Source organism: Arachis hypogaea, chromosome 19 (assembly GCF_003086295.3).
Source record: "Arachis hypogaea cultivar Tifrunner chromosome 19, arahy.Tifrunner.gnm2.J5K5, whole genome shotgun sequence".
NCBI lineage: Eukaryota > Viridiplantae > Streptophyta > Magnoliopsida > Fabales > Fabaceae > Arachis > Arachis hypogaea.
Genome location: NC_092054.1, coordinates 2131409 through 2200804, shown reverse-complemented (window position 1 = coordinate 2200804; position 69396 = coordinate 2131409). Strand labels below are relative to the sequence as shown.

The 69396-nt window shown below is 39.0% G+C and overlaps 13 protein-coding genes across 13 annotated transcripts in view; 5 read left to right on the top strand and 8 right to left on the bottom strand.

Moving 5' to 3' along the window:
• LOC112776170 (PTI1-like tyrosine-protein kinase At3g15890) overlaps positions 1–896 on the bottom strand; it is a 3338-nt gene extending 2442 nt beyond the window's left edge. The window contains exons 1-2 of the mRNA XM_025820208.3: positions 447–896; positions 1–16 (exon numbers count right to left, since the gene is read on the bottom strand). The exon at positions 1–16 is cut by the window's left edge and continues 132 nt beyond it. Of these exons, the coding sequence (XP_025675993.1) occupies positions 1–16; positions 447–475 (45 nt within the window). The 5' untranslated portion in view covers positions 476–896. The remainder of the gene's footprint in view (positions 17–446) is intronic.
• Positions 897–3971: 3075 nt separating this feature from the next.
• On the top strand, positions 3972–6315 carry LOC112776680 (uncharacterized). Its single transcript, XM_025820908.2, has 5 exons — positions 3972–4418; positions 4770–4908; positions 5036–5259; positions 5729–5902; positions 6021–6315. The coding sequence occupies exons 1-5, from the start codon at positions 4260–4262 to the stop codon at positions 6105–6107; spliced, it is 783 nt and encodes a 260-aa protein (XP_025676693.1). The 5' UTR covers positions 3972–4259; the 3' UTR covers positions 6108–6315.
• Positions 6316–8826: 2511 nt separating this feature from the next.
• LOC112775933 (UPF0481 protein At3g47200) lies at positions 8827–10158 on the bottom strand. The gene has a single exon (XM_025819847.1). It carries the CDS (start codon positions 10156–10158, stop codon positions 8827–8829), a length of 1332 nt encoding a protein of 443 aa, XP_025675632.1.
• A 4127-nt stretch (positions 10159–14285) lies between these two features.
• Positions 14286–15401, bottom strand: LOC112775931 (UPF0481 protein At3g47200-like). Its single transcript, XM_025819842.2, has one exon. It carries the CDS (start codon positions 15399–15401, stop codon positions 14286–14288), a length of 1116 nt encoding a protein of 371 aa, XP_025675627.2.
• Positions 15402–17438: 2037 nt separating this feature from the next.
• Positions 17439–19610, top strand: LOC140181886 (uncharacterized). The gene is made up of 2 exons (XM_072227532.1): positions 17439–18361; positions 18515–19610. Exons 1-2 carry the CDS (start codon positions 17439–17441, stop codon positions 19608–19610), a joined length of 2019 nt encoding a protein of 672 aa, XP_072083633.1.
• Positions 19611–20198: 588 nt separating this feature from the next.
• On the top strand, positions 20199–21228 carry LOC140181885 (uncharacterized). The gene is made up of 2 exons (XM_072227531.1): positions 20199–20228; positions 20662–21228. The coding sequence occupies exons 1-2, from the start codon at positions 20199–20201 to the stop codon at positions 21226–21228; spliced, it is 597 nt and encodes a 198-aa protein (XP_072083632.1).
• A 4012-nt stretch (positions 21229–25240) lies between these two features.
• Positions 25241–27619, bottom strand: LOC112779867 (UPF0481 protein At3g47200). The gene is made up of 2 exons (XM_025824221.3): positions 25849–27619; positions 25241–25527 (listed from the first exon to the last, which is right to left on the bottom strand). Exons 1-2 carry the CDS (start codon positions 27177–27179, stop codon positions 25515–25517), a joined length of 1344 nt encoding a protein of 447 aa, XP_025680006.1. The 5' UTR covers positions 27180–27619; the 3' UTR covers positions 25241–25514.
• Positions 27620–35284: 7665 nt separating this feature from the next.
• LOC112776734 (uncharacterized) lies at positions 35285–37144 on the top strand. Its single transcript, XM_025820969.3, has 3 exons — positions 35285–36024; positions 36416–36589; positions 36868–37144. Exons 1-3 carry the CDS (start codon positions 35854–35856, stop codon positions 36952–36954), a joined length of 432 nt encoding a protein of 143 aa, XP_025676754.1. The 5' UTR covers positions 35285–35853; the 3' UTR covers positions 36955–37144.
• Positions 37145–39835: 2691 nt separating this feature from the next.
• LOC112775927 (UPF0481 protein At3g47200-like) lies at positions 39836–40729 on the bottom strand. The gene has a single exon (XM_025819836.1). It carries the CDS (start codon positions 40727–40729, stop codon positions 39836–39838), a length of 894 nt encoding a protein of 297 aa, XP_025675621.1.
• A 4996-nt stretch (positions 40730–45725) lies between these two features.
• LOC112775923 (UPF0481 protein At3g47200) lies at positions 45726–47042 on the bottom strand. Its single transcript, XM_025819833.1, has one exon. The coding sequence runs from the start codon at positions 47040–47042 to the stop codon at positions 45726–45728; it is 1317 nt and encodes a 438-aa protein (XP_025675618.1).
• A 6628-nt stretch (positions 47043–53670) lies between these two features.
• On the bottom strand, positions 53671–54648 carry LOC140181883 (uncharacterized). The gene is made up of 2 exons (XM_072227525.1): positions 54376–54648; positions 53671–54186 (listed from the first exon to the last, which is right to left on the bottom strand). Exons 1-2 carry the CDS (start codon positions 54646–54648, stop codon positions 53671–53673), a joined length of 789 nt encoding a protein of 262 aa, XP_072083626.1.
• A 360-nt stretch (positions 54649–55008) lies between these two features.
• LOC112775917 (uncharacterized) lies at positions 55009–55563 on the bottom strand. The gene has a single exon (XM_025819818.1). The coding sequence runs from the start codon at positions 55561–55563 to the stop codon at positions 55009–55011; it is 555 nt and encodes a 184-aa protein (XP_025675603.1).
• Positions 55564–65007: 9444 nt separating this feature from the next.
• LOC140181881 (uncharacterized) lies at positions 65008–67117 on the top strand. Its single transcript, XM_072227511.1, has 3 exons — positions 65008–65350; positions 65757–66580; positions 66881–67117. The coding sequence occupies exons 1-3, from the start codon at positions 65008–65010 to the stop codon at positions 67115–67117; spliced, it is 1404 nt and encodes a 467-aa protein (XP_072083612.1).
• Positions 67118–69396: the final 2279 nt, after the last annotated feature.

Genomic DNA, 69396 nt, shown 5'->3' with positions numbered 1-69396 from the left:
TTTCCCTCGTTTCTTGCTGCACAATAAGAGACTCCAACATCAATAATCCACCGAAAGAAATTATATACTCTAAGAATTCTCCGGATTAATGAAACAAGCACCTTTTGTGCCCAGAATCAGAATCAGAACATTTAATCATTGCATATATGGTCAATTCACTCATTATAGAGTAATATTCAAAAGTCAAACCTCCACTCTATTTTTTTTGCCTCTATGGATTCTGCCACAACCTAACAACATAATCTTCAATGGGTTCTTCCTACTCAAAACTATCTTTACTAATCCATGGAATCAGAAACCTAGAATCCAAAACCATCTCTAATATTAGTTTTCTTCAAACAAAGCCTTCAAGTCACAATAAGCAAAATTATGACCCTAAACAACCCCCAAAAACATAGCAGTAAGAGTTATTCATAACAATAGATTAACGAATTTAATTCTCATACCCATTTCCGCAGCATAACCAAAGAGCCATAACTCTCTCAGCACCAAAACCCAGAAAGCGAGCGAACAAAAAATCTGAACTTGAAATCGACCCAGCCAACCAATTCCAGTGTTGTTGCTGTTCCTCAATTATCAAAGCTCAAAGCTCAAAGCTCAAAGCTATCGTTATCTATTCGATGATTCGGTTCTGTGCCTAACTTGGTTTCAGTGTTGAAAGAAGGCGTTGCAGCAGAAAATAATGAGAGAGAAAGAGTGATTATGAAATACGCGTTCTTTTTTTCATCAGAAATTGATGAAAGTTTGTGAGAGAATCATGCGCTTGATTATGCAGAAGAATCTATGATGTTTGTTGTTGTTCTTCTTCTTCGTTGTGAAGCTGAATTTTTGAAGTACAGCTGTTTGCAAATTTCAAAATAACACATCTGGGACCCACTTTTATGTTTTTCAACGTCAATTTTTGCGTGATCTTTTTTTTTTTAAGAATAAATGTCCAAATTCGTTTCTTAAACTTTATTTTTAGTAAATTAAATTATTTTTTAAATTTTCATTGAATTAAATTAATGTCTCAAATTATCTAACATACATTATATTGATTCTTAGGCAATATTCCTCATAACACACTTTGACCTTATATTGATAATAATTATCACAAAAATATTGTTTTATTAAATCTCACAGTCAAATTTAATATTGCAAATTAACATGAATAAACGGACAAGATTGTCACTAGGGGTGGAAAAAGGTCAGGCGGTCTGCCAGGGGCCTGCAGCCTAGCCTGTTATAAAATAGGCACAGGCTCAGGCTATTATAAAGGCCTTATTATGTTAATAGGCCAGACCCAGGCTCACTAATTAGCCTTGCCTGGCCTGTCAGGCCTGTCTGAACCATTTAATACATAATTATATATATAAATAATTTTTTTATTATTAATAAAATAATAAAATATTTTAAATTTACTATATTTAATTATAAATAGTTTTGTATATTTTAAATACTTTAAAGTTTAAAAATTCTTATAAATATTAAATATGACATTTTATATATAAATATATTTATTAAAAAATATTTTTTTTAAATAATATTTTTATTTTTGTAAAAAAAAAATTAACAGGCCTTTTAACAGGCTTCAGGCCAGGCCAGGCTTAGTACTTTAAAAAAAGCCTATAGCAGGCTGCAGGCCAGGCTCAGGCCAATCAACTACATGACAGGCCAGGCCTGTTAAGAGCAAAGCCTGGCCTGGCCTGGCCTGTTTCCACCCCTAATTGTCACCCAAAAAAAAGAATGATATGTTAAAAAATATTTGGATTCACTAAAATTTGAGAGACGAATTTAATTAGTACACAAATTTTAAAGATTTTTTTTTCAGAAATAAAATAAAAAAATTATATTTTTTCAAACACCATTTTTAAACTTTAATTTTTTAAATACGATTTTTTTTAGAGCAAACTCGCCGCACTCTGCCGAACTCTATACAAATTATAGAGTCCGTGTGAACTTCATTCAAATTTTTTTGAATATCACGTTTTTAATCTATTTTAATATGTTATTGTCATCTCCAAATAGATCTACAAACAGTATATAGGGAGTACACAAAAATACACCGACAACAAGCATGGCTTCTTCAAAAAAATTTTTAATTATAAATTAAAAAAATAAGCCATATTTAACAATGACAACCATTATCATTATCTCCAGAATTACATAGGTACACCGAAATAAGTCATATTTAACAAAGATTTTTTAATTATAAGTTGTATTTTATTTTAAAAAAATTTAAATTACATAAATAAATTTTTTCAATATCCATATATTTTATTTGTTAATATAGTTTAAATTTTTTCTAAATTTGAAAAAAAAATTGTAATCATTTTTATATTTTGGCATATATAATTAACTTATAGGAATAGAATTAAATTTCTGTCAAATATTAAGAGTAAAATAATAGATGCAAATTAAAATGTCATAAATATTTTTAAAAAAATTCTTATAAATATTGAAGACTAAAAATATAGTTTACCTTGCCAAATTTATGGCCAAAGATCTTTGGAATAGTTGGGAGAACAGGTTGACAAATTTGTAAATTAGAGGCCACGTATGCCAAATATTGATGCTCATAAACTAATCAAGTAGTTAACAAAATACTATTGATATTATTGCCAACTTTCCACTACTAAAGGGACATAATTGTTGACAACAGCAAGTTTTGATATATTTATTGGTTAAACCATCCTTTCCTTTAGGTATGAAATTCACAGACAAAATTGCATAACGAATTTATATTAGTTAAATCCTCCTATAATATGCATGTAGAATATTGATAAGAAGTTTCTGATGATAAATAATGCCAATTGCATAATTTCAACTAAAATTTATGGGAGAATTCATAGATTTGATCTACTGTAGAATATAATAACGCTCTGCTGTATTTTTTTTTTTCTTTTTAATTTTCTACATGTATGAACAAATAATTTTGATGAGACAATGATTGGGGTGGCAACGTTTTTATTTTTAATTTCAATTAAGGTTGAAATATTTTCTATAGATTTTCATATATAAATATTTTTCTATGAATATTCAATTCGATTCATAGAAAGATCTGCTGCTAGTAGAATTGAGCATAGACTATAGAGCAGTTATATTATATTAAAAATGGTTAGAAATAAGTGTCAGAGAAATTTTTCATTTACATAAAAAATCTTTAATCATTAAGTTAAGATGTTTAATTAAAAATTTAATATTTTTGTATATATAAAAGTCAAATTTATTTAGTGATATATAAATATTAAATCACAATTTCAATATCTCATTAGATTATTGAATATTGTATTTTTTTATTACTCGTATATATTTGATCAAATAGAATTAGAATTGACATAGTATAAATCTATGAGTAAGATAAAATTAAATTTTAATAAAAAATTCAACTCGCAGATCAAACTAAAATTGAATCTAAATTATACCTATTCCGTTCATTGTCATAATATCATCTCTATACTAAATTAAAATCTTAGTTATATGATAAAATGAATTTTAATGCCAAATTTGTATAACAACCTATTGTGTTCCAGTGAAGTGCATCGCTTCCATCTAAAGAGGTAACTAATTCAAGGGCATATTTGTGCAAAAGTTTGGTAAAAAAATGTAAAAAAAAAAAGATTAAACATAGAATTTTGCTTAATTTTTCCATATACATTATAATAATACAAATATTTTGATAAAAAATAGATCAAATCTACAAACAATTTTTTAATACAAAATTAGTTTCCCAATTATAAAAAATACATTTCTTATTATTTTTAAAAATTTTAAGATAATTTTATCTTTTTAAATTTTTTGAAGATTTTTTGCTATAATTAAGCAGTTGATTAATTGAAAGTATTTTATTTTCCCTGTAGTTAAGCTTTTTCCGACAGGAGTCGTTGTCGATGCTTTTGGTCAAACTGAAATCCACATCAGCATGATGATGGAGCAACGCGCGTGAAAGCACGTGGAGTAAATAACACTCCCCTTAACACTTAATAGTTAATAGTTATATTTATATTTCTTTTTCTAGTTCTTCGCACTTTGCCACTTATATATATATATTCCAATCCAATTCTTCTCATCTTCCAACCTTTTCTCTTCCGCACTTAATCTAAACCCCCTTTCTTTTTATTCAATTTTAATCGGGCTTCGTCGTTTTGTTCTTCGAACCCTAACCCTAGAACCATTATTCGATATCTTTTTTATTCCAATCGAAATTGAAATTGGGGGTTAATTGATTTTCGGGGGAGCTGAATTACCGAGCGGGGAAACCACGATCGGAATTTTGAACGATGTCTGCTGCCGTGTGCGGAAGCAAGAGATCTTTCTTCGAAGAACTTCCCCCTTCGCCGCCACTCTCCAAGAAGCTCCGTTATTCATCACCGATTCGATTCGCTCCTCCTTCTCTCATTGATCACCTTCGAACCTTTTTCCCTCACATGGATGATCAGGTATTTATCTTTTCAATTTCATGAGTTTTCTTCCCTTTTAATGTATCCTTCTATTTTCTAATTGAGTTTTAATTTCAGGATATTTTGCTATTTCCAGTTTTTAATTTTTTTTTTAATTTATTTTGCTTCTTGGTTAAAACGTTTCCCTTCAGCTAGTGATGGTGATGCGATAATTTGAACTGCCTATCGGTTTATTTGACTTGTTTTATTAATTTTTCAAGAGAAGTGATTGCTAGATTAAGAAGAAAACTATCCTTTTTGGATTTTGAATGAGCATGAGCTGTATACTTGTGATGATCATGGGTTGATGATCTTCAAATTTTGAATATGTGATTCTGCTTTTACTTATAGGTTCTAGAGAGAGCACTTCAGGAATGTGGCAATGATCTAGATGCTGCCATCAAGAGGCTGAACGAGCTTTGCTTGGGGACTACTCATGGAAATACTGGAACTGCTGAAGAACCACAACTTGAAGTTAATGCGGATACAGGTATCATTTTCATCTGAAATTGAATGTATAGTTTATTGAATATTGAATTATTAGGGAAAGGGATTCTGCTTTTACATATCCTTGAATTTAGTTAGTTGTCAAAAAGTTTAGTGGTTAATCTTTGCAGATAAGTTGGAAGATGATGGGCTTTCTTCTGCTTCTGCTTCTGATAACTTGCCTGCAGTGGACAACCTTCCTAAAGATGGTGCAGAATGGGTTGAATTTTTCGTACGAGAAATGATGGTTGCTACTAGTGTTGATGATGCTAGAGCTCGAGCTGCTAGAATGCTGGAAGCTCTGGAGAAATCAATAAGTGCCCGTGTAAGCGCTGAAGCAACAAACGTTCAGAAGGTATTCATGATAGAACCATTCAAGCATCGTGTTTACCAAGCATTATGTTATATCTTGCATGACAGTATCTCACTTATTGAATGCCCTTAGCAAGGGACAAATAGTTTTGTACTGTATGTTATCCACTTGCTGCTATTGAAGTAGCACTTGTCAGTACTGGTCCATTTCAGGAAGAATATATAGTGGACACAGGCTGAGGACATTGGTCCTGACTTTTTTACAAATGACTTTTGTGTTGTTGTCTGTAATGTGTATATACCCATCTTAATTCAGTTACTAATGTTTGGTCATAACACTATGGGAGAGGATGAAACATGCTATGCTTAGACATGTGTTTTATGATTTTCTTTGAATAAACATACATTGCATGCTGAAGATTATGCTTATCAGTTAAAAATAACAGTAACTTTTTATATCTTATTTGGGAGGTTTAACCTGTATAATTTATCATTAGCTGTTTTCTTTTCAGGAGAATTTGTTGCTAAAGGAGCAAATTCAGGTGCTGATTAAGGAAAGAAATTCTTTCAAAAATGCGTTTAGAATCCAGCATGAGCGTTTTTCTGATTACGATGAAAAGAACCAAGAGTTGCAGCATTTGAAGCAGTTAGTATCTCAATATCAAGAACAGATCAGAACTCTTGAGGTCAGTATCAACTTTATCTCTATTTTACACTAATCTCATTATTTCATTTAAATTTCTCTTTGATAACATGCCTTTGTATATTCTAATATAACCTTGAGTTACATGGTTTTGTTGGTAGGTGAACAACTATGCTTTGGCAATGCATTTGAAGCAAGCTCAACAGAGCAACCCCTTTCCAGGGCATTTTCCTCCTGATGTCTTCTAATTGCACAATGCAAATATTAGGAATATGTCATAATAAAGCCACCAAAGTAGCTGAATTTTTTTTTGTTGGGTCTATGGTTCTGTCATTATTAGTTTCTGAGGGGGAAGGTAGGAATTGCATTCCATATGCTGTCAACCCGGCTTATAATTATAATTTGATGTTGTAAGATGTTTTCAGTTAATTCAATTATCGCGGTTTCATTACTCCATTTTGTTGTCTTTTATTTTAAGTTTGGCTTTTAATTGTTAGCACTGAGCAAGAAGCATATTTTGCTCTTAGAGCAGCTTTCTCTCCAATATTGTTCATAAATAAAACATGTTGTTTGACTGTTGAGCATTGCACTTATTCGTGCAACGTTTTCACTCGCATTTACTTAAATTCTTAGAAAATTTAAACTAAAAATCTCCATCTTGTTATTGTGGGCCAGCTCTTCGTTCAATTTAAATTTTTAAAAATTATCAAAAGAAACTAACCATAGTTATGTGCTCAATTTGTTCTTAGCTTGTAGCAGCGAATAATTGAGGCATACCATTTTAAAATTTTGCCCATTCATTGCTCTCCTGTATCTCTCTTCCTATGCAAACTTCTCTAAATCTTATTATCTATCGAATGCAAGCACCGAAAAACCTTTGCATAATATTTCACAGGCCAATGGTGATACTACAAAAAAGTTGTTCTTTACAAAATATAGAGAATTAAGTAAGATGCTTAAGGATAGATGTTTGGTTAAATTTAGTTAAAACATTAAGTTGGTAGCATTTTTCTTAAAATTGTTTCCCTCCAAATTTAAACCCAAACTCAAATATAGATAAATCCACATGCTCGAATAATGTTTTATTCATCATCAAGAACATATAGCAAACTAGAAAAAGCAAAAGATCGTCCATAATATTGTGTTGATTCTGCTTTCTAGAATTAATTCTACATTGCACTTGAGACAACTTCTTGGCTTCTCTGAAATTACTTGGTTGAAACTAGCTCCTTGACGCCAGCAGAAACGAAGCACTGAGATTATGGCTATCTTAGTTTGTTGTTGAAAGAAAGGATAACATATGCAGACACTGTTTTCTAATGCTTTCACCAACTTGTAAAGCTACTTACACAGATATCATACAAGACAATTTCTTGTAGTTTTTATAGAATGAATAACTAGTTTGAGGATCTTTAAAATTACTCTTAGCAAGCTTGTCAAGAGAGACATGTAGCGTTGTTCTCAACTCTGAAAGAAAAGTATATGCTCTATTATGTGAATTTTCATTAGGTGAAATATAAGTAACTGGAATTCTCGATAACTCTTTTTTCTCTCTCTCTTAACAGTGGAACTTTTTAAGTGTGTTTGATTTTGTATTTGCAAATCTGGATTAGTATTAATGTGATTGTAATTATAGGATTGATTTCGATCAAAATTCGTCTAGTAATAACTATAATATTATATGCACATCAAAAATATAAAATAAACTAGCAATCTTTAGATTGTCCATGATAAGCAAATCCTTGTGCAGCCTTAAAAAATTGTCCATGCTAATGTTTAGATTTCGATGCGGAGAAAGTTGTTTGTATTTTAGGCCTGGAAGCTTGCTTAACTTGTCTGGGTAATTGCTTTTCGGCTTCTTCTAGTCCCTTCAGTTCTCGTTTTAACCAAGAGGGTACCACATACTCTTATGAAAGGAGAAGAAAAGAACATGAATCATTCTTTGAGTGTGTCTTTTGGGTTGATTAGAGTTAATTCTGTTTTCTAGAATTAATTCTTCACTAGTTTGAGCTCTTGTGCGGCTTCTTGTGTGTTCTTCTTTTCTTTGCTAAGCTTGGGTGCCATCTTAATACCATGAACTTGAAGGAAGTTGAGGAGGCATTTCTCCAACCTGGCTTCATCTTTGCAGAAGAGCCTCAGCACTTGAAAAGGAATTTGGTTGTCCATGACAAGAAGATCCTGCTGCATCCGTACAAGCTTGTCAACACTAGTCCTTAGTTCTTGCTGTGGATCAACTGAGTTTCCTGATTTCTCCAACAAATGGAGTATAGAACATCCATCCACTATTAATAACCATGTGATGAACTCGTTCGTGTCTTCCACATGGGTGCAGTATTGCCATGTCTCTTCTTCATGCAGTTGACTTATTTCTTTGAGCAGTTTTGATTCACGCATTATTCTGTTAGATAGATGTTTTCTTTTTTAAAGCAGCATGTCACTTGCTTTGGATCCCTTGTCATAATTGAATAGTAATACTATTTTTTTCTAAGAACTCATTCATATAGAAAGACTTTCTTTCTCAACTACTACCTTTGTTTAATTTTAACACCATCTTCTATTCTACATTTCTGTGAATATTATAGCTTTTAACATCAAGTATGCTGGTTTCTCTATTAAGAAACTTCAGACCAACTTCAAACTCCAATCCATCTTGCTGGATACTAGTTGTTCGGGCAAATAAATCCATGATTTTTTAATACGAAGACAAATAAATCTCTAACTAAATTAAATTTCAAGTAAGTCCTTGATCAAAAGCTGAAAGGAGAGAACCAGATTCCAACTACTGCATAACAGTTTATGATTCAAGTACAGATCACACACACCTCACATACTCATATGAGTAGTGTTTTATTCATTATCAAGCAAAACATGGAAAAATAAAAAAAGATACTAAAGGAGAGAAAGGAACAAGTGATAAGTAAGAAAACAATATAACAGCTTTTTCTTTAAAAAGGATGTTATGATTTATCAAGATTTAGGGTGTATAGCAAACCATGTCTGGATGAATGTGAGAACAAGGCCAAGTGTGGCAGCCAACAAAGCAATGATGGTCCATGGCGAGCGAAAAAACGTGTTAGAGGCCTCTCCCATCCAAGACAGCATCCTGATCCTGCCTCGTTTGGACTCAAAATGTGAATGGATTTGGTCTCTGACGTCAGCGAACAATGGTGTCTCAGGCACAAGAATGCTGTCCATCTTATTAAACAGGTCGGCCACTTCCTTGTCATTGGCAAGTTCGTTGATAATTACGCCAGCCATTCTCAGCTCCTTGACATCCTCCGGTTGGTCGATGAGAGAGCTCATGAAGACTAAAAATGAGCTGATCTCGAAGTTGTTGCGAAAATCAGGACACATCTCATAGGCCACTAGGTTGAGGAATATATGAGGTGTTGAGCCATCCACTATGAGTTCTGGAAGCTGCAGCATTCCATCTTTGAAGCTGGGGTACATCGAGTTGTTGTGGGAATCTTTTGTCACACGAATCCCAGCTGCCTTGAGTTCCCGGATGGTCCCAATCCTGTACTTCCTGAGGTGCAGGGATCCCCTCTTCATCTTCTTGTGGTTGATAGCTTTGTAAAATGTGTGTTGGTCTCTCATTAAGAGGGCCTTCCTCAGATAATCAAGAAGATGGATGGGGTCCTCATCGTCATCTCCATCCACTGTTACCTTCACTTCTTCATTCTCTGTTTTCTTTCCGGGAAGCTTGGGTGCTGTCTGAATACCATGGACTTGGAGGAAGTTGCAGAGGCATTTTTGGAGCTTTTCTTGGTCCTGACACAAGAGCCTGAGTAATTGGAAAGGAAGCTGGTTGTCCAAGATAAGCAGATCCTGGTGCACCCGTACAAGCTTGTCCATGCTAATCTTTAGCTCTTGCTCTGGATCAACTGACAAGTCAGATTTTTCCAGCAATTCTAGCACACAACATCCATCCACTATCACATTATCTTTGTACAGGTGGCCATGGTCATCGTATAATTTGTCCCACATCGGTTTCAGTGACCATCCGCCCTCCCCAGTGAGTTCCCTAAATAAATCGTCAAACTTTAGGTTAGTATGCTTAAGATACATTGCTGCCCATGCTTCCTTATACAGCCATCCTTGCGATTGTTGAAACGGATCAAATGAAATGATCTGTGTCCTGTAATATCTTTGAAACTCAAGCTTTTCAGCCATGTACGCTGGAATTCGTTGTATTTTAGGCCTTGAAACTTTGTTACCTTCTCCAGTTAATTGCTTCTCCGATTCTTCTAATCTCTCACGCAGATCAATTGCCCCCCTGGTTTCCTCCGTGGACTCCATTGTTGGATGCACACTATCGAGTAGGTGGGTTGAGGTGAGAAAACAAATGACTCTGAGTGTGTTTGGTTGTTTTACAATCTAGTTAAGTCAAGCTCAAAGTCTTTGATTTTCTGTTTCTTAATTAACCAAAATCATTATGGTGTAAGTTCCCACCCACACTTTAAAACAAAAGGAAACAGAATAATAAAAAGTAGTGGCTTATAGCCATGGGTAATAAAAAGAAGAGAAAAGACAAATAGGTCATTAACCTTTTGACTTGACTTCTTGACCTTTTTAAAACTCAGACATATTAATACTTTTTCAAAACTTGGACATATTAATCACTCATATTCATTTGGACAGACCCAACAGAAAATGGGACTCGTGAGAGAGTTTATAAAATGAAACAAATTAGACCCAAAGATTGCTATGTCCAGATTTTGAAGAAGTCATAAATTTAAATGTATTTTTAAATTCTTAAGAATTTAAATGTCCACCTACCAAAAAATTAGGGATCAATTTGTTATTTTCTCCCAAAAAAAAAGTAGAGAGAGAGAGAGAAAGTGGGGAGTCCTTCTTTTGAAAAAGAAAAGAAACACAGAACGAGTGAGGGAGAAGATTAAGGGAGGCTTCTTTGAAGGCATGGTGGATTTCATATTCATTCCTCTGAGGATTTAAATATATGTATGTGTCTTTTTCATGTCATTTTTTAAGCTTGCAACTTGCAACTTGCACCTTGTCGCTAACACTATATAGCAAGTTCGATCCATCCAAGCTTCAATCAAATTTAATATGTTTTCCTCCGAATGCTATGGTTGACTCATGTAGGTTAGGGGTTAGGCCACTATTGTTGTTATCAATAATAATTAAAGAAATCATAAACGTAATACTTAGAAATATAATTACCTAGTTGTGTTTTTATCTTGTATTTTCCTTCTGTCTGTCTTAAAGATATTTAAAAAATAAAAAATAAACAAATCTGACATATAGTATCTGAACTTCCAATATATTAGCAAACCTTACTAAAAGAAAATCCTGTAAAAGGTTATCTAATGAAATCAGAATTGTGTTTAACTTGTACTAATGTAAGTCGTGTGCATATCATTTATCATGGTAATATGATATAGTGGAAGCTAATGTTTGCTTGGTGAAGTTTCCGATTTTGCAATGTGCTTCAAGTGAGTACTCATTCCTGTGCCAAGATAATTTATAATTTATGGATTCTGCTTCACTCAATTTCAACTAGATCCTTCTGATTTTTTCATAATAAAAATTGGAAATTATGAATTTCAGCATCATAATAATTAACGGAAGAATAAGATTCCAAAGACTGCATAGCAATTTGGGATTTAAATACACACTGCAATTCACATACTCATATGACTATATGAGTGATGTTTTATACATCATTAAGCACACACAATATTAAAACTTAACAAGCAAAAGATCTGATATGATGAATAAAGTTACAGGAGTATATAAAGGACAAAATGACAAGCAAGAAGACAATAGTATGAGAGTGATTTTCCTCAAATTGGAGGAGAAGAACAAAAACAAATCAAGGTAACTAGCAGATAGTTTATCATCCACCAGATGCATAACACCATAAGACTCAAATACAAATTATTGTTCACATACTTATGTGAGTGATGGTTTATTCATAATCAAACACACAAAAATAAAACTTTAAAAAAAGAATGATTCAGCCATATGAAAGGAGAGGACGCTACAGTGGAGTCCTAAGAAAAGAACACGAATCATTCTTTGAGTGTGTCTTTTGGGTTGATAAGAGATGATTCTGTTTTCTAGAATTAATTCTACATTGCACTTTAGACAACTTCTTAGCTTCTCTGAAATTACTTGGTTGAAAACTAGCTACTTGACGCTAGGCGTGGCACTGCACAAGAAGGAGTGAAACACTATAAAGGGTGTGGACTTTGTTATTGTGTGGTTCCAAAGAGTATAAGAAAAATTTAAGGTTATATAATAGCAGAGAGTTTTCTTTCCTGAAGGAAGGACCCATCAAACACAACTAGAACAGGGTCCTAGGCTCGTCTCCGCGACTTACACCTGATATGTACCAGCTTCCTGTATAAAAAATTAAAATAGAATCTCAGCATGTTAACACTATCTCCAATGCAAATAATCAATGCAGAAAAATAGACTAATCACATGAAAAGTAAGGGGAAATGTTTAAATATTTAATCGAAACTATGAAATACTTGAAGCCATGACATGATTTGATTTTTATTTGTCAACAATTATCAATAAATACAAGAAGATCATGCTAAAATCAAATGAGATATCTTGACAAGGTAAAAAATAGAAGTAATATCACTTAAGTATTGATGATTTTATAATAGGCAGTAACTATGATTGCTCATGCAAGGAATTTAACAATCATAGTTACTGATCTAAGTCACAATGTATGCAAACCAGTAATCACAAAGCAAAACATTATAGAAGTACAAATGCATCCCACACAAACAACAAAATCATAACTAAAACAAACAATATGCCAAGATACACCATAAAAGATCAGATAAATCATGATGGTACCTGCTTAATCAGTTGCCATCACACAAAACTTAACTTCTGTTCCCTTATTCATTACTTTTTGCCATACTTTGCCGCAAAAGGTTTGAAGCGCATTATCCCCAGAGCGTGCAGTAAAAGTAATGTAATACATAATGCCGGAAACAGCTTGGCAATTAGCCTTGACAAGATGATCAAACTCAAAATTCGCATTCTACATGGTAACAACAACAAAAATAATAATAACAATAATCATTAGTGAATGAGATTATAGACATAAACTAATATCGATAAAGCAAAAACCATCATAGACAATACATTTTGGTTATTGTAGACTTGCAAGGCTTGCTTAGCAAAATCGCTCACGAGTATTATAGCCGGTACTTACTTGACTCACCGAAACGTATGAACAAAGAGGTCGATGATGCTGGTTTTGATCGGAATATATATTTGTACATAGATATACGATGGCATACAAATAAACATGAAAATAGCATTTTTGTAATATAATTATTCTGCAAATATTTTATGTCCGACTGTTTTAAAGTTTCTAACTTTGCAATGTGCTAAGTTTCTTCAAATTGAGAGGTGTCAAAAATTAGATAAAATTGAGGAAGCTATGAATTTGAAGCTGGAAACAATAACAGGAGAGTCAGATTCTAGCTATGGCATACCAATTTAGGATTCAAATACACACTACAATTCACATTCTCATAGAGGAAACTTAGAAAGCAAAGATCTTCCATAATATGTTCTTGCTGCTGGAATGAGAGAAACAAAAAAGTGATGTTATGAACCTTTGGGGTGGTTGGTAAACCATGTGTGGATAAATGTGAGAACAAGACCAAGTGAAGATATGAGTTGTTTGATGCGTTTATATGATCAGCTGGAAGGTAATAATTTTGCAGCCATTGTTTTCTTATGCTTTCACAGAATGTTATTATCACACACACAACTCAAACAAGTCATGCATATCATTTAATAATTCATCATTGTCTATGAAGAATCCTTGATTTGAGGATTGAGCAAGTTGTGTTAGGAGAGACATGTAGCGTTCTATTTCAGTAAATTGTACTCTCATTAGATGTAAATTACAAATTCCAATTCTATATATATTTTCCATCTTTCCCATTCCATTATTTGCATAGCAGCTATCTTTTGTCATGGTAATATTGTTTGCTTGTTGAAGTTTCCAAATATGCAATGTGCTTCAAATTAAAATAATGGAAATCATGAATTTCAGCATCATAATAATAAACAGGAGATGCAAATTCGAAATACTGCATAGGATTGAAATATACTCTGCAATTCACATGCTCATATGAGTGATGTTTTATTATAAAAATCTTAGCAAACACCATATAAATTGATTTAGAAAGTTCATAATGAGCCTGTGACTACAAGCCTGCAACATTGTTAAGTATTAAAGTTTCTAATTATGAATGTGAGCATTGCAATTGACAACAGCAAACAAGAGAATCAGATTCCAGGTACTGCATACAACTTTAGGATTCAAATACAGACCACAGCTTACAGCTCACAAAGTCATACAAGTGATGCTTTATTCATCATCAAACACCTCAAAACTAGAACTGGAAAAGCAAACCATGTGATTATGAAGCTTTAGGGTGGATGGCAAACCATGTCTGGATAAATGTGAGAACAAGGCCAAGTGTGGCAGCCAACAAAGCAATGATGGTCCATGGCGAGCGAAAAAAGGTGTTATAGGCCTCTCCCATCCAAGTCAGAATCTTGATCCTGCCTCGTTTGGACTCAAAATGTGAATGGATTTGGTCTCTGATGTTAGCAAACCACGGCGTCTCAGGCACCAAAATAATGTCCATCTTATTGAACAGATCAGACACTTCTTTGTCACTTGCAAGTTCATTGATAAGTATGCCAGCCAATCTCAGCTCCTTCACGTCCTCCGGCTGGTCAACAAGAGAGCTCAGGAGAACTAAATATGAACTGATCTCAAAGTCGCTGTGAAAATGAGTCATCTCATAGGCTACTAGGTTGAGGAATATATGAGGCATTGTGCCATCCACAACTAGCTCTGGAAGATGTAATATCCCATCTTTGAAGCTGGGATAGATCGAGTTTCCAGCCGAATGTCTTCTCAAACTAATCCCAGCTGCCTTGAGTTCTCGTATGCTTCCAATCCTATACTTTGTAAGGTGCAAGGATCTCCTCTTGATCTTCATCTCGGCCGCCGGAATCTCTTTATGGATTGTGTCGAGGTCTCTCATCAAGAGGGCCCTCCGTAGATAATCTAGAAGATGGACAGGATCCTCTCTGTTTTGATCATAATCTCCCTGGACAACTAGTTTGAGTTCTTGTGCTGCTTCTTGTGTGGTCTTCTTTCCCTTTCCGAGCTCGGGTGCCGTCTTAACACCATGAACTTGAAGGAAGGTGTGGAGGCATTTCTCAAGCCTGGCTTCATCTTTGCAAAAGAGCCTCAGCACTTGAAAAGGAATTTGGTTGTCCATGACAAGAAGATCCTCGTACATCCGCACAAGCTTGTCGACGCTAATCTTTAGTTCTCGATGGGGATCAACTGAGTCTCCTGATTTTTCCAACAAATGAAGTATAGAACATCCATCCACTACTAATAACCATGTGATGAACTCGTACGTGTCTCTCACATCGCCGTAGTAACAAGACATGCTTTGCCATATATCTTCTCCATGCAGCTGACTTATTTCTTCGAGCATTTCTGATTCACGCATTATTGTGTTATATAGATCTTTGAAAGATTGATTAGTGTTACGGATCCGGCCCACCATCCCGGATCCAAGACCGAACCCAACACTGGTTCCCCGGGTCCGACCCGTTCCTCACTTCTAGAAGGCCCGAAAACGGCATTCTCAGACTCCTAACCGACTTTCGAATTCAAACGTCTCCTTTATCTTAGCCAAACAAGATAAGATAAGACATTCTCCATCACCTATAAATAGAGGACTCAAAGTCCCTCCAGGTATTCATTCATTCTGCACACTTTCTACCTCTCAGATCCATTCTGACTTGAGCGTTGAAGTGTCTTTGCAGGTACCACTCCCCATCGCCCCAGTCAAGCGATCCGGCATCCGCCTCGACCCGCAGGTCCCCGATCCACCTCTCAACCCGTACCAGAGACATCTTGTACATTGGCGCCGTCTGTGGGGACCCTGCGCCAACCGGGCCCGATGGGGGACGTCCTAGAGGAGACCCCCTCAAGCCAGGATGACTCTCAACCAATTAACCCGACCCCCGAGCACCGTGAAGTCACAAACCGAGAAAGAATAGCGAGTGCGGTCCAAAACGCAAACAATCACGACGTCACGGACAGACGACATCATGAGAAAGCCAGCGACAAAGCAGCGCAGATCATCCAGGATCTCTGCCTCCGGGTTCAGGAACTCGAAGGCAAGATAACCAACAAAGGAAAACACAACAACGAGCACGGAAGCCACGCAACCTCCAGATCAAGATCTCGCCGCGGTAGATCGCCAAACCGAAGAAACGACAGAAGAAACGGTCGCAGTCCATCACGCGATCGCAGACACGAGACATCACCAGAACGGCGATACAACAAAAAACATAACCGTAGCACCTCTCGAGATCTGAGTTCTCAACACTACTCAGACGAAGATCGGAGGGACCGAAACACCAAGCGCACGAGAAACGACCACATAATAATGGGCGCTACACCCTTTACAGAAAGAATCCTAAGAGCAAAACTCCCCAAAGGCTTCGACAAACCTACTGATATGAAGTACGACGGAACCAAGGATCCCCAAGAACACCTAACGGCTTTCGAAGCCAGAATGAACCTAGAAGGAGCAGCCGACGCGGTCCGATGCAGAGCTTTCCCGGTAACCCTCGCCGGGCCAGCGATCAAATGGTTCAACGCCCTCCCAAACGGGTCCATAACCAGTTTCCACGATATCACACGAAAATTCATGGCCCAGTTCACTACAAGGATCACTAAAGCCAAACACCCCATCAGCTTGCTCGGGGTCACACAAAAACAAGACGAATCCACAAGAAAATACCTCGACCGCTTCAACGACGAATGCCTAACGGTCGACGGACTCACGGATTCCGTCGCAAGCCTCTGCCTGACCAACGGACTAATGAACGAAGATTTTCGCAAACACCTCACCACCAGACCGGTATGGACCATGCATGAGATCCAGAACGTCGCCAAAGACTACATCAACGACGAAGAAGTCAGCCAAGTCGTCGCGGCCAACAAGCGGCAGCACGGCAACAACCAACGCGGCAACTCGGCTTCTCACCATAACGCAACACCCAAAGAGAATCAACGGGACCACCCGAGGCCGACCAACCGGACACCGAGAGTAGGCAAATTCTCCAACTACACACCCCTAACCGCACCAATTACCGAGATATACCACCAAATAGCGGACCGAGGCATCATTCCAAAAGCCCGACAACTCAAGGAAAGGACAGGAGGCAACAAAACCCTCTACTGCGAATACCACCGAGGCTACGGTCACAAAACGCAAGATTGTTTCGACCTTAAAGACGCCCTTGAACAAGCCATACGAGACGGCAAACTCCCAGAATTTACCAAAATCATCGGGGAACCGAGACGCCCGGAGAGAGACAGGTCACCGGAGAGAGAAGGACGTAACCCGAGAACCCAAAAGCGACCCCCAAGAGAAAGTCCAGGAAAAGACCCGACCATCATAGTAAACGTCATCACGGGAAAAGATGCACCATGCAAGTCAAAATCCAAGATAAAAAAGGACCTCCAGGTAATGGCCGTCAGAGACCAAGCCCCAACTCCCGTATCCAACAAAGCAATAACCTTCCTACCCGAGGACTGCCAGCACGGCACCGCAGCCGAAGACGCACCCTTCGTGATCTCGGCGAAAATCGGAACCGGATTAGTCCGAAGAATACTAGTAGACACCGGAGCAGATTCCAACATCCTCTTTCGAGGGGCCTTCGACAAGCTTGGGCTCCGCGACGAAAATCTTCAAACGCACCGCAACGGTGTCACGGGACTCGGGGACAACTTCCTCAAACCGGAAGGCTCCATCACACTCCCCCTCACCATAGGAACCGGTGACAAGAGGAGGACACTCATAGCCGAATTCGTGGTCCTAAAAGACTCCACTGCCTACAATGTCATCCTCGGAAGAAAGACGATCAATGACTTTTCGGCCATCATCTTTACCAAATACCTCCTTATGAAGTTCATAGCGGAGGACGACTCCATCGGGACCATCCACGGAGATCGGGAAATCGCGGCAGAATGCGACAACACCAGCCTGGCTTTACGGAAAAAATCCCGCAACGCAGCCGGGATATTCCTGGCCGACCTAGATGCCCGACAAGACGGCCAACCTAGACCCGAACCAGAAGGCGACATGGAGAAGCTGCAAATAGGACAGATCAAGGACGAATACACCTTCATCAACAGGAACCTCCCTTATGACCTAAAAGAAGACCTTTCCCAATTTTTAAAACAAAACAGAGACCTGTTCGCTTTCACTCCAGCCGACATGCCGGGGATAGACCCTGACTTCATGTCCCACCGGCTAGCCGTGAACCCCAAAACCAAACCCGTAGCACAAAGAAGAAGGAAAATGTCAGCAGACCGAGCGACCGAAGTCAAGAGACAAGTACAAGCCCTGCTCGAAGCAAACTTCATCCGAGAACTTCCCTACACAACCTGGTTAGCAAACGTTGTACTTGTAAAGAAATCCAACGGAAAATGGCGGATGTGCGTCGACTATACGGACCTCAACAAAGCCTGCCCAAAAGACGCCTTTCCCCTACCGAACATCGACGGACTAGTGGACTCCGCATCCGGACATCGATACCTCAGCTTTATGGACGCGTACTCCGGCTACAATCAGATACCCATGCACCGACCCGACGAAGAAAAAACGGCGTTCATCACCCCCGACGGCACGTACTGCTACACAGTCATGCCCTTCGGTTTGAAAAACGCCGGAGCAACATACCAACGGCTCGTCAACAAAATATTCCAGAACCTATCCGGAACCAAACTAGAAGTCTACATAGACGACATGCTCGCCAAAACCGACTCCGACGAACAACTCATCAGCGACCTCAAGGCCGTAACGGACACCCTAAGAAGACACCAAATGCGACTCAACCCAACAAAGTGCGCCTTCGGAATGGAGGCAGGAAAGTTCCTCGGCTTCATGATCACACAACGCGGAGTTGAAGCCAACCCGGAGAAATGTCGCGCCATTCTCGAGATGACGAGCCCAAAAAACCTACGCGACGTTCAGAAGCTCACCGGCCGACTGACAGTCCTATCTCGCTTTCTCGGAGCATCAGCCCAAAAAGCAATCCCCTTCTTCAAACTAATGAAGAAAGGAGCCCCCTTCATATGGAAAGAAGAGTGCGAAGCGGCATTCCAACACTTCAAGGAAACCCTGGCGGAACCACCAATCATCGCCAAACCCCAAACAGGGGAAACCCTGTACTTATACCTCTCCATAACGGAAGAAACACTCGCGGCGGCACTCATCCGAGAAAACAAGAAAAAGGAGCAAAAACCTATATACTTCACAAGCAAAGTCCTACAAGACGCAGAGACCCGCTACTCGCGCCTAGAAAAACTAGCCTTTGCCCTCCTCACGGTGTCCCGACGCCTGCGACAATATTTTCAAGCCCACCCCGTAACGGTTCGAACCGACCAAGCAGTCAAACAGGTACTACAGAAGCCCGACCTAGCGGGTAGAATGCTAGCATGGTCCGTCGAACTATCCCAATTCGACATCAAGTTCGAACCCCGATACGCAATCAAAGCACAGGCCATGGCCGACTTCATCGCAGAGATGACCCCAGGAAACACCCCCCCGAGGCATGGAAACTACACGTCGACGGCTCCTCGAACGTCACTTCCAGAGGCGCCGGTGTCATTCTGGAAAGCCAAAACGGCGTCGTGATCGAACAATCAGTCCGATACGATTTCCCGGTCTCAAACAACCAAGCAGAATACGAGGCCCTCCTGGCAGGCCTAACCCTAGCCAGCGAAGTCGGGGCAAAAGTCCTGGAGATCAACACGGATTCGCAAGTAGTCAGTTCCCAAATCAACGGAGACTACCAAACGCGAGATCCCCTACTACAACAATACCTCGCCAAGGTCAACAAACTAAAAGAAGAATTCGACCAGGTAATCATACAGCACGTCCCCAGGGAAAGAAACGCCAGAGCCGACCTCCTCTCCAAACTTGCTAGCACCAAGCCAGGACACGGCAACAAATCGCTAATCCAGGAGGTCGTCAAAACGCCGTCCGTATCCTTAACAGCCGACACCCACCTGACACACTCCCACCACAAATCATGGACCTACCCCATCCTACAGTACCTCCTCAACAGGGAACTGCCCGAAGACCCTAAAGAGGGAAAACGAATAAAAAGGGAAGCCGCCGGTTATACGGTCGTCGCAGGACAACTATACAAACGCGGATTCTCGCAACCCCTGCTCAAATGCGTCGAGCCCGGGAGCACGGAATACATACTACGCGAAATCCATGAAGGCTGTTGCGGCCACCACGTCGGAGGTAAAACCCTTGCCCAAAAAGTCATCCGCGCCGGCTACTTCTGGCCCACGATCATCCGGGACTCCATGCAACTAGTGAAAAACTGCGATAAATGTCAACGGCACGCCAACATCCACCAAGCCGCCCCGCATCAGCTCAGCATCATATCGGCAGAACGGCCATTCGGCACCTGGGGGATCGACCTTGTCGGACCTTTTCCCACGGCACCAGGCCAACTCCGATATCTCATCGTCGCCATAGACTATCTCACCAAATGGATCGAGGCCGAGCCGCTAGCCTTTATCACGGCGACCCAATGTCGAAAATTCCTTTGGCGACAAATCATCACCCGATTCGGGATCCCCGAGATCGTCATCTCGGACAACGGAACCCAGTTCGCCGACACCAAATTCAAGGAATTCCTAAACGGGCTACGCATATCCCACCGCTTTAGCTCGGTAGAACACCCCAAACAAACGGACAAGTGGAATCAGCAAACAAAATAATAGTCAAAGGCCTCAAGAAACGACTCGACGAAGCCAAAGGACTATGGGCAGACGAACTCGGATTGGTCTTATGGTCGTACCGCACGACCCCGCAGACAGCTACCGGGGAAACCCCCTTCCGATTAACCTACGGCACGGAAGCTATCATCCCAGTTGAAATCGGCGACCCAAGCCCGCGAAGAACAATCGGAGGCAACGACGAAGAAGCAGAACGAGACCTCACTGACGAAATAAGAAACGTAGCCCACCTCAGAGAGCTAGCTCTAAAACAAAGAATCAGCCTGAGATACAACCACGGAGTCATTCGGCGAGAGTTCACAACTGACGACCTCGTTCTACGGCGAAACGACATCGGTCCCCCAACCCCAGGAGAAGGAAAACTCGCCCCCAACTGGGAGAGACCATATAGAATCAAAGCTGCAATCGGGAAAGGAGCCTACAAGCTCGAACGGCTTAACGGTAACGAAGTCCCGAGAACGTGGAACGCCGCCAACTTACGGCGATACTACTCCTAAAAACCAACCCAGGTCTCCATTTCCCCCCTCCCCCGTTTCCTTTTACGCTTTCGCTTTACTTATTTGCAAAATTACATTTACATTTCAAAAACTACGCCTATGTATCAAACTCGGGTACTCTTTCCCGCCAACAACGGAGGGTTTTAACGAGGCCCACCCATCAATAAAATCACATTACAAAGCTATCCCTAAATTCTTTATTTTTTCTCACACAATGTCCCAAATACGGAACAAAAACACGGCCACAACTGGAGGACCGATCACCCTCTAGGCCCAACCCACGGATATCCATATAAACCCGACCACACGACGGTCCACTCATCCCAAATACGGGAAAAAGATTAATTAAACGGAATAGCTTTTAAACGGAACATACGAAAAAAGCCCGAACGGCTCGAAAAGTTGTTAAAACAAAAAACCAAAGTTACGGAGTCACGGTTACACGGCCCACGGCCAAACCAAAAAGTATCCAAAAACAAAGTAAGTCTAAAAAAGCGGAAGAACAAAAAGATTACAAAGGTAAAGCTACTCGAGGTCGACTATCCGGCCATCACGAACGGTCTTGAATGCTCCCATCACGGACACATCCACTCCCGGAGCAAGCACCAGGGCCTGCGCCTTCATCGTCTCCTCGGTAGCAGCAATTGCATCCTTAGCATCGGCCAACAGTTCCGTTTTCTCCCTCTTCAATGTAGCAACCTCGGCATTTAGAGCCTCCGTCTCAGCAAGAAGTACGGCAGCCCGGGAACCCGCATCGGAAGCCTTGCGCCGCTCCTCGCCCAGCTGAGAAAGGAGTGAAGTCTCAACCTCGGAAAGCCGGAGAATCTCCGCCCCAGCTTCCTCCAAAGACTTCACCGCCTTCCCCCTCGCAATCTCGGCAGCATCGAGCTCCTCCTTCAACTTAGCCACCTCGGCCTGAGATTGGCGAAGCTTCTTATCCAATAAACCAACCTGAGCCATCACAGGCTCAGCCTTCCGAACAACAACAGCAGAGCGAAGGAGAGCACGATACACCGACTTAGCCTGGAACGAGACATCACAGCCATCAAAATAAGGCTCCGTGCCGGGCATCAAATGCTGATCAATAAAACCAGGAGCATCAAAACGACGATCCATCACACTTGGCACCAAACCCTCCTCAAAAGTCTCGCTGCTCGGGTCCTCGGGCCTCTTTCTCTTCCGAGAAGCCTCGGCAGCCGACACTACCACAACCTCAGGAGAGTTCACATGGCCAGGGGAAACTTGAACCTCTGCCCGAGCAGCCGAGGAAATCACCTCCTGGGAAACCGGTTGGGATTCCACGGCAGGATTGGAGACAGGGGTAGAAGGAGACGAGGATCCCTCCTCCCGACCCATCGCCGCCTTCAACCTAGCCAGAGAAGTCAGCCCACCAGCCATCTCAACTGAAAGAAATAAAAAACAGGATTACAAAAAGGCAAGAATAGAACATACGAAATCGGGAAAAGAAGACAAAGCACACACCGATATACGCCCGACAAGCCTCGGGATCCCCCATGACGTCCCGAGGATTCAACGGACGCTCACCAAATAAATGCCACAAAACATTGGCAACGTCCTTATCCTCCGGGGACAAGCCATCGTAGGTAAATTTAGTTAGAACCGACGGGCCAGCCTGGAAATTCCAATACGTCGGAAACCGACGAACGCCCTCCGGCGACAGCCAGAACGGATGGTGCCCCTGGACAGGACGCACCTTAAAATACTCCCATTTAAAACCATGAAAAGAATCCTCAAATAAACCAAAAATACGGCGATGAGGCTGAGCCCGGAAGGACATATACCCCTTCTTATGCTTCCCCTCCTTAGTCGGAAGAGTGCATAAGAAAAGAAAAAGAAAAACAGGAACAGAAGCCGGAAGGTCGAGATACCGGCACACCAACTCAAACGACCGCACAGCAGCCCAGCTGTTTGGGTGAAGTTGAGACGGCACCACGGAACACCGATTCAACAGATCTTGAACAAACGGCGAGAAGGGAAGTCGCACGCCAAGCCGAGTGAACATCGACTCGTAAACCCACATCCAATCCGGAACGGTGGGAGAATGCAGATTCAAGTAACAAACGCGCTCGTCGGCATCCGGGAGGACGAGCTCATACCGCCCCTCCTCATCACCACCGCCACAGATGGCCCCCTGATCACGGAGCCGTTGAAGGTCGCCCTCCGTCATCCGCGACGGAACGCCCCATACATCACTAGTCACCCAACCATAACGATTGGGAACGCCCCTGGAAGGGGCTACTGGAGCCCTCACACCCTCATTTCTCCGCCATTGCATACCTAAAACAGGGAGGAGCACCACCATCAGCCTACTAACCCTAGACAGAAGCAAGACAAAAACCTACACACCACTACCAAACCAACGCGGCGGTACACCGCCATCACCAAATGAATACGGCGGTGCTCGACCCCTCCAAAAACTCAAACAACCACCCCCCCAAAAGAGACTAGTTCAACGCAAAACTAAAAACAGGCAGAACAATGCATTGCAAAAAACAGAGCAGCATTCACAAAATAACAGGAAAAACGAAACGCGCTAACCTGGAAATGCAGAAAGAACACTTGAGGAAGCTCGAAAAGCAGAAGCAGCAAGCAAAAACCAAAAAAATGAAAGATCACAGAGAAAGGAGGGGACTTTCTGTTCAGAGAGAAATTCTTCAGAAGAGAATGGAAAAAGGAAAAAGAAAGGGAAACGAGCGAGGGAACTGAAATAAAAATCCAAAACGGTTTCAAAGAGAAGGGTGAACTAACACAATTACCCCTAGGCACAGTTAAAGCTAGTGGGGGCAGAAAAGGGAAAACGTCCCTTCACATTTAATGACCCTCCCTCGAAAAAAGAAACTAATAAAGCATCGAAGAACGCAACAGACACGGCAGAAGCGGAGGAGTCTCGTCAAACCAAAAAACGGTCAGGCGAACCCCCCAGCGAAACCAGAACCAAGGCACCGACCTCCCTCCAGAAAACAAACGAACTCCCAAGACAAACCGAAGCCCACGGACAGGCATCGCGCCTTTCAAGCGATGGACCGACCTTGTTCGCTCCCCCGCTGCGGGGGCAACTGTTACGGATCCGGCCCACCATCCCGGATCCAAGACCGAACCCAACACCGGTTCCCCGGGTCCGACCCGTTCCTCACTTCTAGAAGGCCCGAAAACGGCATTCTCAGACTCCTAACCGACTTTCGAATTCAAACGTCTCCTTTATCTTAGCCAAACAAGATAAGATAAGACATTCTCCATCACCTATAAATAGAGGACTCAAAGTCCCTCCAGGTATTCATTCATTCTGCACACTTTCTACCTCTCAGATCCATTCTGACTTGAGCGTTGGAGTGTCTTTGCAGGTACCACCCCCCATCGCCCCAGTCAAGCGATCCGGCATCCGCCTCGACCCGCAGGTCCCCGATCCACCTCTCAACCCGTACCAGAGACATCTTGTACAATTAGTATCCGTAAGATACATGGTTGTCCAAGCTTCCTTGAATGGCTCTCCTTGGAGATGGTTTATTCGTCTGTTTAGATGAACCGGACCAATTGCAATGAGCTGCGGAAAATAATATCTTCTAAATTCTGCTCTCTCAGCCAAGTATTCGGGAGTTCTTCGTATTCTAGAATTTGAAACATTGCTAGCATCTCCCACTAATTTCGCCCTCGTTTCTTCTGCTTTCTGCCATCGCTCTTTTATCCAATCCGGTAAGATATATTCTTCCTCCTCGGACTCCATTTATGCAGGAGAGAAGGAGTGTGAATGATCTATGAATGGTTTCTTTCTACTCATTTTGCTTCCTAAGTCAAGCACCCTCAAAGTCTTTGATTCTTTTCTTTTTTAAAGCATCTCACTTGCTTTCAACCCCTTGTCATCTTCTAACAAATTACTATCTTAATTTTATATTTAATCAACTTGCACCCATCCCATCTTTTAATAATTTTTTCTTCCTTTACCAGCTCACATGATTCTCGGGGTTATTTTTTTAGATACAATCCCACTAAAATATTGAAACAAAACAAAAGAGTAACACTTCATTCATCTATATAAACGAGCAAATAAGCTCAGAAAGAGGAGGCAACACAAGTTATTCTAATCCTCTCATTATTATTTGTCTTAAGCTCTATTCTAACTTGAGCGTCGGAGTGCTCTTTGCAAGTGCTTCCGCCGTGGTGTTTTATTCCGCCGAGGTGTCATCCAGACCGACATATAACTCCTTCACCCGAGTTGAACATCAGCAGAAGGAGTTCTCAAACCTTGGCAGCATACGAATGGAACGCCTTTAATATTGAAAGCTGCAGTGTTTTGCAAAATTATGGGGATTATAGAATTCATAGAGGGCGAATTGTGAGATCAGATTTTTTTTTAATTTATAAAGACAATACACAAACAGCGTATTGTATTATTTTAATATTAATTCTATTACACAGATTGTGTATTGTATTATTCAGTGCAATACGTGTTCTGTGTATTGTTGTATTGTACTTGTACAAAACAGCACCTCAGAACACTGTAAAACTCTATTTTTTATAACATTAACGTAAAATTCTATTCACTCTTAAATATTAAAATAAAAAATCCGATGTTATTATGAAGCTTTAGGGTGGATGGCAAACCATGTCTGGATGAATGTGAGAACAAGGCCAAGTGTGGCAGCCAACAAAGCAATGATGGTCCATGGCGAGCGAAAGAAGGTGTTATAGGCCTCTCCCATCCAAGACAGCATCCTGATCCTGCCTTGTTTGGACTCAAAATGTGAATGGATTTGGTCCCTAATGTGAGCGAACAACAGTGTCTCAGGCACAAGAATACTGTCCATCTTATTGAACAGATCAGCCACTTCTTTGTCACTGGCAAGTTCATTGATAATTATGCCACCCATTCTCAGCTTCTTGACATCCTCCGGCTGGTCAATGAGAGAGCTCATGAAGACTAAAAATGAGCTGATCTCGAAGTTGTTGCAAAAATCAGGACACATCTCATAGGCTACTAGGTTGAAGAATATATGAGCTGTTGAGCCATCTACAATGAGTTCAGGAAGCTGCAGCATCCCATCTTTGAAGCTGGGATACACCGAGTTGTTGTGGGAATTTTTTCTCACACGAATCCCGGCTGCATTGAGTTCCCGGATGGTCCCAATCCTATACTTCCTGAGGTGCAAGGATCTCCTCTTGATCTTCTTGTGGTTGATATCTGTGTAGAATGTGTGCTGGTCTCTCGTTAAGAGGGCTCTACGCAGATAATCTAGAAGATGGACAGGGTCCTCATCATCATCTCCATCCACTGCTACCTTCACCTCTTCATTCTCTCTTTTCTTTCTGGGAAGCTTGGGTGCCGTCTCAACCTGAATACCATGAACTTGAAGGAAGTTGGAGAGGCATTTTTCAAGCCTGGCTTCATCCTGACACAAGAGCCTGAGTGATTGGAAAGGAATTTGGTTGTCCAAGATAAGCAGATCCTGGTGCACCCTCACAAGCTTGTCAATGCTAATCTTCAGCTCTTGCTCTGGATCAACTGAGCTCTCTGATTTTTCCAGCAAGTGAAGTACACAGCATGCCTCCACTATGATATGATCTGCGTATATGGTTGGTGCATCATATAATTTTTGCCACATAGGTTTCAGTAACCATCTTTTCATTCTGTTGTCATCACAGATTTCCCTAAATAAATCTTTAACTTTTAGATTAGTATCCTTAAGATACATTGCTGCCCATGCTTCCTTATACTGCTCTCCTTGTGTTGTTTTTGGATTAAACACACCAAGTGAAAACATCTGTGGCTTGTAATATCTATCAAACTCCGGCTTTTCTGCCATGTACTTTGGAACTCTTTGTATTTTAGGCCTTGAAACTCTGTTACCGGCTCTAGTTAATTGCTTCTCCGATTCTTCTATTCTCTCACACAGATCACTTGCCCACTCGGTAAAGACGGAATCATCTGCCTCCATTGTTGCTACTTGCTCTCTTTGTGCACACCAGAGTAGTCCCAATGGTTTTATGAGAAACCAAAACCATTGTTTAATCTCTGAATTCTATGGTTGACTCTTGTAGGCTAGTAGGGCCACTATTGTTGTTATAAATAATAAATAAATCATAAAAATAAGACTTAGGAATATAATTATCATCTTGTAGTGTCCTTTTCTCTGTCTTAAAGATGTTTTGAAAAAAAAAAAGAAGAAATAAACATGACCTATAGCTCATGAACTTTCAAGAGAGACATGTAGTGTTGTTTTGAACTCTGAAAGAAAAGTATATGCTCTATTTCTGTGAATTTTCATCCCCTTGTAATTTATGAATGCCAATTCTATATGTTTTCACCTTCTTGATTATATGCCTAGTTTAGTTAAATGGTACTAATGTTTGCTCGGTCAACATAAATTCTGGCACAAATAAAAGTATATTCAGATATATTTTGAAATGAGTAAATTTCTATAATAGTCCCTGAAATTCACGGGATTACCCAATTTGGTTTTTGAAGTTCCAATTTTACTATAGTGATCTCTAGATTGAGCTCCGGGTACTATAATGGTCCTTAAACTTATTTCCGGTGATGACTCATCTGTTTCAGTACTGACGTGGCTATCATGTGCCACGCTGTCATCTATCAAATGCAAGCACTGAAAAACCTTTGCATAATATAAGTAGAATCATTCAAGTTCTGTAAAACAAATCCAAATAAAGCGTCAAATCTTTTAGGTAATCAAACAAGTGATTAAGATGCGTCAAAATTTAGAAGAATAAAAACAAATCAAGATAACTAGCAGATAGTTTATCATCCTTAAAATAAGCAAGAGAGTTATATTCCAGCAGACGCATAACAGCATAAGACTCAAATACAAATTATTGTTCACATACTTATGTGAGTGATGGTTTATTCATAATCAAACACACAAAAGTAAAACTTAAAAACTAAAAAAAAAAAAAGAATAATTCAGCCATATGAAAGGAGAGGACGCTGCAGTGGAGTCCTAAGAAAAGAACATGAATCATTCTTTGAGTGTGTCTTTTGGGTTGATTAGAGTTGATTAGAGGAAGAATATATAGTGGACATAAGCTGAGGACATTGGTCCTGACTTTTTAACAAATGACTTTTGTGTTATTGTCTGTAATTGTCATGCCCAAAATGAGCCATGACCCCGACTCAACGATAAATTGAATAAAAAAAATAACAAATATTTGAAATAGAAAATTACAATTTCTAAAATGAATAATTACATATTTTTAATAAAAGATAAAATAAATAAATATGGATGGATTCTGCCTGTGACATATGGAGCATATACATCTAGGAACTCGACAAAAATAGATACTCATTGCAGATCGTGACTCTTGATTAGAAAATCTCACATAGTCAAGTATTTGTTCCTGAAAAATATTTTAAAAAAAAAGGGGTGAGTTTTGCAACTCAGTGACTAGACAATACATCTATAATCCACATGAGACTATATAAACATTATTATCAAAGTAATTTAAATTAGAAAATAGCAGTTGATAATAATAAGTGAATCAATAAGGGAGTTCTCATACAGAAATCAAATCAAAAGTCCACACATGGGCGGCTCCACTTCTATGGGTAGCCCTTTTCTCTTGTGTGTCCTAACAGAATAACAGATCTAACATGTGGCCTACACGTTAAGCTAGCAACACCCCTGCTAGCTGGAGTCTGAGTCAGATGCATCTAAGTTAACGTCATAACCGCCGTTAACTACGGTTTTCTAATACGAGCCTCCCAAACCAATTCAAAACATATAGTTTCAAATACAATGAATCTTCAATCTCTCAAATATATAAGGTATCGAATCAAATCAATCAGATAATATTTTTTTTTATCAGAAATCTTTTCAAATCATACTTTCTCAATCATAAAAACATATTTCATAATTTTAAAGTGAGTGCCAACAAATACTTTAATATTTCAAAAGTATATATTCGAATAAAATCAATATTCTAAATTAATATAAAGCTTTATCAAACACATATATAGTCTCATGTAAATCTCTAAAGTATGAATTTCATAAAAATAATTATTCAGCTATAATAAATCAATTATTCTAATTAAATCAAAGTTCTTCAATAACAGTTTTATAAATATAATTAAAAACTCATAATAGCATAAACCAAAAGATTAACGGTTATAAATGTAAAGCCTACTCACAGCATGGTCCTAACGGACCGAAGAGACCAAACCCAGAGTGTCGAATTCAAGATAAGGAGGATTGAAGTAGAATAAAATGAATGAGCGCAGAATATGGACTGGAGTAGCGACAAAATGGAGCTAGCGATAGTCCCGGAAATCTAAAACAGGAAAAACTAAAATCGAATTAAAACAAGGACAAGACAGATTAAATGGTGGCATAATAGGACATGAAAGCTAGAGCAGAATCAAGGAAAAAGGCTGGACCGGGATAATGACAGGAACAGTTCAGCTCCGGCGGCAACGACGACTTGGTCCAGGTACATCCAAACGGCGACATGAACAACACAGCAGCAGACGTCCCTCCTTGGCGTTTCTTGGCGGCGGCCATAGCAGCAGCAGCAGCGGAGTTCCAACGGCGGCAGAACCTCCCTGCGACCACTTCTCTCTTCACACGCGTTCTGTTTCTCTCCCGGCGACAGATTTGGCGGTGCGAAACGAAGGCACGAACGGCCGCAATGGTGGCTGGGCTTGACGGCAACGACCCTTCCCGTGGCGGCTCTGGGTAGAACGGCGCGTCTTCCCTCTGTTTGCAAACCTCCATGGACGGCAACGATGAAGACCTCGACGGTGACGACGGCGACACGAGACGGTGACGCCTCCTTCTCCTTGCGCGGCTCTCTCTCCCTCGGTTCTGGCCTTCCTCGCGATGACACCACGGCAGCGACGGTGGCAGTGACACCCACCGGCGCCACCTCCCTTCCTTCTTCTTCTCTTCCCTCTCCGGTTCTCCCCCTCTTCTCTTTTCCTTTTCTATTCTTTTGTTCTGCTGTTGGAAGGGGTAAGGGTGGCTAGGGTTTTGGTGAGTGTGTGAGGGAGTGTGCTATGTAAAAGTTAGGGTTAGAATTTTGGTTTGGAAAAAAAAAGAGAAGGGTATTATAGGGATTTTACATTCTAGCCTCCTTAAAAAGAATTTTCGTCCTCGAAGATTGATATAATCTGCAAGACTTTATTTGGTTTTAGCACTTTACCAAACATGAAAAAGAAGTATAAAGAGATCTAAAAGTTATAAGATAGGTTTTTGTTAAAAATATGCGGTTGACATTCACCGACTCACATTTTCTTGACAGCTTTGATGTACATAGCACTCTTCACTTCGTTCGTCAATCTCCTCAAAATACCTTCTTACTTCATTCTTTCCTTGGTTCTGTAGTATATATCTACGGAAGCAACCGGTCTTACGTCATGTCTTAGAATTATATCTTTTCGAACTTCAGCATCAATAAGTTGTGTCCTAATGAATTAACGTATCGTTTGCTATATGGGAATCGCACGTGACACCGAAATAAGCACGGGTTTACTCAAAAGGATTCGAAACCTAGAAAGAGAATAGCAAACATCATAAATGGTGTTCGCACGAACGTGGAAGGATGTTTAAGATTGCAATTAAACAATGATGTACAGAAACAATGAAGTGTCCCAGAAAGAGAATCAATTGAATTTTAACGAAAAAATCTGAATCAAAAAATTTTTGATAGAAACAATAAAAGAAAAGATAGTGCATTAGGTCAAAACAAGTTTAAGTTGGATCAAAGAAGTACAAAGTTCACTAAAAGAAGATAACCAAAGTCAATGGCAGTGTTTTTTTTTTTTTTTTCAAAAAGATTTAAGTGGATGATTAGGGACACGATAAGGCAAGAAAAGAATCAAATCAATAACTTTTTCAAAGAAGATCTGGAACAAGAATTCGAGGAGAATATTAGAAGATATGATGTATTATAGTAAAGAAAGTTCAGATTACATCAAGGAGTTACATAGTTCACGTAAAGGAATGCAACGTCAACACATATGTTGTCGAGAATCTATGGGATAGCCAAAAGCACGACGATAAGATCGAGATATGCATAAGATGTAGGACGTGAAACAAAATAATCAAATTTCCAATTTCAACAAGGATTAAAACAAGGAACTCTTGATATGAAATATAGCGGAGTGAATGATAAATAAAATCACGCGGCACGATTATAGCGCATACTTCAACACAAACCATCCCAAGAAGAACACCTAACGTTCCCAAACTTAACGATTACCATTACTTAAATAAAAGAAACGAAAGAGTTTAGAAGAACTATTTCTCGCAAGTTATAATTTCTAGCTCTCCGTATGCACCATGCTAAACAATCATACCACAAGATGTGACGACGCTAGATAGAATATAGATTTTTTTTTCTTTCAACAAAACTAGAAAGCGAACAAAACAAAACAAAGTCCAGCAGAACAATATCATCATAGCATAAGAGGCTTTAGGGCATAAGTAATTGTTGAAATCACCGAAAAAGTTTCACCATATTCCTTATTCTATAACCATTCCTCATCAACGTCATCATCAAGACTCTAAAAAGGCCAAAAATAATGAAAGTATTGCAAATAATTGAGAGAGTAAATTAGGAAAAGGACATAGATGTTGCATCCAAAATTAGAAGCTAGCATATATAAAAAATGGTATCACTTAAAAATTTCTATTTCTAAACATCAACAACCATAACAAAACGAAATATTCAAACACAATCAATCAAAGCATACAGATAAAGAAAAGATTCAAAACAACCAAATGCAACGTATAATAAAAATCCAAAATAAATGAACCAGTTAAAAAAGGAAACTCATGAAAAGAAAGAAAAAAAATGATAAATTTACATCTTCAAGATCAAATTGTGATCAATCCATACCCATTATTTCCTAGGTTAACAAGCTATGACGGAACAACTCAAGATCAAACCCAAAAACTCAAAAAGAACTCACAGTACAAAAATTTATTCATCAATTTATTTAGAGTATAGACATCCCCAATTTTCATACATTACAAACAAGAAATTTTTCAATCTCCATCGCCCACAATTTCAGTGCAAGGTGTCAAATACAGATGGGCTAGCAATTTAAAATATTTTCGACATAATTCTATAATCATGAAAGAAAACTTATGTAACATATAGAAGTTTATGACTCAATATAGTATTTATTGTACAAGCACATAATTCTCAAGTGAGCATTACCATACTAATCATATGAATTTAAAAGGAAAAATTCTTCCTTGATATCTTAAAAGCAAAATATCTAAAGGAAATAGCATCAACCAATCGAGAGTCATCACTATATCATAAAGCCAATGACATATAAGTTGAGCAATTAGAATTTAGTTCTTTCACTCTTTGTTCATGGAAGAATAATAACAAAAATAACTAAATAAATAATCGCATAAGTATGAAAGTCAAGTTTAAACCATAAACACTTTATGAATAAGATAAGATATGAAAACCTCCTAGCTCACTATTAACTTATTTTAGCAATTTTCAACCAAGATTCATCAAGTTACAACCGCATCAATCACCAATTCAGCAACACTTACATATTATTAAACTACTTTACAGCAGCAACCAATAACCTCATGCATCCCTCAAAAGCAATTAACTCAGATTATTTATTTGTTAATAATCACTAATCAAGCAACATATATCAGCAAAGAACTATCTAAATTAGTAACTAACTCTCACATGCAAGTTACAATTTAACACATATTCAAGATAATCATCATATGCTTTATAATCATTAGAATATAACAAGGAAAAAAAAACTTGTATATAAACTTTGTTCAGCTTTGAGGATTTAGATATCTAGTCTTTTTCGTTGAAAATCAATAAAAATTATTTTTAATATGCAATATCTATAATCCCAATCTTACAAGGCACTACAAATCAAGAAAATTAATCTCTCTAAACTTTTGAGAATAAAAACTAGTTAAGAGCAGGAAAACTCTCAAAAAACTAAGATTGAGAGAATTCTCAAGTTTTATATCTTAGCCAAGAGCAAAATTCATTATTTAATCACCAACAAAAAGCAAGCGTTCATAATCTAGATATCACCTGAACAATCAGAAAAATAGTTCCATAACAGAAAAACCATATTTGACAACATAGTACCATAATAGAACCAAATCAGCAAATTAAAAAAAACTCAACCAAACTTCTAGGTTGAAAAACATTTCAATCCAGCCAATTAATCACCCAAATAATTCACTACACCTAAGTAGAGAAAATCATTAATCTAACAAACAACAATAACACTTCATTCATATGTTTATCGCATAATTCTTCTCCTTGAGCAACTGAATAACAATTTTTTTTTAAAATTATTGATTTGAAAGAAAGGATCACAAGCAACTCAAAATTTAGTCATAACTTCAAAGATTATCAACATAAAAATAAAAATTCAGATATCGCTTATCAAGTCCAAAACAAGGCATCTCGTTTAGTAACTCAATAAATTCATGCAACCCAAAATTTCAAATACAGCTCTATAAAGGAATTAGATAGTAATTCACAGCAAATACCAATCGGATCTTCTAAGTATTTCATGAAATATTGACATTAGGAATCATAGAGAACAACACAAAGACGAAAAAGATTAAAGCATGCATTCACAAAAAGGAAAAAGATTAGAACTAGCTACAAGGCAGGAATCGCGAACCGGAACCGAAACTGAAACTATTGCAAGAACACATTCGAGAAAGCCTAGCAAAGGATAAGGCAAGATTGGGTACAAAAGGACAAGAGTAGTAAAAAGAGGCAGAGGATAGATGATCACAATAATTAGAAGACAACAATGACATAAAGGACAAAGAGGACATTCCTATAGGCCTTTGATAGTGCCACAATTTGTACAAATAGGCGCGCTTCTATTTATACAATTGTAATCCTACCATAGGACACTTGCTCCATATTACACAGATTAAACCTAAGCTCTGATACCACTTTGTCATGGCCCAAAACGAGCCATGACCGGCGCTTAGGAAAATAATCCCTAGCAAGCCTAATCGACTCAACGATAAATTGAATAAAAAAAATAAAAAATATTTGAAATAGAAAATTACAATTTCTAAAATGAATAATTACATATTTTTAATAAAAGATAAAATAAATAAATATGGATGGATTCTGCCTGTGACATATGGAGCATATACATCTAGGAACTCGACAAAAATAGATACTTATTGCAGATCATGACTCTTGATTAGAAAATCTCACATAGTCAAGTATTTGTTCCTAAAAAATATTTTTAAAAAAAAGGGTGAGTTTTGCAACTCAGTGACTAGACAATACATCTATAATCCACATGAGACTATATAAACATTATTATCAAAGCAATTTAAATTAGAAAATAGCAGTTGATAATAATAAGTGAATCAATAAGGGAGTTCTCATACAGAAATCAAATCAAAAGTCCACACATGGGCGGCTCCACCTCTATGGGTAGCCCTTTCCTCTTGTGTGTCCTAACAGAATAACAGATCTAACGTGTGGCCTACACGTTAGGCTAGCAACACCCCTGCTAGCTGGAGTCTGAGTCAGATGCATCTAAGTTAACGTCATAACCGCCGTTAACTACGGTTTTCTAATACGAGCCTCCCAGACCAATTCAAAACATATAGTTTCAAATACAATGAATCTTCAATCTCTCAAATATATAAGGTATCGAATCAAATCAATCAGATAATATTTTTTTTTATCATAAATCTTTTCAAATTATACTTTCTCAATCATAAAAACATATTTCATAATTTTAAAGTGAGTGCCAACAAATACTTTAATATTTCAAAAGTATATATTCGAATAAAATCAATATTCTAAATTCATATAAAGCTTTATCAAACACATATATAGTCTCATGTAAATCTCTAAAGTATGAATTTCATAAAAATAATTATTCAGCTATAATAAATCAATTATTCTAATCAAATCAAAGTTCTTCAATAACAGTTTTATAAATATAATTAAAAACTCATAATAGCATAAACCAAAAGTTTAACGGTTATAAATGTAAAGCTTATAGCATGGTCCTAACGGACCGAAGAGACCAAATCCAGAGTGTCGAATTTAAGATAAGGAGGATTGAAGTAGAATAAAACGAATGAGCGCAGAATTTAGACCGGAGTAGCGACAAAATAGAGTTGGCGATAATCCCGGAAATCTAAAACAGGCAAAACTAAAATTGAATTAAAACAAGAACAAGACAGATTAAATAGTGACATAATAGGATATGAAAGCTAGAGCGGAATCAAAAAAAAGGCTGGACTGGGATAATGACAGAAACAGTTCAGCTCCAGTGGCAACTACGACTTGGTTCAGGTACATCCAAACGGCGGCAGGAACAACGCAGCAGCAGACGTCCCTCCATGGCGTTTCTTGGCGGCAGAGGCGCGGCGGCCATAGCAGCAGCAGCAGCGGAGTTCCAACGGCGGCAGAACGTCCCTGCGACCACTTCTCTCTCCACGCGCGTTCTGTTTCTCTCCCGGCGACAGATCTGGCGGCGCGAAACGGAGGCACGAACGGCCGCGATGGTGGCTGGGCTTGACGGCAACGACCCTTCCCGTGGCGGCTCTGGGTAGAACGGCGCGTCTTCCCTCTGTTTGCAAACCTCCATGGACGGCAACGATGAAGACCTCGACGGCGACGACGGCGACACGAGACGGTGACGCCTCCTTCTCCTTGCGCGGCTCTCTCTCCCTCGGTTCTGGCCTTCCTCGCGATGACACCACGGCGGCGACGGTGGCAGTGACGCCCACCGGCGCCACCTCCCTTCCTTCCTCTTCTCTTCCCTCTCCGGTTCTCCCCCTCTTCTCTTTTCCTTTTCTGTTCTTTTGTTCTGCTGTTGGAAGGGGTAAGGGTGGCTAGGGTTTTGGTGAGTGTGTGAGGGAGTGTGCTATGTCAAAGTTAGGGTTAGAATTTTGGTTTGGAAAAAAAAAAGAGAAGGATATTACAGGGATTTTACAGTAATGTGTATATACCCATCTTAATTCAGTTACTAATGTTTGATCATAGCACTATGGAAGAGGATGAAACTTGCTATGCTTAGACATTTGTTTTATGATTTTCTTTGAATAAACACACATTGCATGCTGGAGATTATGCTTATCAATTAAAAATAACAGTAACTTTTTATATCCTATTTAGGAGGTTTAACCTGTATAATTTATCATTAGCTGTTTCTTTTCAGGAGAATTTGTTGCTAAAGGAGCAAATTCAGGTGCTGATTAAGGAAAGAAATTCTTTCAAAAATGCGTTTAGAATCCAGCATGAGCGTTTTTCTGAATATGATGAAAAGAACCAAGAGTTGCAGCATTTGAAGCAGTTAGTATCTCAATATCAAGAACAGATCAGAACTCTTGGGGTCAGTATCAATTTTATTTCTATTTCACACTAGGCTCACAGTTCTCTATTGGGAAAATATTTTGCAATAATCTCATTATTTGATTTAAATTTCTCCTTGATAACATGCATTTGTATATTCCAATATAACCTTGTCAGTTTTACCATTGTCTTAAATCTCCCATAACTTATTTCATCATTTTAAAATAACTATCTATACTTATAAAGCTACACACATTAGTAGTAAATTGCAGGTCCTTTAATGCGTATTGATGTTGAGTTACATGGTTTTGTTGGCAGGTGAACAACTATGCTTTGGCAATGCATTTAAAGCAAGCTCAACAGAGCAACCCCTTTCCAGGGCATTTCCCTCCTGATGTCTTCTAATTGCACAATGCAAATATTAGGAATATGTCATAATAAAGCTAGCAAAGTAGCTGAATTTTTTGGTTGGGTCTAAGGTTCTGTCATTATTAGTTTCTGAGGGGGAAGGTAGGAATTGCATTCCATATGTTGTTATAATTTGATGTTGTAAGATGTTTTCAGTTAATTCAATTATCGCGGTTTCATTACTCCATTTTGTTGTCTTTTATTTTACGTTTAGTTTTTAATTGTTAGCACTGAGCAAGAAGCATATTTTGCTCTTAGAGCTGCTTTCTCTCTAATATTGTTCATAAATGAAACATGTTTGACTGTTGAGCATTGCACTTATTCGTGCAACGTTTTCACTTTTATTTACTTAAATTCTTAGAGAAAATTTAAACTAAAAATCCCCATCTCGTTATTGTGGGTCAGCTCCTCGTTCAATTTAAATTTTTAAAAATTATCAAAAGAAACTAACCATGGTTATGTGCTCAATTTGTTCTAGATTGTAGCTGCGAATAATTGAGGCATACCATTGCTCTCCTTTATCTCTCTTCCTATGCAAAATTCTCTGAAATTCTGAATCTTATTATCTATCAATGCAAGCACTGAAAAACCTTTGCATAATATTTCACAGGCCAATGGTGATACCACAAAAAAGTTATTCTTTACAAAATACAGAGAATTAAGTGGTATGTAAAGATGCTTCAAGATAGATGTTTGGTTAAATTTAGTTAAAAAGAGTGTTAGGGGATAATAAATTTTGTGATTTGTAGCTATCAATTAGCCATTATTGGTGTTTTTAATAGTGTGAGATTTTATTCAATGGTATGAGATTATTCACTTTTCTTTTGCTAGTTAAGTGTTGGCCAGATTTTAATGAAAGTGCTGTCTACCTAGATTTTCTCTTTAGTTAAAACATTAACTTAGTAGCATTCTTCTTAAAATTGTATCCCTCCAAATTTAAACCCAATCTTTACTCTTTGGGACTCAAATACAGACAACAATAGACAAATCCACATGCTCGAATAATGTTTTATTCATCATCAAGAACATATAGCAAACTAGAAAAAGCAATAGATCGTCCGTAATATTGTGTTGATTCTGTTCTCTAGAATTAATTCTACATTGCACTTGAGACTTCTTCTTGGCTTCTCTGAAATCACTTGGTTAAAACTAGCTCCTTGACGCTAGCAGGAACGAAGCACTGAGATTATGGCTATCTTAGTTTGTTGTTGAAAGAAAGGATAACATATGCAGACACTGTTTTCTAATGCTTTCATACAAGACAATTTCTTATAGTTTTTACAGAATGAATAATTAGTTTGAGGATCTTCAAAATTACTCTTAGCAAGCTTGTCAAGAGAGACATGTAGCATTGTTCTCAACTCTGAAAGAAAAGTATATGCTCTATTCTGTAAATTTTCATTAGGTGAAATATAAGTAACTTGGAATTTCCGATAACTCTTTTTTCTCTCTCTCTTAACAGTGGAACTTTTTAAGTGTGTTTGATTTTGTATTTGCAAATCTGGATTAGTATTAATGTGATTGTAATTATAGGATTGATTTCGATTGAAATTCGTCTAGTAATAACTATAATATTATATGCACATCAAAAATATAAAATAAACTAGCAATCTTTAGATTGTCCATGATAAGCAAATCCTTGTGCAGCCTTAAAAAATTGTCCATGCTAATGTTTAGATTTGGATGCGGAGAAAGTTGTTTGTATTTTAGGCCTGGATGATTGCTTAACTTGTTTGGTTAATTGCTTTTCGGCTTCTTCTAGTCCCTTCAGTTCTTGTTCTAACCAAGAGGGTACCACATACTCTTATAAAAGGAGAAGAAAAGAACATGAATCATTCTTTGAGTGTGTCTTTTGGGTTGATTAGAGTTAATTCTGTTTTCTAGAATTAATTCTTCATTGTCCTTACGCATAGATATCAAACAAGAAATCATGCATATTGTTTTATTCGTTGCACGTGTATAGCTTTTGTAGAATGAATAATTGGTTTGAGGATCTTTAAAATTAGGAAAGGTACAGGTAGACAATGAAAATATTAAATAATGTGAACAATAAATATATCGGATGTTCAATTTACTAGGTGTTCGGATGTTCAATTCACTAGGTATGTGAATGGTTATTCTAATATTAAGATTTAGATGAGTAATTTGGAGTGTATTGTATTTTACTTGAATTGGGCCAATTTTAAGACCCGTTGTTCATGTTGTTAAAAAAAAAAAGTCAATCCTTAAAATTATTCTTACTAAGTTTGTCAAGAGAAACATGCAGTGTTGTTCTCAACTCTTACAATTACAAACGCCAATTCTACGTTTTCTTCTCAATTATTGATGATGGTAGTAATGTTTGCTTGGTGAACATAAATTCTGTCAGTAATAAGAGTACATTGAAATTTTGAAATAATAATTCAACTGAAGCATTTAAGGTTACGTATATATTATTTGGTATCGATGTGATTTTGATCAAAATTGGTTTAGTATCAATATCACCATGATTGATATTAAAAAATAGTATATATATACTAATAGCTTATTAATATTGAATAACATTTATGTCACAAGTAAGCACTGTTAGATGATGATAATCAAAATTAAGTTGGAAAGCTAATTTAAAAAATAAAAACATAATTAATCCTTGATATCTTGGCATATAGATATAATATAAGTGGAATCATTCAAGTTTTATGAAGCTAGCTAATCCAAATAAACAATTGAAATCTTTTTAGATAATCAAACAAATGATTAAGATGGATAACAGGATAATATTCAAATACAAATTATTGTCCACATACTCATCATGCAATGTGAGTGATGGTTTATTCATAATTAAACACACAAAAGTGAAAAAATAAAAAATAAAAGATGTTCCATAACATTGTTTTATTTAGGAAGCTTTAGGGTGCATGGCAAACCATGTCTGGATGAATGTGAGAACAAGGCCAAGTGTGGCGGCCAACAAAGCAATGATGGTCCATGGCGAGCGAAAAAACGTGTTAGAGGCCTCTCCCATCCAAGACAACATTCTGATCCTGCCTCGTTTGGACTCAAAATGTGAATGGATTTGAAGGCTAATGTGAGCGAAGAATAGTGTCTCAGGCACAAGAATGGTGTCCATCTTATTAAACAGGTCGGCGACTTCCTTGTCATTGGCAAGTTCGTTGATAATTATGCCGGCCATTCTCAGCTCCTTGACATCCTCCGGTTGGTCGATGAGAGAGCTCATGAAGACTAAAAATGAGCTGACCTCGAAGTTGTTGCGAAAATCAGGAGACATCTCGAAGGCCACTAGGTTGAAGAATATATAAGGTGTTGAGCCATCCACTATGAGTTTTGGAAGCTGCAGCATCCCATCATTGAAGCTGGGGTATAACGAGTTGTGGGAATCTTTTGTCACACGAATCCCAGCTGCCTTGAGTTCCCGGATGGTACCAATCCTGTACTTCCTGAGGTGCAGGGATCCCCTCTTCATCGGTATCAAATTGATAGCTTCGTAGATTGTGTGTTGGCCTCTCATTAAGAGGGCCTTCCTCAGATAATCAAGAAGATGGACGGGGTCCTCATCATCATCTCCATCCACTGCTACCTTCACTTCTTCATTCTCTCTTTTCTTTCGGGGAAGCTTGGGTGCCGTCTCAACCTTAATACCATGAACTTGGAGGAAGTTGCAGAGGCATTTTTGGAGCCTTTCTTGGTCCTGACACAAGAGCCTGAGTAATTGGAAAGGAACCTGGTTGTTCATGATAAGCAGATCCTGGTGCACCCGTACAAGCTTGTCCATGCTAATCTTTAGCTCTTGCTCTGGATCAACCCACAAGTCTGATTTTTCCAGCAATTCTAGCACACACATCCATCCACTATCAAACTAGATGCGTACAACCCGCGAGGGTTATCGTATAATTTCAACCACATCGGTTTCAGTGACCATGTGTTCTCCTCCCAGAGTTCCCTAAATAAATCTTCAACCTTTAGGTTAGTATCCTTAAGATACATTGCTGCCCATGCTTCTTTATACCGCCATCCTTTCGATTGACGATCGGACGGATGAAATGAAATGATCTGAGGCCAGTAATATCTTTCAAACTCAACCTTTCCACCCATGAACTCTCTTTGTATTTTAGGCCTTGAAACTCTGTTGCCTTCTCCACTTAACTGCTTCTCTGATTCTTCTAATGTCTTAAACAGATTATCCCTTTCTTCTATTTTAAACCTTTCTTGTATTTCAGAATTTGAACGAGTAATAAGCCCTGTATCCGATTCTTCTAACATCGGGGTAAGGGCCGAATGTTCCATTGTTGGTTGAGGTGAGAAAACAAACCAGGTACTTTCTCTCTTTATGCACAGCCCAGGTGACAAATACAAATGATTCTTTATGAGAAGTGAATAGAATCAATTCCAGTCTGTTCTAAACCTTCTACAAGTAAGGAAACAAGTTTATGAAGCCTTTCTATTTTCCTACTCTGTTCTAAACTTCTAACGATCATAGCTGTCATAACCGAACCAGGATCGAACTGGTCAAGTTATTGGCAAAAGATTCGATGGTCTCAGAACGTTTGGTCTCATAACAAAGCATGTTTTTTAAGTTTTTCAATAACTACTAAATAGTCAGCTTCTAATTTTAATTACAAATTAACATCATATATTTTATTTAATCATAAAAACTATTTTTTATTTTATAAATTATTATTTTATCATTCATCTATTATATTTATTAATAATAAAAAACAAAAACAAAAACAATAACGAATTAGATCTTTCATTCATCGTAATAATTTTTTGACAATTCCAATGATCCATTACATCCGTCGAGAATTTTGAAATCGTGTTTCTTAAAAAAAATCAATCCATTGAATTAACAAAACAATCGATTGAATTTCAAGTTTCTCATAATTCAATCAATTTATAAACCATTAATCACGACGCGATTCAAAATTTATAAAAACGATATGAAAATTGAGCGCGGCGCAATTCAAAATTCAATATACATATATATAAGAAAATTAAGAAAATTAAAAATAAGAAAATTATCAATTTACCAAAGATTTCTTATAAATCTTCTGATTATGTCCAAAATAGGCATTTACCGATGGAAATGCAATCCCCAAGAAATCTGAATTCAATATTTTACCTCTTGATCAAGGAGGCCTTCAACATGCAATTATGCAGCCGAGTGAGGTCTGATACAGCTATAAAGATTTCACATTTTTTCCTGATATTGATTTTGTGTCTCGAGTCATATAAGACTCAATTCAATTTTTACGATAGACTGAGTGTACTAATAATACATTGATACAGATTAAGGCTGCAATCGCAGTTATGCGCAATGTTCGAGGTTTACCCCTGCACAAGATTTCAAGAAAAATCGATTATTTTGTGATAAACTGAAGACCAATCCAATCGATTGAGTTATGGGAACTTAAAATTCAATCGATTGTTTTGTTAATCCAATCGATTGATTTTTTAAGAAACATGATAAATTTTTCATCGATTGGGATTGCCAAAAGTTATTACAATCAATGGAAGATCTAATTCGTTATTGTTTTTGTTTTTATCGTTAATAAACATAATAGATAACTGATAAAATAATAATTTATAAAATAAAAAATAATTTTTATAATTAGCTAAAATATATGAAATTAATTTGTAATTAAAATTAGAAAAGGACTATTTAACAGTTATTAAAAAACTTAAACAACATGTTTTGTTGTGGGACCATTTAATGGTCCAAACGTTCTGGGACCATCGAATCCGGTGCCCAAGTTATTGGGTTACTGGGTTATTAGTTCAACCAATGGATCACTGGTTAAATCGGTTAATCCGGTCCTATGTAAATAAAAAATAAAAAATAATAAAAAATTTAAAATACATATTTTTATTAACATTTTAAGAATTTTAAGAATATTCAGTTATTCTAAAATAATATTAAACAGAAATAACAATTATTTTGTTAATTTTACTTTATCATAAATATTTTATTTTGTTTTTATATTAAAATAATAATTATTTTCAAATTTTAATAATTTATTAATAAATTTATATCTATTATACTATTATATACTATAAGTATTTATTAAAAAATAATATTTATAGATATTATATAATTATAAAAAAATAAATAAATTTATAATTATTGTTAAATAAAAATATAATTAATTTAAAAATAAATGAGTTTATAATTAAAATTAAAATAAATTAAATAAAAATAAATTATTTGATAAAAGATATCTATATATATAATAATTTGTAATTATATTAACTAGAATTGTGATAACAATACAGGGGTTTGAAACCCAACCCATCCGATTTTAACAACACTGCTAATGATCCAATATTTTTATTTTTTATTTTTGGTAATTGTTTTTTAAAGTATTTATAACGATATTCTTAAATGCTGATATATGTTTTTTACTTTTTATTATATTTTTTCATTAAATTCGTTTTATATTTCAAATATAATTTCACCAAATAGTTCCATTGTAATTTATGGTTGTAAAAAGCAAAATATTCAATTAACATAAAATTTAGTTGCTAATATAATTCACATATTTTTTAATAAAATATATTCTTTATAGGGGCCAATGGTGTAAAGCTACTTACACAGATATCATACAAGACAATTTCTTGTAGTTTTTTATAGAATGAATAATTGGTTTGAGGATCTTCAAAATTACTCTCAGCAAGCTTGCCAAGAGAGACATGTAGCGTTGTTCCCATCTCTGAAAGAAAAGTATATGCTCTATTCTGTGAATTTTCATTAGGTGAAATATAAGTAACTGGAATTTCCAATAACTCTTTTTTCTCCCCCTCTTAACAGTGGAATTTTTAAAGTGTGTTTAGTTTTGTATTTGCAAATGTGGATTGGTATTAATGTGATTTTATATGCAGCAATCTATTCATCAAGAAAACTAAGTTTATCATCCTAAAATAAGCAGGAAAATTATATTCCAGCAGATGCATAAGTAAGGTTATTTTATTTATTGATATATTTTCCCTTAATAAGTTATGATATGAAGCTTTAGGGTGGAGAGCGAACCACAGTGTCTCAGGCACCATAATCTTGTATTTTAGGCCTTGAAGCATTGCTTGCTTTTTCAGTTATTTGCTTCCACGATTCTTCTAGTTTCTCACATTGTTCCTCTGACCACCTACAGGATGTGCAGGCAGCAGGCACCTTCTCTTGACAATTCACATGAAGTATGCATTTGTTCTTTAAGTTTAATTTTGATGCACTGACACGTGCAATTTGTTTTTTTGGATGACTATTCATGCGGTTAATGTGAAAGATAATTATTTTTACTGATATAGCATTACGTAATTGAATATACGTATAAAGTTTTACACTGACCAGTGCATCAAAATTAAATTATTGTTCTTTTAGTGTTTCTTTTGAAAAAGTATTGGGGTGATTAGACCTGATTTTACTTTCTAGAATTAATTATACATTGCACTTTAGATGACTTCTTGGCTTCTCTTAGCAGGTTCAATCAAGGCGTGTTACGATAAATCTCGAACAAAAGAAAGAAAGAAAGAAAAGTAGTTGTGCTAATGTTATAAGTATGAGCATTGCATAAAATTAGTCATACATTGAAGAAAATAAAAAAGAGTGAGGAGTTTATAAGATGAAAAACTCATTTATTATTTGTTATCTTAAAGTTTTGAATTAGACGTGATGTCTTCTCTTGTGTTAAGAGAGACATGTAGTATTGTTCTGAACTCTGAAAGAAAAGTATAAGCTACGTTTCAGTGAATTTTTATTAGGGGAGATATATGTTAAAAGTGGAAATTTAAATACACAAATCCTTTTTATCTTATAATTACAAATGCCACCTTCTCCGTTTTATTTTATTTTGCCTAGTTTAGTTAGATGGCAATGTCTGCCTGGTGAACATAAATTCTGTCATATTTGGCTTTGATCAAAATTAGTTTAGTATCACCATGATTTATATTTGAAGACTACTAATGGAATAAACATTGTTGAAAATCCTTTTCCTCCACGAACTCCATTGTTGAATGCACAATATAGAGTAGGTAGGTTACTTGGTCTGATTATGCAGGGGAGAAGGAGTGTGAATGATTTGTTTTACTTACCCGTTTTGCTTTCTAATTCAAGCACCCTCAAAGTCTTTGATTATGTGTTTTTAGAGCATGTCACATGTCACATGTTTTAGTGAACTTCTTTTAATACATTATTACATTAACTTTGATTATGTCAACCTCCATGTCTTTGATTAAGTGTTTTTTAACCAATGTCATTGTTTGAGATTACTTGTTTGAATTTTATATTCAATCTTTTGTGCATATCATTTTAAATTTTTGTATAGCATAAAGAACCAGTAATATGACATGAGCACTTAAATTATAATTGAATAGTAATACTATTTTTTTTTTTTCTAAGAACTCATTCATATAGACAGACTTTCTTTGTCAACTACTTCCTTTGTTTAATTTTAACACCATCTTCTATTCTTCATTTCTGTGAATATTATAGCTTTTAACAGCAAGTATGGCAGTTTCAGACAAATAAATCTCTAACTAAATTAAATTACAAGTAAGTCCTTGATCAAAAGCTGAAAGGAGAGAACCAAATTCCAACTACTGCATAACAGTTTATGATTCAAGTACAGATTACACACAGCTGACATACTCATATGAGTAGTGTTTTATTCATCATCAAGCAAAACATCGAAAAATAAAAAAAGATACTAAAGGAGAGAAAGGAACAAGTGATAAGTAAGAAAACAATATAACAGCTTTTTCTTTAAAAATGATGTTATGATTTATGAAGATTTAGGGTGTATAGCAAACCATGTCTGGATGAATGTGAGAACAAGGCCAAGTGTGGCAGCCAACAAAGCAATGATGGTCCATGGCGAGCGAAAAAAGGTGTTGTAGGCCTCTCCCATCCAAGATAGCATTCTGATCCTGCCTCGTTTGGACTCAAAATGTGAATGGATTTGGTCTCTGATGTGAGCGAACAATGGTGTCTCAGGCACAAGAATGCTGTCCATCTTATTAAACAGGTCAGCCACTTCCTTGTCATTGGCAAGTTCGTTGATAATTATGCCAGCTAATCTGAGTTCCTTCACATCCTCCGGCTGATCAATGAGAGAGCTCATGAAGACTAAAAATGAGCTGATGTCGAAGTTGTTGCGAAAATCAGGACACATCTCATAGGCCACTAGGTTGAGGAATATATGAGGTGTTGAGCCATCCACTATGAGTTCTGGAAGCTGCAGCATCCCATCTTTGAAGCTCGGATACATCGAGTTGTTGTGGGAATCTTTTGTCACACGAATCCCAGCTGCCTTGAGTTCCTGGATGGTCCCAATCCTGTACTTCCTGAGGTGCAGGGATCCCCTCTTCATCTTCTTGTGGTTGATAGCTTTGTAAAATGTGTGTTGGTCTCTCATTAAGAGGGCCTTCCGCAGATAATCAAGAAGATGGACGGGGTCCTCCTCATCATCTCCATCCACTGCTACCTTCACTTCTTCATTCTCTCTTTTCTTTCTGGGAAGCTTGGGTGATGTCTCAATACCATGAACTTGGAGGAAGTTGCAGAGGCATTTTTGGAGCCTTTCTTGGTCCTCACAGAAGAACCTGAGGGATTGGAAAGGAATTTGATTGTCCAAGATAAGCAGATCCTGGTGCACCCGTACAAGCTTGTCCATGCTAATCTTGAGCTCTTGCTCTGGATCAACTGACAAGTCTGATTTTTCCAGCAATTCTAGAACACAACATCCATCCACTATCAAAAGTTCTGTGTCTACCATATCGCTATCAAATAAATTCCGCCACATCCGTTTATTCCCCCAGAGTTCCATAAATAAATCTTCAGCCTTTAGGTTAGTATGCCTAATATACATTGCTGCCCATGCTTTCTTATACAGCTCTCCTTGCCTTTTGTTATGAAAACAACCAAGTGAAATGATCTGCGGCCTGTAGTATCTTTGAAACTCAAGCTTTTCAGCCATGTACGCTGGAATTCGTTGTATTTTAGGCCTTGAAACTTTGTTACCTTCTCCAGTTAATTGCTTCTCCGATTCTTCTAATGTCTTACACAGATAATCGCATTCGATTTTCGCCCTTTCCACCATTTTTGAATGCATTTTTGAATGCATACTATCGAGTAGGTGGGTTGAGGTGAGAAAACAAATGACTCTTGAGTGTGTTTGGTTGTTTTACATTCTAGTTAAGTCAAGCTCAAAGTCTTTCATTTTCTGTTTCTTAATTAACCGAAATCATTATGGTGTAAGTTGGGGACCCACACTTTAAAACAAAAGGAAACAAAATAATAAAAAGAATTAGTGGCTTATAGCCATGGGTAATAAAAAGAAGAGAAAAAGATAAATAGGTCATTAATTTTTTGACTTGACTTCTTAATCTTTTCAAAACTTGGATATATTATTTTTTCATGTTCATTTGGATTTATCAGACCTAACAGAAAATGGGACTCATGAAAAAGTTTATAAAATGAAACAAATTAGACTCATTGATAAATATGTCCAAATTTTAAAGAAATCATGAATTTAACTGTATTTTTAAATTTTTAAGAATTTAAACGTCCATATACTAAAAAATCAAAGATCAATTTGTTATTTTCTTCGGGAAAAAAAATGAGAGAAAAAGTGGGGAATCCTTGTTTTAAAAAGAAAAGAAACACGGAACGAGTGAGGGAGAAGATTAAGGGAGGCTTCTTTAAAGGCATGGTGGATTTCATATTCATTCCTCTGAGGATTTAAATATATGTATGTGTCTTTTTCATGTCATTTTTTAAGCTGGCAACTTGCACCTTGTCGGCTGTCGCTAGCACCATAGCAAGTTCAATCCATCCAAGCTTCAATCAAATTTAATATGTTTTCCTCCGAATTCTATGGTTGACTCTTGTAGGTTAGGGGTTAAGGCCACTATTGTTGTTATCAATAATAATTAAAGAAATCATAAACGTTGTTATGGTAAGGATACTCTTTTCCGTGTTATATGTCAGTTCTTGAAGAAATGATCTCGTCTGTTATTTGGAGTATCTGCCTTGAACACGAACTCGAACGCGGTACCTGCAAAAAGGACTTCGACGCCCAAATCAGTTGAAAATATCTCTTTAAAGTTTGCGTATGTAATTAAGTGGTTGTTGTATAGCTTGTTCGTACTTACTCATGTTGGTACCGTTTTTATAGACTTAGGGTTTGGACTGTTCAAAGGTTGATTTGAGCGAATCTCGGCTTCAGCCGAGATTCTTAGGAAGTAACGTTTACATGATAAGCTTTTGTTTGACTGCAAGTTTGAATTTCCCAACTTGACCGAGATATAAGTCGATAAGTTCCGAGTTTATAGGGTATGATACATAGTCCCCAAACTTGACTTGCATATTCGGTTATTTAGCAAGTTGAGCTTTAGACAACTTATATCTCGGTTTTGTTGAACCTAGCAACCCCCAAGCTCAACGATGCATTTAAAAAAAAATGTTTACGTTTAAAGTGTTAATTTGGAAAACATTTATTATTAAAAAAAAGTTTTTCCCTATCTTTGGGGAATGTGCTGTAATTAAATCCCTTAATGACCGGGTTTTAAACCGTTTTTTACTTAGGGCATTTCAACGGTTAATCCTTTTGGTTCTCCCACTTAGTTAGTGGGCTTGTAATAGCGTTTTGAGTACTGCTTGCTTCCTTTGGGAATTGCTCAAAAAAGTTTCTTTTTTTCTCTACTTTTATCTGGTTTTGACGATCAGAATGACTTCCAAAGGTTAGACTTTTCTTACTTTGTCTTCTTCTTCTTCGCTTTTCTGTCATGGTTAGGAAAGGGATAATGGAAAAGAAAAGGAAAAAGAAAAACTGAAAGTGGTTGAGGTTAAGAAGGATGATCTTTATCACTGGGTGCACAAAGATGTTAAGACGCGTTCCTCTTCGTATTCTAGTTTTGAGTCACTACATGAGCTTCTTAGTATGAAGCTGGTTAAGGATTATTCTGGCATTGCTGTTGAAGTGTTGAACTCCTTCCCTGTTCCAGCGAAGAGAGGGTTTGCGAGCATAGAGGAGACTGGGGGTACTTTAATATGTACACCCCCTGTTTTACTGAGTTGCATGTTAAATTTCCTTTTTCACCTTTTGAGTAACTCAACTTAACTGTGCCCCTTCTTAGTTACACCCAAATTCCTGGGAAGTGCTTGATGGATTTTCTTGAGTATCCACCTTCTTTAGGCGTTTTCTTTTCTCTGTTTCAGTCGAAAGGGGTTCGAAAGGGTTTATGGGTGTTTTTAAGCAGTTTTTCTGGTCGTTCCATCTTCTTGCTTTATAAATTATCTTTCAAAAAATTTAAGCCCTTGTTTCTAAAGGTTCGGTCCATAGAGACCGAGTATCCTTTCTATCTTGATGACGAGTTAATAGAGAAATATACATTGTATTGGTGTTTCGAGCCTATGCAAGTACTTGAGGCTTATAGGAGTGAGGAGGAAGATTTGGTTATGGAGTTTTTAATTGAAAACTTTGCTGCTGGCGAGTGCTTGTCGATTCCTGAGATATTGCATTTCGAAAGAGAAAATGATAAAGAAGGATTAAGGACTTATATAGGTAATATAAGTGTGTACCTTTTATTGCTTGTTGTTTTCTAGTTTTTTTATGTTCTTTGTTTTGTTGTTTGTAAAAGCGCGAGTGCCACATCTGAGCTCTTCTAGGCTGCAGACTTTCCTTGACAAGAAAAAGGGAAAAGGTGTTAGTGCTTCTGGTTTACCCAAGATAGGTGAGGGGGATACGGCTTTTTCTACTGCGCAGCCGATCTCCTCGAAAAGGAAGAGGGATGGGTCTGACAATTCCTTAGAAGTGTTGTCTGAAGGAGGTAAGGGTGCTGCTGAAACTTCAAAGTCAGTGTTTGATCGTCAACGTAGGCTTCACGGGTTTATACCTGGGACGAGTTCGTATTCCCTCTGGAGTGAGCAGTTCCCTCTGGCCGAGCTCTCGGACAGGGTCTCTCAATACCCTGGAGACATGCTGCTTATCACCGAGTTGGGGTGGAAGCTTTGGGAAAATATGTTCAGTTTTGTAAGCATTTTGTTTTTTGTCTTTCTTGCTGGTTTTTTCTTCGACTTATTGTATTTACTTTGTTCCCTTAGGTTTTTGCTTCTCGTCTGCTATGTGTTGGTCGGACTACAAAGTTGCTCGGAGCCGAGCAACAAGTCGCTGTTGAGAGGGTTGTTGCTTTAGAGCGCGCGGTAAAGGAGAAAGATGAAATTATCATTGATCTTACTGCGAAGGTGAAGGAGGGAGAGGATGAAATTGCTCGTCTTCAAGATTAGATTCACCTGCTGCAAAGTGAGATTAAAGATAATGACAAGACGAAAGGTGAAATGACTGCTCATATTCATGAGCTCGAGGATGAAGGTATAGAAATGTTAACTTCTGGGTTCGACCGAGCTGTTTCTCGAGTTTCACTGTTTGCACCTGAGTTTGATGTTCGTCAGCTTGACATGACAAAGATTGTGATTGATGGAAAGCTGGTTCAAGATAAGGCGGGCGAGGATCATGATGAAAATGTTCCTCCGCCTGTTTGAATTTTTTATGTTTTATTTGGAAGTAGACAGATTTTGTACTTTTTGAAATGGTAAAGCCGATTTTTGTTCCGGTTGTATTGACTGAGTTTCCGAATTATGGTGTCGGAATTGACTATGACTTGTGAATGTTTTGTTTTTTTGTGATTCCAACTTTGATTTTGTTGGTTCGAAGTATGATTGAGTAGTATAATGTATTTTATTCATATGAAAAAAGTTTCTCATGTTTGAGGTATGTGGGATGGTCGGCCTCATTGAAACCTACCCGAGTAAAACCCTCTTTAGGAATAAAACCTCGTGGTTAGGAAAAAGAGTACCTGGCCATCCTACTATTTACAACATGATTAGCTATAATAGTATTTGAGTGATGAAATGTTCTATGTGTTTGGTAAGGTTGTTCCATCTAATGTTTCTAAACAGTAAGCCCCCTTTCCGATTACTTTAGCGACTCGGAAGGGTCCTTCCCATGTTGTTGCCAACTTCCCATGGCCTGGAGGTTTCCAAACATCTTCGAGTTGTCTGAGCACTAGATCTCCTTCTTTAAGGGTTCTCGGCCGAACTTTCTTGTCGCATTGTCATTTCATAGCCAGTTGCATTGACTTTTGCCTTAGTCATGTGATGTAGTGTCCTTCGTGGATGACGTCGAGCTCGACACGTCTGGTTTGTTCGTTGACATTCTCATCGAAGTGTTCGGTTCTGGTCGAAACTTGGCCGAGCTCCAGGGGGATCATGTATCAGATCCATATACTAGTCAGAAAGGACTTTCCTTTGTTGTAGACTGGGGAGTTGTGTTATAGCTCCACAGTACTTCGGGTATAAATTCTGTCCATTGACCCTTAGCCTCGGTTAGTTTTTTCTTTAGGGCCTGCAAAATTACCTTGTTAGCCGCCTCTGCGAGCCCATTGCTTTGTGGGTGTTCGACAGAGGAAAAATGGTGCTTAACATTTAAATTGGTTAAAAATGAAGTAATTTTCTTATCAGTGAATTGCCTACCGTTGTCAGAGATAATTTCTCTAGGTAAACCATATCTACAAATAATGAACTTCCAAATAAAGTTTTGTACCTTATCCGAGGTTATCTTCGCCAATGGTTGTGCTTCTATCCATTTTGTAAAGTAATCAATGGCTACCAAAAGGAATTTTACCTGTCCTGGTGATATTGGGAATGGTCCGAGGATATCTATCCCCCATTTGTGGAACGGGCAGCTGACGTCGGACATGTGCAATGTTTCGGCCGGGCTATGTATTAGTGGCAAGCATTTTTGGCATGCATCGCATTTTTGCACCTTTGTTGCACAATCCGATCTTAAAGTTGGTCAATAATAACCTGCCCGCAGTATTTTTGTTGCCAAACTTCTTCCTCCCATATGGTGTCCTCAGATTCCCTCATGGACTTTGTTGACTGCCGCCTTAGCGTCGTCTTCTCCGAGGCATCGGAGTAATGGTCGGGAGAAGGCTCGTCTGTATAAGTCGTTATTGATTAGGGTGTAATTATTTGCTTTACTTTTAAAAGACTTCGGTTCTCCTTCTGGTATCGTTCCTGTCTTCAGATAATGGATTGTGGGAGTTCGCCAATCTCCTTCCTGTGCCATACTTAAAACATAATGCATATCTAGACTAGGTTTCATTAGTGTGAGATGAACTAGATTTTTTGAATGTTGGGCATCTCTATATGTGGCTAGTTTTGACAAGATATCTGCCCTGGAATTTTGTTCTCGGGGTATATGTGTTATTTCAAATGTTTGGAAACTCAGTATCATGATTTTAGCAAGGTTCAAGTATTTTTCTAAGAGAGGATCTTAAGTTTGAAAATTACCGGTTATTTGTTGTACCACGAGTAAGGAATTGCAGTACACTCGCAGCTTTGACACCTCTATTTCCTTTGCTAGTCTTAGTCCTGCTAGTAGTGCTTCATATTCGACTTGGTTATTTGTTGTTTGGAAAAGGAATTTGATTGAATGCTCTGCGTGTACCCCTACGTTGTCTTTTAACAGTATTCCTGCTCCACATTCGTTGTCATTTGATGCTCCATCTACGTACAGCTCCCATGGCTCGGCCTCCTGTACTTCGCAGGTGAATTCGGAAATAAAATCGGCTAGGGCTTGAACTTTGGGAGATCCTCTGGATTGGTAGGTAATGTCAAATTTTGAGAGTTCGATGGACCATTTTGTCAATCTTCCTGCTAGATCAAGTTTTGATAAAACTTGGCGAAGTGGTTGATTGGTCCGAACTATGACTCAGTGTCCTTGAAAGTAATAACGCAGGCGCCGAGCTGTGATTATCAGTCCGAACGCTAGTTTTTCTATCATCGGATACCGTGTTTCGGCATTTTGTAATACTTTACTTACAAAGTATACTGGGTGTTATTCCTTTCCATTGTCTGTTACATGCACGAAACTGACTGTGTTAATTGAAATTGAAAGGAATATGTGTAGTGGCTTACCTTGTTCTGGTTTCTGTAATATGGGTGGTGATCCTAAGATATTTTTGAATTTTGTGAATGCTTCTTCACACTCTTCCGTCCAGATGAATTTATCAGCCTTTTCTTAGGGTATTGAAAAAGTGATAAGACTTGGCTGCCGCTGCTGGCAAGAAGCGGGATAAAGTTGCTAACTGACTTGTGAGATGTTGGACTTCTTTCAGGGTCTGAGGAAATTGCATGTTGATTACTGCTTGACATTTGTCAGGGTTAGCTTCTATTCCCCTATTAGTCAGTAGGAATCCGAGGAATTTTCCTCCCTGTACACCGAAGACGCACTTCTCCGGATTTAACCTCATGTTGTGTTTTCTGAGTCGCTCAAAGATTTCGTTGAGGTCGTGCTTATGTTGTTTTTCCGAGCTTGACTTGACCACCATGTCATCTACATATATTTCAATATTTCTTCCGATCTGTTCTTTAAAGACTTTATCCATCAATCGTTGAAAAGTTGCCCCTGCGTTTTTTAGCCCGAAGGGCATCACTTTGTAACAGAAATTGCCTTGGTCGGTCACGAATGTTGTTTTCTCCTCGTCTTCTGGGTGCATGAGTATTTGATTGTATCCTGAGTAGGCGTCCATGAAGCTGAGTACTGGGAATCCTAAGGTGTCGTCTACCAATCTGTCTATGTTAGGAAGTGGGTAGCAATCTTTGGGGAACGCTTTGTTTAGATCGGTGAAATCCACGCACATGCGCCATTTTCCCGAACTCTTTCATACCATTACTACGTTGGCTAACCATGCGGAAAACTGAAGTTTCCGAATGAATCCTGCCTCTAGAAGCTTTTGCGTTTCTGCCTCTGCTGCTTTTCTTCTTTCTGTCCCCAAGTTTCTTTTCTTTTGACGTATAGGTCGGGCGTTAGGATTGACTGCCAGTTTGTGGCATATGAAGTTCGGGTCAATTCCTGGCATATCTGTTGGTGTCCATGCAAAAAGATCGGTGTTGGCCTTTAATACGTCGATGAGGCCTTGTTTGTCTCCTGCAAGAAAAGCGGATCCGATGTTAGTAAATTGTTCGTCTCGGCCCAATTGTACCTTTTCTAGGTCATCCGTAGGTATAGGACGACTGTTGTCGCTTCGAGGGTCCAATTCGGCCAAGGTTGGGAGGCTTTCGAAATTGTACACCGAATGAATTCGAGGTGTGTTCTCCTTTTTTGTTGCTTTGAGACCTGCGTTGTAGCATTGCCTGGCCTCTTTGTGGTCAGCGTACACCGTCCCCACCATGTTATCCTACAAGGGAAATTTTACACAAAGATGGACCATCGAAACGATGGCCCCAAAGGCGTTTAGTGATGGTCGATCTAGGATAATGTTATAAGGGCTAGGACAATCAACTACTAGAAATTGAATATCTAATGTTTTGGAGTTTGGAGATTCTCCAATTGTCGTTCTTAGCCAAATATATCCTGATACCGATACCTTTTCCCCAGAGAACTCTACCAATTCTCCAGGTGATGGTTGCGGTGCATTGTCACTGAAATGCATCTTTTTGAAGGTTGAGTAGAACAAGACATCGGCGTTACTTCCTGGGTCGAGCAGGACCTTTTTTACTGTCAATTCTCCCATATGGATTGAGATGACGACCGGATCGTCTAAGTTCGGGCAAGGTGATTTGAAGTCGGCCGTACTGAAGTCGATACGGGAAGTTGGGGCCGAGGTTTGTGGTTCTGGACGAGATCCTTCCATCGTCATCATTGTTCGGTAGCTCCTTTTCCTGGCCGAGGTAGTTGCTCCGCCACCTGCGAAGCCACCTGAGATGTAATTTATTATTCCTTTGGATGGGGGTGTTTCCACCTGCTTTTACCAGGGTTCTTTTTCTTTTTCTGCGTCTTTTGTCATCTCCATTTGCTTTCTAAAGGAGATGTACTTGTCTAGAAGGCCTTGCCTTGCCAATCTCTTTAGCAGATCTTTTGCTACTACGCATTCATCTGCCGTATGGCCGAACTTCTGGTGGAAAGCGTAATGTTTGCTTCTGTCCACTTATTTTTTTATCCTGGTACGAGCTTGCTCTGATTGGCGGTTTGATCAACTTGTTGTGTAGGATTTCTTTAATTATGTCTTCTTTTTTGTGTTGAATTTCGTGTATGAGTCGAACTTTGGTGCTAGTTTAAATGATTTCTTGGGATCTTTGTTTATGGATCGGTGAGGCCTTTCTTCTTCTCTTTTAGTCGGCCTTTCGTTCTTCTGAGCTTCTCTGAGTTCTTCAATCTCTATCTGGCCTGTAGCTTTTTCTCGAAATTCCTCCAATGTTTTTGGTTTCGCCACTACTATCGCTTTTTGGAAATTCCCGGGATGAAGTCCGCTTTTGATGGCGTGTAACTGTACCTCTGGATTAAGGTCAGGGATCTGCATGGCTACCTCTGTGAAACGTGTCATGTACTCTTTTAAGCTTTCATGTTGTCCCTGTTTGATTGTGCTGAGATAATCTGAATCTCTTACGTAAATTTTGGAAGCTGCAAAATGGTTAGTAAATAGCTTTGCGAATTCGTCAAAGTTCGAAATGCATCCTTTAGGTAAATTAGAGAACCATAATAACGCGGTACCATCTAGAAAAGTGGGGAAAGACTGACACAAGATGGGATCTGAGTCACTGTAAAGAAACATCATGGACTCGAATTTCGTCACATGAATTTTAGGGTCTCGGATCCCCTTGTACGGTTTCAAGGTTGTTGGGAGAGTAAAATTCTTAGGCATTTCAAAATCTATGATTTCTTTGGAAAAAGGACATTGTCGTCGTCTTTCCCCTTTTGGAGGCGTTTCTCCTGTTTTCGCGTTTGATTCTACTTGGTGGTCTTCATGGGGGTGACTGTTGGCCTTCTTTTTGTCCTTATCCTCTTCACCGCTGTTTTATTTTGACGCCAATAACTCTGCCATACGCTTATTTTCTGCTAATAAGGCGGCATTAGCTGCCAAAAGTTCGGCGTTAGAGGGGTTGTGTTGCGGGGTCACCGAGTGATCTGTCATGGTTCGGCTACGTCCCTGCAAAGAGGAAGGACAAGAAAACAGCACAAGAAAAGTAAATGCTCGTTAGGTTAATGCTTAAAAAGTGAGGCGTTGCCCCACGGTGGGTGTCAAATGTTTTGGCAAGGATACTCTTCTCCGTGCTATACGTCGGTTCTTGAAGAGATGACCTCGTCTGTCACTTGGAGTATCTGCCTTGAACACGAACTCGAGCGTGTGGTACCTACAAAAAGGACTCCGACGTCCAAGTCAGTTGAAAACATCTCTTTAAAGTTCGCGTATGTAATTAAGTGGTTGCTGTATAGCTTGTTCGTACTTACTCATGTTGGTACCGTTTTTATAGACTTAGGGTTTGGACTGTTCAAGGGTTGGTTTGAGCGAATCTCGGCTTCAGCCGAAATTCTTGGGAAGTAACGTTTACATGATAAGCTTTCGTTTGACTGCAAGTTTGATTTTCCCAACGTGACCAAAATATAAGTCGATAAATTCTGAGTTTATAGGGTACGATACAAACGTAATACTTAGAAATATAATTATCTAGTTATGTGCTATGAAGCACGGATTCTCCTATGGTGCCGGCGTATCCGTGTCGGACACGAATCCGACACCGACACTCGACGGATACTTCAAACGAGCGTATCGGTGACGTGTCTTCTTGCGATACAGAATTTTGGTGAAGCTGTCATGAATCCGAACGAGTACGACCCGATTTTGTGGTTTTATGGCCCAATTAACCGATTTTTTTTTTATTTTAAAATATTTTAAAATAAAACAAATCAAAATTTAAATTTAAAAATAAAATAATTAATAGAAGCAGAGTTGATGACAATAGTCCAGATCTGAGTGAGGTTTCATATTTATCTTTAGATGAACCAAACATAGAAGCTGTGGTATTTGCGGATGGACTTGGAGGAGAAGAAATTGATACATTTTCTATTAGCGAGATGGTAAGAGTAGATTAAAATTTTTTATTTTTTTAATAATTGTATAATTTTTAGACTTTTTTATGCAACTATATTTCCTCTTATATTTATAATATGATATTTTATTAATTTAATATATTATTTAAATTTTAATTCACAACGTATCCTAAACGTGTCGTATCCAATATTTTATAAAAAGAACGTGTCGACGTATCCGTGTCGTGTCGTGTCCGTATCGCGTGTCGTATCGGTGCTTCCTAGGTTATGTGTTTTCATCTTGTATTTTCCTTCTGTCTGTCTTAAAGATATTTAAAAAAATGAACAAATCTGACATATAGTATTTGAACTTCCAATATATTAGCAAACCTTACTAAAAGAAAATTCAGTAAAATGTTATCTAATGAAATCAGAATTGTGTTTAACTTGTACTAATGTAAGTCGTGTGCATATCATTTATCATGGTAATATGATATAGTGGAAGCTAATGTTTGCTTGGTGAAGTTTCCGATTTTGCAATGTGCTTCAAGTGAGTACTCATTCCTGTGACAAGATAATTTATGATTTATGGGTTCTGCTTCACTCTATTTCAACTAGATCCTTCTGATTTTTTCATAATAAAAATTGGAAATTATGAATTTCAGCATCATAATAATTAACGGAAGAATAAGATTCCAAAGACTGCATAGCAATTTGGGATTTAAATACACATTACAATTCACATACTCATATGATGACTATATGAGTGCTGTTTTATACATCATTAAGCACACACAGTATTAAAACTTAACAAGCAAAAGATCTGATCTGATGAATAAAGTTACAGAAGTATATAAAGGACAAAATGACAAGCAAGAAGACAATAGTATGAGAGTGATTTTCCTCAAATTGGAGGAGAAGAACAAAAACAAATCAAGGTAACTAGCAGATAATTTATCATCCAGCAGATGCATAACACCATAAGACTCAAATACAAATTATTGTTCACATACTTATGTGAGTGATGGTTTATTCATAATCAAACACACAAAAATAAAACTTTAAAAAAAAGAATGATTCAGCCATATGAAAGGAGAGGACGCTATAGTGGAGTCCTAAGAAAAGAACACTGATGAGTTTGGAAAACTCTAATTTAAATTGATGATGATCAAACATTATTAACATAATTAATTACAAAATTATTAATTAAAATCTTCATAATTACAATTGCTAATTTAATAATTCTGTTTGTGCAGGTTTCTATTGGGCCGAAAAATATTGGCTAGCCCAACTCATATACTCAGCCTTGATATTATATTGTTGAGATCATGATGGCTGAGATTATAGTTATACTTCTTGGGCCGAATAAAAAGAAAAGATCTGAAACCCAGTATGAAATCAAAATTCAGCCTTATGCAAATTAGGATATGAATGTTAGCTTAATTGTTTAGATGGGCCAGATTCTATTAACCTTATTGTTAGCCCAAATTGTTTTGGCTTGCTTGGTCTAAAACCAATTGAGAGAGAAAGCAAATTTTTTTTTTGCTTCATGCTTCCAACGGGTTCCATTTCCATCATGTGGTGGATTTCAAATTTTCTTTGCTTAAGTTAATTACCTTGGAAACATGAAAGAGAAAATGTCAAGTGATTTGATGGCAATTGAGTGTAGCTTACACGCTACTACACAAAGCATGGAGAGTTGCACCTAATTAATTTATCTAACACTCATAGCTTTGCTTTTCTTTCTCTTTCCTCTCTCTCTACTCTTTCTTCTTCTTTCGGTCATATCACAGAAACCATGGAAGCTAAGCCTAACCACCGAAAAGAAGGAGAAGCAAGTAACAAGACCATCACAATAATGGCAAGAAAAAGAAAACAAAAAGTATGCTGTGGCTGAGATTCTCATCACTTATGGTAAGATTTGGTGAAGATATTTCAGCTTCTCCATACCCAAAAATGGATGAAGAAGATTTCGGTCAGTAGAGGAAGATCCTTGGAGGGATGGCTTGTCTCTGTCTTTGCTCAACCACCACAGGAAGTAGCTACAGTGGCTACGTGATGGAAGAGGCAGAAGATTGGAGCAGATGAAGCTATCATCATCATGAAGCATCAAGGGCTAGAAGTCCGTCTTGGAGGGCAAGGTAAGATGGAGGGCTCGGATTGATGAAGATTGGTGACCAAGGAAGGACCAGAGGTAATTGCATGTTGGGTTTTACATTCGGTTTCCTCTCCTCTCTCTCTCTGGCCGAACCGGTTTCCATGAAGAAGAAGAAGATTAGCTTGGTTGGTTTGGTTTCAACCATGGAGGCTTCTCCCTATATATAAGGGTGAACAGCCAGGGCTTGAAGCAAGGAGTGAGAGTGCAAAGCACAGAGTTCTCATAGCTACCTAAGCTAACAGAAGTTCCTCTCCTTCAATGTTTTCTATTTTATAATTTTCTGTTTAATTTTGTCTGTCTTGAGTCTCATGGAAAAAGGCAAACAGTGAGGTTTGTATGAAAAAGCCATAGAGCGGAAAAAGGTAAAGAGTGCAAAATTAAAAGAAAAAGCCATAGATGTCCTTAGAGGTCCTTTGTACATCTGTTTGTGTTTTATGATTCTGTGGGAATCCCCTTGCAAGTTGGGTTAGCACTTAGCAGTTGAAAGCTTGGCAGTGACCAAGTCAAGTTCAGGATTGGAGTTTAGATTCTGTACTTGTCCCGGATAGGAAGGGTAGTTCCTAGGAAGAATTGGTGTTTGTAATCAAGAATGATTATAGTGAAATTCCATCATCTTTGTGATGGAGACTGGATGTAGGCTGCACTGCACTTAACAGCTGAACCAGGATATATCTGGGTGTGATTTTCTCTCTCTTCTACTCTATTTCTGTTTCTGCTGCACAGGAGATAAAACTAAAAAATATCTCGTGTCGGGTCACGAGATAAAAAGAAAAAATCTCGTGGCTAGGGACGAGACAAAAATAAAAAAGTCTCCAGAAGTTGTTTCAAAGACCAGCAAGTGTTATCAAGTGAAAAAGGGGCTAAGATTCAACCCCCCCTTTTCTTATCCACTGAAACCATCAATTGGTATCAGAGCTTGGTCTCAAAGAGATCAAGCTTTGCAGCTTGGAGAAAAGATCCTGATGGCAGAAAACAGTGGCTCAACTCTGGTGTTCTACAATCTGACAGAAGGACAGTCAAGCAACAAACCTCCTCTTTTCAATGGGAAGAACTACACCTATTGGAAGGAGAGAATGAAGATCTTTGTGCAAGCAGTGGATTACCGACTCTGGAAGATTATCTTGGAAGGTCCTCAGTTTCCAACCACTACAAGTGCTGAATGAGTAATCTCACTCAAACCAGAAGTAAGCTGGACCAAAGAAGATAGAAAGAAGGTGGAGCTCAATGCCAAGGCTATCAACTTGCTCAACTGTGCTATTAGCTTTGAGGAGTACCGATGGGTATCACGATGCACAATGGCAAAGAAAATCTGGGACAAACTTCAAATCACTCATGAAGGAACTACCATAGTAAAGAAGACAAGGATAGACATGTTGAACAGGGAATATGAAATATTCTCAATGAAGGAAGGAGAATCAATAGATGAAATGTTTGAAAGATTCAACATTATCATTGTTGGCTTGGATGCTATGGGGATTAAGTATCCTGATTCTGTGCTTGTAAGGAGAGTCCTAAGGTGTCTTACTAAAGAGTGGGAAAAAAAAGCCTTAATCATTTCTAAGAGTAGTGGTTTAGATTCCATGACATATGATAACTTGAGAGGAAATCTACTTGCTTTTGAAAACATTTATTTGAAAAAAGATTCAAAAAAGAAAGGAATTGCTTTTATATCTGTTTCTAACCCCCTGGATGATGAATCCAGTGATAATTTCTCTGAAAATGAATTTGTGTTGTTTGCAAAAAAATTCAGAAAAATGGTGAAGTTTAAGGAGAAAAACAAGGGAAGCAGCTCTAGGAAACAAAGGAAAGATCTCAGCAAGGTGATTTGTTACAACTGTAAAGAAACTGGGCATTTCAAGTCAGATTGCCCTAAGATGAAGAAAGAAGAAAAGCCAAAGAAGGGAAAGAAGAAAGGTCTGATGGCTTCTTGGGAGGACTTGGAAAACAATTCTGAAGATGATGAAGAATCCGAAACTAAGTCTCAACCATGCCTTATTGCAGACCACGTTGAACAGGTAGTCACCTATAACCCTGACACTGAAGCTCTTCATCTTATGATAGACCACCTTTCTAAAAAAATTAGATGCTTCTTGCTGGATAATCAAGAACTTGAACAACAAATCACCATTCTTAAAGCAGAAAATGGTTTTCTTAAAGAAAAACTAAGGGAGGCCGAAACTACTGTTGATCTTGTTGAAGAAAACAAGAAGTTAAAAGCCCAACTTAGGAGCTGTGAAAGTGATCATTCTGTTATTGCATATGTAAACTATTTTAAGGAATTAATGTTAATATATTTTTATGAAATGAAGTTTCTTAATTGAGAAGCAGATGATGCTCCTGAGCCACCATGGGTGGCACACTGGACACGAAAGAGACTGGTCAAGCGGATTGCCTTTGAGGCAAATAATGAAATGATAAATAAAAAAGACTCATTTTCCTTGAATTTTTGGTTCACGTGCTTCTAAATTATTGTGATAACTAAATTCTTTGGCATCATTTTGTTCGGAAATATTCCGTACTTTTCTTGTAATGTAATTTCTCACATCTTTTTTAATAAAATTTAGTTCACGATGACCACTCACTGCTGCTACAAATGACTGATATGTTTTACTCAGTCTGATTTTGGCTTTCTCGTTATTTTCAATGGTACAATGCACAAACATGCTTAGCTGCCTGTGTTGTTTCAGCATCTTTGTTCGATCTGGACAATAAGGATGTGAATGATTCAGAACAACTTTAAAAATGATCCAAAGACCAACGTCCTTCAATATATGTACATAAATCCTGGCTGGACAGTTTATTTCTGCTGAAAGGTTTGTCTTTAGAGTTGGAGATATCTTGAATTTCCATTTTCCCTCTCTACTACATGTAATTAATTGATTGTTAATTTCATCTCCCTTCTGAGTGGTGTTCCTTATTCTCGTAGAAAAACCAGCAAGTTCGGAATAATCTTTGTAGAACTTTTCAACTTCTTCGAGTGTCTTGAAAGTCATCCCAACCTTTGAGACAAATTGTTAGTTCATCGACAACACACCTAGATTGCAGAATAAACCGAAATAGTATCATACATAAGGATATTGTGTAATATCAAATGAACTGAAAAATATGCATTATATAAATTTAGAAAATCCTAAACAACACTGGTTTTAGCAAAGAAGCATGAAATTATTCATTATCACTTTATTCAATTACATTCCATTCCATTCAATTCAAAATTATTGATGAGTGAACCGAAATATTATCATACACAAGACCATTGTATAATAACAAATAAATAAACCGAAATAATGTGATCATAACAAATTATACATTATCACTTTATTCAATTGCATTAGATTCCTTTCAATTCCATTCAATCCAAAATTGTTAAAGAATGAATAATTCAAATCTCGTCCACTTGATTCGATTCGCAAGGATAATCCAAATCGCTCTCATCCAAATTTAAACTTGAATAATTCATTATTTTAATACAGAAGAATAATACATTCGATTTAGATGAATAATACACGGTTTGATTCGTAAATGCATATCTGAAGAAGAAAACAGAGGAGAAGACAACAAAATCGAAAATTTGAAGAGAAAATTTGGTGAAAAAAACGAAATTCTAAAGAGAAAGAGAGAAGAATCAGACGAAAACACAATGAAAACAGAGAAGAAAGCAAATTTTATGTTGAAGATAAATAAAAAAATGAAGGTTCATATTAAAAGTTTGTTATAAGTAAGTGGCGCGCGAGATTAAATTAGATAGATGAACTTGGTTCGGAAAATTATATGGATCCAGAGCATTATTGTTAAAAGTAACATATACATATTAATTAGTAGATAGCCGAATTTTTTAAAATATAAACAATTTTGTTAGCCTTTTTTAATGTTTTTAAATGAATTATTTATCATCTTTAACTTAGGAAAGATCTCCAATGAAAAAAAAACTATAAGAGAATTTCATGGGAACTATTTTAATTTTGTTTATGTTATAATTTAAAAATAATCAATATATGATAAATTAAAATTAATAAAAAAAGTTAACTTGTTTAATCTCATATTCAATCTTGGAACTAACAGGATGCATGTTTCATCATAATAATAATAATAATAATAATAATAATAATAATAATAATAATAATAATGTTACGGCCTGGCCCAAACTATTTGCGGGCCAGCCCAACCCGAGTACCACCTGACCCGAACGGTCAGGAGTGAGGCGCTTAGTCGCCGACCTGGACACGCGTCCCTGAGAGCTGTGCGAAGGAAGCATCGAAGAAGGTGGGCCTGTCCCTGCAGGGCCCACCTCTGACACGGTATATATGGGGAAGGTCCTACCCCTCTCCCAAGGTACGTCACATACCATTCATCCCTTTTTCGCCTGCACACTTTGCTGACTAGAGCGTTGGAGTGTCTTGCAGGTGACACCCCCCTCCTCACACGAAGTGCTCGAGACGTCGTCTACTCCAACCCGGTAACTTACGACCAGGCGAGACCTCCCCTCATCAACCAGGATACTAATTCGATCCGTCCGGTACCCGACCTATCGAACATTGGTGCCGTCTGTGGGGATCGCCTGAATGGACGTTGTACTGGACCCAGGAGGAACAGACCGCGAGACCGAGCGCAGAGGGGAAGCTTCCGTGGCTTTTTCCCGGGAGCGCATGAGGTCCCCTCCAAGACGAACCTCACGATCTCTCGAAATGCGCCCCTTCGGGGAACTGGCGATAACAGTGCCAGAATAATGCAAGAACTACGTCACATGATGCAGGACCTAGAGCGCCGGCTGGTAGACCGGGAACATCGCCAACAAACTCCCGAATCAATCTACTCCCGTCCCCCCCCCCCCCGAGAAGCCGCTCCCGACAAACAGCTAGCCCACGATCTGAGCCCGAGAGTGCCAGGGAGGAAGGACGCGCAAGAAGACGCCGCGACCCCATCATTTACACCAGGCACGAAAGGAGGCGCACCACAGATCGAAACCGCGAGGACACTCGTCGGGAGGACGACGAGGGAAGAACAGTGAGAACACGGGGACCAGTGATAATGGGCACAATCCAATTTCATCGTTCCATCCTCAAGGTCCGGCTGCCAAAGCACTTTGACAAGCCAACGGACATGAGGTACGATGAAACTCAAGACCCACAGGAGCACCTCACGACTTTCGAAGCCAGAATGAACCTGGAGGGAGTGGGAGACGAGGTAAGGTGCCGCACTTTCCCGGTCACCCTAGCAGGACCTGTAATACGGTGGTTTAATAACCTCCCGCAGGGCTCGGTGACCAGGTTTTTGGACATCAACCGCGCCTTCCTAGCCCAATTTACAACCAGAATCGCAAAGGCAAAGCACCCAATCAATTTACTTGGAGTGACTCAGAGGTCCGACGAGCCGACCAGAAAATACCTAGACTGATTCAACGATGAATGCTTGGAGATCGACGGGCTGACGAATTCGGTTGCTAGCTTATGCCTGACGAACGAACTTCTAAACGATGACTTCAGAAAGCACCTCACCATGAAGCCTGTATGGACAATGCAGGAGATCCAGAGTGTATCCAGGGAATACATTAATGATGAGGAAGTAAGTCAGGTCGTTACCGCCAACAAGCGGCAGCCCGCCTACAACCAAACCCAGCAGCACGGCATCGGGGAGAGACAGAAGGAACACGCCAGAGATGGCGGTCCGAGCAAGACGTCCCGAGCGTTTCCTTGTGTCGGGAAATTCACCAATTACACCCCCTAGATCGGTTGAGGCGGGTAAAGACGGTTGCCTAGCTTACTTAGTAAAGGACTCCTTTTGTTTAGCGGTCATAGATCGATTCTAGGTGGTTAACTTTTATACCCATATTCTTTGGAGTTACAGTTGGGTCCCATAAAGGTGTAGTAATAGAATCCCCTAGAAGGAATAAGAATTCAATCCCTTCATCTACGGCTTATGGAGACCTTTAAATAGTCCCTATTATAGAAGTTTACCAACAGATAGCCGAGAAGGGAATTCTGTCGAAACCCCGACCTCTGAAGGACCGGACCGGGGGAAACAAGAGCCTCTATTATGACTATCGCAAAGACCACCCGGTCTGAGGACCTCATAAGCAACCTGGGAAACGTGTTCACCTCCCTCCGACAACACGACATGAGGCTCAACCCACTCAAATGCGCCTTTGCCATGGAAGCAGGGAAGTTCCTAGGGTTCATGATAACCCAAAGGGGGGTCGAGGCCAACCTGGAAAAATGCCAAGCAATACTCCAAATGAAGAGTCCGGGCTGCGTCAAGGATGTTCAGAGGCTATCTGGAAGACTCACCGCTTTATCCCGTTTCCTCGGAGCGTCAGCTGCTAGAGCGCTGCCATTTTTCAACCTTATGAAAAAAGGGATAGTTTTTATTGGACCCCGGCGTGTGAGGAAGCATTCAATCATTTCAAAGAAATCCTAGCAACATCACCCGTGCTCGGGAAGCCAAAAGTCGGAGAACCGCTCTACCTGTACCTGGCCATAACGGAGGAGGCGCTGGCGGCAGTCTTGGTACAGGAAGAAGGGAAGATTCAACAACCAGTTTACTTCGTGAGTAGAGCGCTACAAGGAGCAGAACTAAGATACAGCAAACTAGAGAAGCTGGCTCTAGCACTGCTAACCTCCTCCCGAAGACTACGGCAGTACTTTTAGTGTCACCAAGTGGTCGTAAGAACGGACCAAAGAATCCGCCAAGTTCTCCAAAAACTCGACTAATCGGGAAGAATGATGACTTGGGCCATCGAACTATCTCAATATGATTTGCGATATGAGCCCCGATATGCGATCAAGGCACAAGCAATGGCAGACCTCTTGGTGGAAGTAGCGGGGACCCAACCGAAGAAACGGGCATACGGTGGAGGCTCCACGTGGACAGGGCCTCCAACCAAACGTCCGGGGGTAGTGGGATCATCTTGGAAAGTCCTGCCGGGGTCATATACAAACAATCAATCAAGTTCAAGTTTCCTGTATCAAACAACCAAGCGGAATACGAGGCCCTTCTGGGCGGCTTGATCCTAGCTCGAGAAGTCGGGGCTACAAGGCTGGAAGTATGCAGTGACTCACAGGTCGTTACCTCGCAGGTGAACGGAAGCTACCAAGCCAGGGACTCGCTATTGCAAAAGTACTTGGAAAAGGTCAAAGAGCTGGCAAAACAGTTCGAGGAGGTCGTGGTCCAACACGTTCTGAGGGAAAGGAACACACGGGCAGACCTCCTATCAAAGCTAGCGAGCACAAAACCGGGAGTCGGCAACAGGTCCCTTATTCAAGGAATGATAAAGGAACCGGCAGTCGCCCTCCACCTAACAAAGATAGGCCCCTCCTGGATGGACCCCATCACTGATTTCCTAGAAAACGGCAAACTCCCTGAAGACGAGAAGGAAGCTAAAGCACTGAGAAGGGAGGCGGCCAAATATGCGATCATACAAGGCCAACTGTTCAGAAAGGGACTTAGCCAGCCCTCGCTGAAGTGCCTCCATCCCGACCAGACGGACTACGTACTCAGAGAAGTCCATGAGGGATGCTGCGGTCACCACATCGGAGGCAAAGCCCTAGCAAGAAAGCTCATCCGAGCTGAATATTACTGGCCGTCGATGATGGTCGACTCAAAAGAGTTCGTAATGAAATGTGTCAAGTGCCAAGAGAACGCCAACTTCCACAGAGCGTCGGCAACAGAACTAAGCCTACTGACGTCCTCCCGACCTTTCGCACAATGGGGAGTCGATCTACTAAGACCTTTCCCGGTCGGCCCGGGGCAAGTCAAATACCTCATAGTCGCTATCGACTACTACACCAAATGGATAGAGGCTGAACCACTAGCGAGCATATCCTCAGCCAATTGTCGAAAGTTCATGTGGAGGCAAGTGATAACTCGATTCGGCATCCCAGAAATCGTCATCTCTGACAACGGGACATAGTTCACCGACAAGAAATTCATGGAGTTCCTCGCCGGCCTGGGCATAAAGCAGAAGTTCTCCTCAGTAGAGCATCCCCAGACAAACGGTCAAATTGAGGCTGCAAACAAGGTCGTCTTGCTGGGCCTCAAGAAGCGGCTGGATAACAAAAAAGGGGCATGGGCCAACGAACTCGCCTCGGTTCTTTGGTCCTACCGAACAACCGAGCAATCCTCCACAGGGGAACCCCTTTCCGCCTGACATACGGGGTGGACGCAATGATACCCGTAGGGATCGGCGAGCCAAGCCCACGATTACTCCTAAAGGGAGTAGAAGAAGCGGTGGAAAAAGACCTGGCAGACGAGGCTAGCGAAATAGCCCATTTGTCGGAAATAGCACTAAAGCAAAGAATGGCCCTGCGCTACAACTCCAAAGTGCTCAAGAGGGAATTTGAGCAAAACGACCTTGTCCTACGACGCAATGCCATCGGGCTACCGACCCAAGGAGAAGGTAAACTGGCGGCGAACTGAGAAGGCCCCTACAGAGTCAAAGAAGTGATTGGAAAGGGCGCCTACAAATTGGAGAAGCTCGACGGTAAAGAGGTCCCGAGAACTTGGAATGCAGGTAACGTAAGAAGGTTTTATTCTTAGCTCAAGAACGCTGACCAGGCGGCCTAACGAGCTTAATAATTTACTTTTGCACTTGCTACGATAATAGACTTGTTCAATTACCGGTTAATGTTTACTTGTCAAAATTACCTCTCTATTGATTTTTCCCTACTTATACATCCCACGACAACAAGTTCCATATAATACGTTAAACGGAATCACAATACGGCACCCCGGGACTGATCACCCTGGGAGCCACCTAAATTTAAGCCATAACAAACGGCTACGGCAATACTAAAGGCCACGACCTGGCCCTGCCAAACTACCAAAATGGTAAAGCAAACACGAGCGACAAAGCCAATACCAACCAAGCGGTAGCAAAATGAAACGAAAATAATACTAGATGAACGGATAAAGATGATAACCAAAAGCCGACCAGGCGACCAGTAAAGTATATCAAAAGACTAGTTCAACAAGTTCTACAAGCAAAATACACCAAGTACAAAGAGATCACATTTTGGGCATATCGACAATCTTGCCATCCTTGATTGTTTTAAAGACCCCAATTGCCGACGTATCGAAATCAGGAGCCACGATCTTCACCTGGGCCTTAAGTGCCTCTTGAGTCATGAAGATCGCGCTCTTTCCCTATTTCACGGTCTCCTTATACTTCTTCCTGAGCTCCTCGATCTCAGCTTGGGCAGCCTTGGCCGACGAAACGGCCGCATCACGCTCCTTCTCCAGAGCGACCACCCGACCTTGCGTGGCATTGAGCTGATTTTCCAAAGCCATCTCCCACTCGGTTAAACGAGACATGGTAGCATCGAAGGCCTCCAGCTTCTCCTCAGCAGACGCGACTTTCTCCTCAGCATCCTTAAGCTTTTTCCCCGTCCCGGACAGCTGCTCTTAAAGCATTTCAACTTGAGCTTTGAATTCATTGTTGGCCTTAGTAGCAGCTTCGAGCTTCCGGCGCAGCGACTGCATCCCCGATAACTCGAACTCGGCCTTCTGGACTATTACAGCACCGCGGAGAAGGGTACGATACATCCACCTCGCCTGCCTCGCAAGCTCGGTGCAGAGAAAGTGATTTTCTGTGCCGGCGATTAGTTGGGAGTCAATGAAAGCCCCAGCATCGAAGTTTCTCTCCATCACGGTGAGAACTCCTTCGGGACTAGAAGATGCCCTCTGCCTTTTGGGAGTAGGGATGAGCTTCAAATCATCATCCTCTTGTTGGATGGAGGAAGAATGCCCAATGCCGGCCGTCTCCTCGGGAATAGGGGAAGCATGCGCCCCGGCAGAGTTTTTGTCAGACATCTCGGTGTCACGAGGGGAAGGCACCGCCTGATCCTTCTTTTCCTCAGGAGGGTTCTCCGGCTTACCGTCAACCTTCTCGTCAGCTTTCTCTTCATCACTGTCTGCCAAGAAGGTCTTGTACAAACCCTCAAGCCATGTCACCGAAGCAGACATCTCCACTGCAACAAACAATTAAACAAGTTAGTCGTGAAACCGGCACAACCAAGTGAGGCAATAGCAACGCAAAAAATACAAGGCAAAACAACTCACAAATATAGTTTCTGGCGACCTACCGGTCACCCATCAAAAGGTGGGGGTTCACATGATTCTTCCCAAAAACAGCCAACAGTACATCGGCAACCTTTTTGTCCACGACGGACATCCCCTTATAAGTCACCTTAATAAAAGTGTTAGATCCTGCCCCGAAGCTCCAGTACGTCGGGATGAGGCGTTCCCCTTCTAACGACAGCTAGAAGGGGTGACGACCTCTGACCGGACGCACCTTAAAATACTTGTCTTTAAACCCATGATAAGAGTCCTCGAACAAGCCGAAAATCCTCCGACCCTGGGCAGATCGGAAGGACATGAACCCTTTCCTCGCTTTCCCCTCCTTCGAAGGATTCGTGAGGTTAAAGAAAA

What these genes read in the sequence shown, in the direction of transcription:
- LOC112775933 (XM_025819847.1), bottom strand. Translation starts at nt 10,158, where the DNA reads ATGGAGTCCACGGAGGAAACCAGGGGGGCAATTGATCTGCGTGAGAGA.
- LOC140181885 (XM_072227531.1), top strand. Translation starts at nt 20,199, where the DNA reads ATGAAGGCTGTTGCGGCCACCACGTCGGAG. An exon ending in TTGCGGCCACCACGTCGGAG is followed by an intron (nt 20,229 to 20,661) that starts GTAAAACCCTTG and finishes CCACCGCTTTAG; the next exon opens with CTCGGTAGAACACCCCAAAC.
- LOC112775927 (XM_025819836.1), bottom strand. Translation starts at nt 40,729, where the DNA reads ATGGACAAGCTTGTACGGGTGCACCAGGATCTGCTTATCATGAACAAC.
- LOC112776734 (XM_025820969.3), top strand. Translation starts at nt 35,854, where the DNA reads ATGAAGACCTCGACGGCGACGACGGCGACACGAGACGGTGACGCCTCC. An exon ending in CCTCTTCTCTTCCCTCTCCG is followed by an intron (nt 36,025 to 36,415) that starts GTTCTCCCCCTC and finishes GTTTCTTTTCAG; the next exon opens with GAGAATTTGTTGCTAAAGGA. An exon ending in AACAGATCAGAACTCTTGGG is followed by an intron (nt 36,590 to 36,867) that starts GTCAGTATCAAT and finishes TTTTGTTGGCAG; the next exon opens with GTGAACAACTATGCTTTGGC.
- LOC112775917 (XM_025819818.1), bottom strand. Translation starts at nt 55,563, where the DNA reads ATGATGTTTCTTTACAGTGACTCAGATCCCATCTTGTGTCAGTCTTTC.
- LOC112779867 (XM_025824221.3), bottom strand. Translation starts at nt 27,179, where the DNA reads ATGGAGGCAGATGATTCCGTCTTTACCGAGTGGGCAAGTGATCTGTGT.
- LOC140181883 (XM_072227525.1), bottom strand. Translation starts at nt 54,648, where the DNA reads ATGACGATGGAAGGATCTCGTCCAGAACCACAAACCTCGGCCCCAACT. An exon ending in TAGAGTTCTCTGGGGAAAAG is followed by an intron (nt 54,187 to 54,375) that starts GTATCGGTATCA and finishes TTTCCCTTGTAG; the next exon opens with GATAACATGGTGGGGACGGT.
- LOC112775931 (XM_025819842.2), bottom strand. Translation starts at nt 15,401, where the DNA reads ATGCGTGAATCAGAAATGCTCGAAGAAATAAGTCAGCTGCATGGAGAA.
- LOC112775923 (XM_025819833.1), bottom strand. Translation starts at nt 47,042, where the DNA reads ATGGTGGAAAGGGCGAAAATCGAATGCGATTATCTGTGTAAGACATTA.
- LOC112776680 (XM_025820908.2), top strand. Translation starts at nt 4,260, where the DNA reads ATGTCTGCTGCCGTGTGCGGAAGCAAGAGATCTTTCTTCGAAGAACTT. An exon ending in TGAAGTTAATGCGGATACAG is followed by an intron (nt 4,909 to 5,035) that starts GTATCATTTTCA and finishes TAATCTTTGCAG; the next exon opens with ATAAGTTGGAAGATGATGGG. An exon ending in AACAGATCAGAACTCTTGAG is followed by an intron (nt 5,903 to 6,020) that starts GTCAGTATCAAC and finishes TTTTGTTGGTAG; the next exon opens with GTGAACAACTATGCTTTGGC.
- LOC140181886 (XM_072227532.1), top strand. Translation starts at nt 17,439, where the DNA reads ATGGCCGTCAGAGACCAAGCCCCAACTCCCGTATCCAACAAAGCAATA. An exon ending in GAACTTCCCTACACAACCTG is followed by an intron (nt 18,362 to 18,514) that starts GTTAGCAAACGT and finishes TCGATACCTCAG; the next exon opens with CTTTATGGACGCGTACTCCG.
- LOC140181881 (XM_072227511.1), top strand. Translation starts at nt 65,008, where the DNA reads ATGACTATCGCAAAGACCACCCGGTCTGAGGACCTCATAAGCAACCTG. An exon ending in AGTTTTTATTGGACCCCGGC is followed by an intron (nt 65,351 to 65,756) that starts GTGTGAGGAAGC and finishes TATGCGATCAAG; the next exon opens with GCACAAGCAATGGCAGACCT. An exon ending in TGGTCGACTCAAAAGAGTTC is followed by an intron (nt 66,581 to 66,880) that starts GTAATGAAATGT and finishes AACGGGACATAG; the next exon opens with TTCACCGACAAGAAATTCAT.